Here is a 72,089-nt window from a genome sequence, read left to right on the forward strand (position 1 = left end):
CTCTAACAAAATGTATTGGAGAGGAATAAAAGAGAAAGCCAGGCCGATACGATGGCTTTAATTAATGAAGCCTGAGTAATTGAGCCCGAAAACAAGGCTCAACATTTGAGTTTCCATAGGCAGGGAGCTACTGCAGTTTTCAGCCGTGGGTTGACAAGATGAAAAAGGAGTTTTAGAAAATTAATTAGGAAGTGGTAGTCAGGGCGGGCTGAAGACGAGACTGGAGTCAGAGCAGCAGAGGGCTCTTGCAGGGTCTCCACACCTTGGGGCCAGGAAGGAGCTCAGCCCTGGACTAATCGCTCCTCTGATGACCCTTGGTCTCGTGGTGTGTCAGCCTCTGCTTCTCCTCCTGTCTCTTCTGCTCTCCTCTTTGACCTCCTTTGCCAGCAACTTTTCTTTGACTCATCACTTATGTAGGTGTTCCCCCTGATTCTTTCGTTGGTCTTCTTTCTCATCCTGTGTTTTCTTGGCTTCGGCCATAATATATCTATCCCAATAACTAAATGCTCATCCCAAATTTATGTCTCCTTCCTGACGTCTGTCCAGCTATTCTTTCCCATGTTTCCAGCTGCTTCTTGAAAGTTCCCGCTTGAGCATATCATTAGCACTTCAAAATTAATGCCTAGAACAATCCACATCGTTGCTTACATCCAAACATGTCTCTGCCTCAGATTTCCCTCCTTTTGCTAATGGAAACAAGACCCACTTAGCTACAGAGCCTCAGAATCTCAGAGCCCCATCCAAAGTAATGTCCCTCTTCTTGGCTCTGGGGCCATAGATGCAAAATTACTTGGCTCTCTCCTTTTCCTTTATGCTCATGAGTCCTCTCTGCTAGCTTCTCTCCCCACATTTCTGTCTCTGTGATGCTCTAGTTCATCCTTAGTCCATCTCCCTTGATTGACACTGTTACTCATCACAGCCTTGCTCTGCTCTAGAATGCCCCCACGATGTATGATCCCAGGGCGACTTTTTCAGAGGCCATGAGTCTGCTGCCTGTTTCCTCTACAACACCCAACCTATGCCTCACTCAGGGCCCACGTCTCCACACAGCCACACCCTTGCCTCAGCACATTTCCTGCATGTGGAATTCCCATTTCTCCCTCACATTGCCCACTTATACAAACAGATCCACTTCCAGCCTTACTTTCTCTCTAAAGATTTCCTTGCTGTCCCCAATACAGGAGCCATCTTCTTTCTGTGGACCACATGATCTTATATTTTTCAGCTTATGCCACAGTTCACTTGTGTTCTCATGACAGTTTCTCTCCTAGATCCTAAGTTTCTCGAGGGCCAGCATGGTGTCTTCTTTTTTTTAATTTTTATTTATTTATGATAGTCACACAGAGAGAGAGAGAGAGAGGCAGAGACATAGGCAGAGGGAGAAGCAGGCTCCATGCACCGGGAGCCCAACGTGGGATTTGATCCCGGGTCTCCAGGATCGCACCCTGGGCCAAAGGCAGGCGCTAAACCGCTGCGCCACCCAGGGTTCCCCAGCATGGTGTCTTAATGATGTCTATTTTCCTTGCAGCTCCAGGATGGCTTGTGCACACTGTACACTACGTCAGTATGGCGAAAATAAGTGAATCCGAATAATAGCACAAAAGGAAATTTGACAAAGTGTCATGAAAAAGGAGAGAATCAAAGAAACTGTAGGATCAGGAGCCAATTGGTGCCATTGAGGAGAGTTGGTCCTATTTGAGACAGCTAGCTATAGCACCTCTTTTAAAAAAAAAGATTTTATTTATTTATTTACAGACACAGACAGAGACACAGAGGCATAGGTAGAGAGAGAAGCAGGCGCCCTGTGGGGAGCCTGATGCAGGACTTGATCCCAGGACCCCAGGATCACGACCTGAGCTGAAAGCAGGCACTCAACCACTGAGCCACCTGGGAGTCCCGCTATAGCACCTTTGTCTCCTGAGTGAATAGGTAATCCGTGAGGACACAGATAAAGTTGGCATCAGGTGAAAAAATACTTCTAGTTATAATCTTTGATATTACTCCGGATTGTTACTCCAAAGATCACATTTATTTTTTTTTTTTTACCTTATGTAGCTTACAGGAACTCTGCTCTTTCTGTAATAAAACCAAAACAGAAGATTCTACTTCATACTCTCAAGACTTTTTGTTTCTTTGTTTTATTTTACGTAGGAGGGAATAATGTTGACATAGAGGGTTTATTTCAAAACATGCGAGTTGAACAGTAATTCTCTTTCCTTGATCCTGGTGTTCTCTCCCACTGTTCTAGCTGAATCAAACTGGAGAAACCTATAGCCTATGACCGTCCTATGTCTGGTTTGTGCATTAGTAATGCTGACTATGTAGGCAAGCGAAGGCAGAGGTCACGCTCCGCAGTCTTGCAAGGTCCTATATAATTTTCAAATCTTCCTGTGTTTTTGGTAATGATCTGGCAATCCAGACAATTTGGTTTAAAAGCTGTTCTAGATCATCTTACTCCTGTTTGCATTATATAATGGCGACCAAGAAACTGCATTTCTAATGTCATAAAGGCCATCAGGAGACGAATGTAAATACAAGGCATCTATTTTTATATAGCAGTGGCTTCAGGAATTTACAAAATTGTAAGTCTTGGTGTTCTGGACAGAGTTACTACCTTATTCTTAGTGGAGCCTTCTTAAAATAAAGCATCACACCAAACGCAACCAAATAGCAAGGTGGATGATTTTAAAGCATGCCGACAATAATTAGCCAAGTAATAAAACCTTTTTTCTGATGATAAAGTAATACTTTGGCAATTTACCCTTTTCCTAATTCCAGTAGGATTTGTAAATAGAATATTATTGATGGCCTGGTCTTGGAGAATAAACACAGATTTTGTTCTAAAACTCCTCGGGGTGGGAGGGCTACTGCAGACCCCTGAGAAAAGAATGTAGAGTGACAATATGTTTCAGAAACTTTGTCACTTCAGGTTAAGATAATGATTGGCATGATCAGGAGAGAATAATTAGAAATAGATCAGTTTTCATTGGCTAAAAATCAAAGCCAAACATGAGGCCTACTTGACCAAAGCCTCACATGTTTTTAGGATCAAGCGCATGTTATTATTGCCCTTTTTATAAGTAAGGACAATTCTCTCTCTTCTAATGTTTTACTTACTGAGAAGAATCTGTAAAATATCAAGTGAGGCTTCATAAAGGAATGGCCAAGTAGCAATCCTTAAAATGAATTGAAGAGGCAGAGTGAGAAACAGATATAGTTGAACAAGCAGATATGAGAGATGACATGGGACATAGAGACAACTTAGCAGAAGAATATTCGTGAAGAAAAGATATCCACAGCATATGCTTAGCTTTGGCTCTGTTTGGTCATAGTAACGTGAAGTTGCTCCTATAGATCCCTTTGTTCAGCCTTGTGTTAAGGTAGAAATCTTTCTGAGCATGGGTGGTGAGAAAAGAAAATTCAACATTCTAAGGGAAGATCGAGATCCTGACTATAACAAATACATCCTTCATACAGAATAAACACTGCTTTATGTATGTAGAGAAATCCTTGAAACTCAAAACCAAAACAGAGAAGGGAGTGGATCTGAGTAAAAGAAGGAAGAGTAGGCAGGTCCATGCACAGGGGGGAAAAATGTGTCACAGGTTAGAAGCTCTCAGTTCTTATCTGGGCTCTGCTACTATTTTCTGTTTATCCTGGTTGAATCATATGACCTCTGAGTGTGGCTATTTCTTCATTGTAAAAGAAAAGACTAGATGTTCTCTTCCCTGGCCCAAACAAAGAAACAAATAACCACTCTTCTTGTGTTTCTTGCATCAGTAAATGTCTACCTTTTACCTCATTGTTCAAGCCAGAAACTTGGTTGTCATTCTTGAGCTTTTCTTTTCCTTAAACCCCCCAAATTCAATGGGATAAAATCTTGATCATTTTATTTCCTCTATAGATATCAAAGAAGCCCATATAAAATCTGTTTCCACAGTACTCTTGGCCACGGAGATCTCTCCCCTGGAATACTGCAATCATCTGCAAAGTATCTCCTCAAACCTTCTCTTGGCTCCTGCCAAACCATTATCCCCTCACTGCAGTTGGAATGATCTTTAAAAGCACAAATTATAATTTTCACTTCCCTCATTAAAATGTTTCATTGAACTCACATTGCTCTTAGGAAAACTTCAGTATCTACTGCTCTGTTCTTTCTGTTCCTTTCATCCCAGATTCTTTTTTTTTTTAAAGATTTCATTTATTTATTCATGAGACACACACACACCAGAAAGAGAGAGAGAAAGAGAGAGAGGCAGAGACACAGGCAGAGGGAGAAGCAGGCTCCATGCAGGGAGCCCGACGTGGGACTCCATCCTGGGTTTCCAGGATCACGCCCTGGATTGAAAGCGGCGCTAAACCACTGAGCCCCCCGGGCTGCCCCATCCCAGATTCTTTAATATTCCTTTCTCCTTCCCCATATCCCTCCTCTAGCTTGAGCCCATTATCCTTCCTAAGCCTAGAGTGCCCTTTGCTGCACTCCCCTCCTGCCCTCCTGTAGCTGTTAACCAATGTGACCTCAGGAAAGCTTCCTTTGATCACCATGTAGGCCAGCCACCTTCTGAGATGCTTCCTTATCCCATATCATCTCGGTACTTAGCACATCTGTAGTTATTTCTTTCAAGACAAATGTTGTGGGTTGTATGATTGTCCCCTCAAAAGCTAGGACCCTGTCCTCATCCCCAGAACCTGTGAATGTGAATTTCTTTGAAACAAGAGTCTTTGCAGATGTGCTTAGGTTAAAATGTCGAGGTGAGGTCATCCTGGAATGGGGTTCCCCTAAATTCAATGACAGGTATCCTTATAAGAGAAAAGCAGAGAAAGATTTAAGTTGCAGACACAGAGATGAAACCCATGTTAAGACAGAGGCAGAGATTGGAGTCATGCCGCCCCAACCCAAGGAGCCTCTGGAGTCACCAGAAGCTGGAAGAGGCAGGACAGGATTCTTCTCTAGAGTTTTTGGAGAGACTGCAGTCCTGCTGATCTTTTGATTTTTGGACTTCTGTCTCCAAAACTGTGAGAGAATAAATTTCTGTTGTGTTAAGCCAATGAGTGTGGTGATTTGTTACAGCATCCCTGATACAGCAAGGAAGAGAGTTCTTCCCTGTTAGACTCTAACTACCAAGAGGTAAGAACTATGACAGTTCACGGCTGAGCCGGCCACATAGCAGGCCACCTGGGAATGAGGAGCCAATAGATGGGTAATTCTCAGCTACATGTAAACACATCTAAGATCAAGGGTAAGGTCTGTTAACTGGAGATATGGCCCACCAGATGTGCCAGCTTGGAGGAAGAGTCACGGCAGTGCATTGTGTAGCAGCTTCTCCTGGCCTCTCATCATGGTACTTCACAGACTCATGCTACACTGATGTTGCTTCTCAACCGTAACTTAAGCTTCTTAACTACAAAGAGTCAGGTTTTATCCTCCTTTGTGTTTCCTTGGTCAGCTCAAAGGTTTTTTTGTTTTCACTCAATAATTAATTAAATGTTTGATTGGCAGACAATTGACTCCTACAAACTGTTTTCTGAAATTAAAGTCAACTTCTGTGAAGAGTCATAGTTAGTGGGACGGGTCATAAAAAATTACTGATACTTGGAGTTGGGCTACTTGATTAGCTGGCATGGATTTATAACAGAGGTTGACCTCTGTGTCAACAGAGGTGCCAACAGAGTAACCAGAGGTTGACCTACAACAGAGGTTGCAACTTGATATCACCTTCCTTCCATAATCGGCATACAACATAATTAGTATTTGGGTAGAATTTGTCTTATTAACAACTTTCACATCTTTTTATTTTTTTAAGCCATACAAAAATTATTTGAGACAATATGATAGTTCTTTGAGATAAGAAATTAAAATTATCTGGTCAAAATCTACAAGGACACTTTATATTACATGTATCTCTCCAAATTCGTTTGATTCCTGAGTCTAGCGAGTGAGAGTGTTGATGGTGAGAGATAACTGTTGTCGTATCTGGTTTGTACTAGTACCTTGCATACTGTAGGAGGAATAAATTCAGGCTGAGAGACCGTGAGTGACTTTCTCCAGGTCACACACTCATTAAGCAACAGTCCTAAGATTGGAATGATTCTTCTATCTGCATACTTAGTTTTCTTTTTTTTTTTTTCATACTTAGTTTTCTTATCATTTATTTCTGTTGGCATGTGTAACTCCATTTTGCTCATGAGGAAAAAAACCCAGAGAGGCAATTCATGACATAGAAATTCAGAGGGCAATAAAGCTAGGAAAACAAAGTAGAGAGTGTAACGGGTCTTTGAAGATCAACTTGTTGCAGGTTTAGGCTTACGTGAAATTACATCCAGTGGTTTCTAAGCAGCACTGAAACCATTAGAATGGATGGGACTCTGGGTCCTTTTCCAAATTTCACCCAAAGCTGCATCGCTTTTATCTGTTGTTTCGCATGGGCCCTCCTAAAATCTTGCTTTGAATAAAGGTCTAACCCATAAAACACACAAAACACAGTCACATGATCTAAATACCACATAACCAACCCCTAATTTCAAAGGTGAAGACACACTGCCCCAGTTCAGAGCAAGGTCTACAGCTCAGTGTGGACTCTCCCAGAACTCACCACCGGGTCTACGAGGCCTCTTCTCTCCCTCATGCCCTCAGGGAATGAGTCCCCATGGTCAAAGGCAATTGGGTCTTGCTAATTGCACCCTGCAGTCTAGAAGAGAGACCATCTCATAATGACGCTGAAATCTGCAATTTCATGCTCATCTGTGTCTTTCCCAGAAAAGTAGGCAGTAAGGCCTATGGAAGGATGATCTGCAGGGCTCTTCCATTGCCCTAAGCCAGGCTTTTCTATTGAAGTGTGAGGCGGACACTATTTTGTTAGTCAAGCAGCCTGCTCATCAAGAATACTTTAACCTGGGCTTCTCTGAGCCCCATGGTTTATCTCTAACGCCAGCTCATTTTATGCCTAAGACCAAGATATCAGGGAAAAGATATCCCTGCTTCCTTGTTCTGAGGGATTGTTTTGCAGCGCTCTTGGAGGAAAAATAGGTCTGGCAATAGAACATGGCAGCTAAGAGAAGACTACAGCTTGTCTCCCTCAATTCGGAGAATGATTTAGGTAGGCCACTTGTACACTGCTTGCTTGGAATTTGACTAATATGCTCCATGTCTTCTGAGAAATGCTAGGAGGCCTTTAATGAGCTCACATGGGCTTGTTTAGACATCCTTATTGCAATCTGTATTGACGATGCATGACATGTGGTCATTTCCCATAGATCTTGGGTGAAATATGTCCGAACCCCTATTGAAATTATTTGGATTCTGTCGGTGAAAGCCTTCACTGATTATCAAAATTTCAAACTGAATATGAGCTGGAACCTCATCAGAAATTTATGAGACAATTCTGCACTATTTCTGTTATTGGAGTTGAAGCATCCTGGCTGTAAAGAGATGAAGAACATCTGTTTACTCCAATGACAAACAAGAGGAAGGGGAGGATAGGGTTTACCAAGTCATCTCAGAAACAAGATGCTTTTTGATACTGAGAATAATACTTTCTATGAAATCCCTCACTTATCAGCAAATCTATATCAGAGCTAGGTTTCTTTTTTAATCTTTTATTGAACACCCCACATCTTTGACCCTCCTGAGGACCTCCGCCAGAATAAACCTTTGCCAACACTTAGGAGTTACTGGATAACGGATGAGAAATCCCAGAAAACAAGTAATAAATGAACACACTGGAAAGGTCTGTGCCATTGGGTAGAGTAGAAGAAAGTTCTCTTCTCAGTTCTCCTATGAGAGAGGCAAGGTTCTTTTCCACCCGCCTGCCTCGCCAAGGAGAGGCAACTCTTCTTAAACAAAATCTAACATTTACTCAAAACCAATAGTTTCCAGTAAAGGGTCTTAAGGATAAATGCAGGCTTACTAGTAAATATTGGTTTAATCTTCAGGGAAAATGAAAAGCTTGTGGTCTGGGACCGATGGCAGAAGAGAGACGCATGAGGACTGGGGACCAGAGGGTTGGTAAAATCTCCAAATAATGTCCTCTTTTCCAGCTCCAGGCAAAAGAACCAGCCATACCCATTCATTTTCTCTTAAAGGAAAGAATTCTTCCAAACCTGGGAGCTCCCGAGTACAATTCAATCAGCCTCTTTCAGTGCTTTGCTTAGTAGTGCTATATATTAAACTCCGCTCATAACTTACCCACCCAAGGGCCTGGTAGATTAGAAATCATGGTAATTTGTGCTACTTTTGGTGGAGACTGTGTCTTATAAACTGAGCATAATAGCATGTTGTGTGACTCCGTTTATTGCCCAATTATAGTTCACGTGGGCATGTTTAGCTGAGTCGTGTTAGTTGCTTTCTTTCACATACAGTTTTGCTAGAACTTTTCAAAACCATTTTTGCTGATCACAACTTGGTAATTGTGCGTGTCTTATTCAAGTCACTCGTCATAAATGCGAGACTTCTCTCATTTCCCATCAGTTCCTGGTTTCCTCCCCTGTTGCTTCCTTCATCCTTCTTTCTTTCTGTCCAGCATTCACTTTTCCCGAAAAAGTGCAAAATACCATGCCAGCAAGCACTCCGCGCTGCCATCTGTGTATATTTTGAAATGGAATTCACCCTAATGCCCCAGTAGTGAGCCCCAAAAGGCCTCAGCCTGTCCTTTTCCCTCCCTGATCTCAGAAGAGAACAGCAAAACACTCCAAAGACGGGCACACAGATGCACTATCTGGGGTAGGAGGCATTGTTCAGCCAGCCACTCACCCAGAAGAGGTTTTCTCTACCCATTTGTCAGAAAGGTCTTGTGGTCAGCAAAATGTGTGAGACAACATTTCATAGGGAAGGATTTAATTATCACAGCTGGTGGTTGAATTCATGGTCTTTTCATCCTCTGTGAAAGATTCCACAAGCAAAATGGGTTAAATTTCATAATGTGGCCAAAAAAAAAAAAAAAGGCCCATGAAACAATGCCAGGCAGAAATGCCTTCAGCAGAAAGATTCTATTCCTTGTAGGAGGCCTGAGGATTTCTGTGCGGCTTAAAGGCTCTGTGTTGGTGGGCTCTCTGATGCCAGGGAACTTTGCCATCCCTTTGGGTAGCTGGGGCACACCAAGAAGCTATGTTGGCCCCTGGAAGGGTGGGGGCGTGGGGTCCCTCAAGATGAAATTCCCAGCAGTCACCAAACAAGGTGGTTCCTGACAGCTGCATTGCGTGGACAGGTATTACACTTCTGACCTTACCCCTGGTCTACAGCATGATAAATAACATTTGGAGACAAGTAATAGAACATAATTCCTAACTGAAATAGGCTCTTCGGCCTAATTGCTCTACATAAAGCAGATAGAAGGAAAAGAATTTAGACTATAGTTGAACTAACAAATGTCTTCTTATATTCAGACAGACAGAATGCACAGTCTGAATTCATTATTTCATAATTATAGTGATATTCATCACTATCCTTGACTTACTTTGTTGGTTGAGTCAGTCAATAAGGCAGTGTTGGGCACTCAGATTCTTTTCTACTTACTGGATCCCGCTTTCCCCCTGGTCTATCATCTTTCTCTTCTTAAACAGGATCTTAGACCTGGAAGCTAGATCTCATTCACATCATCATCATTATTATTGTTATTATTATTATTAAGATTTTATTTACTTACTTATTTGAGAGAGAAAGAGCACAAGCAGAGGGAACAGCAGGCAGAGAGAGAGGGAGAAGCAGGCTCCCCACCGAGTAAGGAGCCTGATGTGGGGTTCATTCCTAGGACCCCAGGATTATGGCCTGAGCCTAAGGCAGATGCTTCACCAACTGAACCATCCAGTCGCCCCCCTTCATATCTTTAAGACAAAATCCTAACCTCAGCAAAATAGATTTAGGGAAACTGAGCGTACTCTGACATTTTGTCTCTGTATTGATATCTGGCCTTTTGCCTTGATCCTGAGACCTGGTTATCACATACTTCCCTGATCGTGGCTGTAAATATCTTCCCACACTCTTTGCTAAAGCCACCTCTGACTTGTGTCCTGATGACTATCCTAGTCTTTCCCGGGTAGGAAGTACCACAGCACAGTCCTGGCTGGAGCTCTTCTTAAGAGGAGAGTCCTGCCTGAGTCCCCATTGCCATGCTTTGGGCAGTACTCCCCATTATGGAACATACCAAGGCAGCCCATTTTCTGAGTATCTAGCCACTCCTGGACTCTTGATTCTGTGTTCACCCCACCTCAAGGATGCCCCGCTTGTGAGGACACCCTTTTCCTCCATTAGGCTTGATAGCACTGTTCACTGCCCACCCGCTCTGGCCTCCCCCATGAGCTGCTCTCTCCTGCCTGCTACAAGGACTTCCAGCATCTGTGCTGCAGCTGCACCTTCAGGATGCTGCTTCAGCTGCTGTGTCCCCACCCACCCTGGTCGGCTCCCCCTACTCTAGTTAACCAGACCAAGTTCTGAGACAGGCTGTATGGTAACATCACCTAGAAAGGAACACCATTGTACAACCGCAATGCTATAGATGCAGATTAGAGGTGCAGGTAGGCATGAGATAACTGCCTTCTCCTGCAGCAGTGGCACTGAGTGAGGAAGACGATAGAATGGTCCAACATGAAGGAGCCTTCAGGCAAACTCCAGGTTAGGAGACCCCAGGGGTTCCTGGGCACATACATATAAATAAAGGTAAAGAGAGCCTCCTTCTCTCCTATAGAATAGACATTGCAACTTCAAAGACAAAGTGAGCAAATCCACTGGAGCTGGGGATGAGTGTTCCCATATGAAAAGATGCTCATCAGACTTGGATAAATTACACCCATTATCCTATTGAGCAAAGCCTTCACAGAAAGCTCTGGATAAAATTACACTGGTCAGACTTAAAAATAATAGCTACTAGTAATTTTATGCTTATCGTGTGCTAAGGTCTAAGATAAATGTTTTATATACATTATGCTCTTTAATTCCCAAAAAAACCTCTTTAAGGTAGGTATTATTATACTCTTTGTTTTGATGAGGAAACCAAAATTCAGAGAAATAAATGTCTTTCTTAGGGTCCACAGCTGGGGAATGAAAAATTGGAAGTTTGACCTCAGGTCTGCTCTAAATATTGCAAAGCCAACACAATGAGATGTGACAGCAGAACCTGTTGGTTTTTTCCTCAAGACATTATAATGTTATAAGAAAATTTTAGCCTAGTATTTTTCAAGATGCTAAAGTAGGTTGTCAAGCCAAACATCCCTGTTTCTGCTGCTTCTAAATGTTGGGGATGGAAAGAGAAGAATTAAGAACAGATCCCCAGGCCCAAGCTAAAGTATGGAGTGTCAGAAATCATAAAGAGAAAAAGTAAAAGTTAGTTGAAACAACCTTATAAGGAAACTTAATTATCTATTACCGCCAAAAAGTAGGTGTAGGGTTAATTTTTTTGCTAGAGCAAAAATAATATTTGCGTCATGTTTCCTGTATACAAATTGTTCTGAATGCAGTGTTCTCAGCTTTTCTATACTGTCCTTTGTTCTTTTGACGTTGTTATTTTTGTATATAAATAAAACCCCTTGTTTACATTACTGTTTCAGAGGCTTTGGGATAGAAAAAGGAATAATTTTCTTAAATTGGTCCACCCTCAAATCATGCCATAGTTAAAACAATACAATGGAGAGAGCAGGGTGGCCCACTCTATCTTGCACAATTTTGACAATAACTGAAAAAAAAAGAAAAAGCATGGGGGTGGAAGCCAAGATTGTCACAGAAATCCTCCTAGGAAAAATCTTGGTTTTGGTTAAAGCTGCATCTGTGGGAGAGGATGCACATGGTGCCAGAGCACAGAGGTGGGAAGGCGGGTAGGGGCCACCTGAAGGCTGTGTTTCCAGGGCAGGGGTAGCTGTTTGAGTCAACTCCAAAAGCTGTGAGCATGAAGTACGAGAGCTTGTGACTCGCCTCAGGGGCACAAGGTCAGGAAAACGCAAATGGAAGGGTAGCATCGACTCAAACCGTGATGCCAGGAAGCGTGACTGCGAGGCAGTGGGCAGCTTCTGGAAGGGAGACAGCTGCCTGGCTCCCAGAGGGTGGATGACAGAGCTGGTGATTCCCCAGTGCCTGGGTGTCCCAGGCTCCACGCGACGGGCCTTGCTGGCCTGGCAGCCAGCTCCACCAGGGGAGGACAGTTAACACCCCCTTCCCACCATTTTCTAGATAAGCACAGGAGGTTTCAGGGAAGTGAAGTCATTTGCCAGAGACTCTGAAACCAGTAAATCACAAAGGCCAATCTGAGACCCAGCGCTAACCCAGTCTCTCCACTCTCTTCCTGCTAAAGACTTCCCTGGGTGGAGGATGGAGAAGCATGTCTTCAGAAGCCATCACTTGGCTAGATCATTTGGTGGGGTGATCCATTTGTCCTATCTTTGGAGAGACGTTCTGGAAAGATCCCATAGGACAAACTGTCCTGCAGTGACAGTGCTTGGTGGGAGCTGCCTCTCAGGGAGCACTGTCTTCAGAGACACCTTTCTGCCCTTTCCTGCCTCCCTTTCTCCTTCCTGGAGGCTGCCTAGCCTTCTTTTCCTGACAACCTCTGCTCCCGTGGCATAGAGCCTGGCGAGGAGTATTTGGACCATGAGCACACCAAGACCCAGGAAAGACTTAAAGGAATGCAGACCAACTGGAGAACCTAACCAGAGGAGGGTGATGGTGTATTGAGATAATCGTTTGCTGAGATGGGACATGTAGTAAGAATGATAGGTTTGGTGGCAGAGTGGGGGCAGGTGGCAGGGAAAACTTGGTCTTGAGCTTGCTGAGTTCAAATAGACATCTCTGTCCTCCAGTCTAGCTGTCAGACTTTTTCCCTTCTCTCTTCTTTTGAGACTGAGAAATTCAGACCCTGGGGTAAATAATCATTTTTAAGTGAAGTTCAAGAGGCTTCACTACAGAGTATACTCTGTTTAGTCCCTACTAGCCAGTTCTTGAGATTACGCATTCCCTGTTGGGAAACCAGACCCTCTCCCCTTCTTCCTCCTTCTCCGGATCCTCATCCCTCTCTAGCCCCTTACCTTGATTCCTTCCTTACTTCACTCCTTCGTCACACTTTATTGAGATGGTACAACGAGCCTGGCCCTCTGCTATGCTCTGAGCCTACAGACACGAGAAAGCCCTCGGGAGCTCAGGGTTTCAGGAGAAAGTGCCAGGTGAAGACTTCAAAGGCTCTTGGATTTCTCTTTTGCCGTGCTCCCCTCCTAAACCTAAGGACCCCTTTTGGGAATAAGGCTTTTCTGGAGAAGAGGCGTTCACCAGAAATCTAGCAACAGTTCTTTCCTGTTAATCTCAAAGGGAACACACCATTTTCTATGGCTCTCGAGGGAGGACTTTTATAAATCTGTTGAAAAGATTGGAAAGGGGTTTGTTGGGGACTGGGCTCCAAACCAGGATTGCCCAAAGCCCAGACGCTGACCACTAACAGCATCTGTGCCTTTGAGCAGAACATGAAGTTGGCCAGATGCCATCACAGGGTTCAGCTCCCCTGTTTTAGAGGGACCTAACTGGACAAGGTTTCCCAAGTTCTTATCACCTCTGGGTTTGCCAGAGCCACTTACAAGGTAAGACCAAAACACAGAAGACCCAGCCTTTGAACAGGGCTAAGAATATTAGGGAAGCTAATATTTATTAAAGAATAATAAGCTTATCGATAAGAAGTGAGACACTTTACCGATCTAAGTTCAGCCTTCTGTGGCATCAGACATCGTCTTGTCCAAGGTTCTGTGCATGACCCGAAAGCCACGGATGGCAATGTACAGAGATGTCTGATTCCCGGGCTCTGAGGTTACACCTGCCTGGGGAGGCTGAGCTCCATTCCTCCCTACTCTAAAGAGACAGAGAGGGGTAGATGTTTAAAATGAGCAGCTGGCTTGATATGTTATAGCCAAATTGTTATGAGATTCAAATCTGCCTTTTATTATTTTTTAAAGATTTTATTTATTCATTCACGAGAGACACACAGAAAGAGAAGCAGAGACATGGGCAGAGGGAGAAGCAGGCTCCTTGCGGGGATCCTGATGTGGGACTCGATCCCAGGACTCCGGGATCACGCCCTGAGCCAAAGGCAGATGCTCAGTTCCTGAGCCACCAAGGTGACCCTGAGATCTGCCTTTTAATATGTCAGTTTTCTCCATTTGTTTCCCCATGCCTCCCTGTTTGTCTGGATGTGTGCACGTGTGTGCACATTTATATAATCACTCTTCCATGCACACTCAATCATAACGTACAAACTAGCCTGACCCAAGAACTTCCAGTGGAAGCCCGCTCCAACCGCCCCGCAGCTTGGCTGGCCCATCTAGGGACTGGAATGCCATTCAGGGATCCCACAGGAAACGTCAGCTCTGCTTTTGTGGTTCTGACACAGCCTGTGCAGAATTTAACAGCTGATAAGCAGGAGCTTCTCTGCAAGCACTGCCATCTAATTAGACCTTTTTGTTCTGATAACACTGGAAATGATACAGTCCAATCACAAGAGAGCTCCAGATCTCAAGAGTCTGTGACACTGTGACGTGTGTTATTAAAAAGGGCTTAAAGGCTCTGGTGAGATGGAAGCCAGAGCCTCAGAGGCTGCTTCATACCCAACATCTTTAAACGTGAAAGAGAAGTGGTGGCGGAGGGTGGAGGGGGGAGGCAGCAGGGTTCTTCACCAGCTCCAGGGAGGGCTTCGCTGCCACCCCCACCACCCCCAAGAGCCCAGGGTGCCTCCTGTCTCATCCCTATCAAGAGTAATGTCGCTAGCAGGCCTAAGAGATGCACTGAATCTGCCTTTAATGCCTGAAAAATAAATAAATAAGTTCAAAGTACAATTATGGAAAAATACGAGTTTGACTTTTAGATGATCAGCAATTTGAAAAGTACTCCAAAATGATTCACTGTAACTCACCAGCTCCTCCTACTACTCAATATTCTTGAAAAATCCAAATACTGATCTTGGAAAGGGGAAGGGATTTATATTCTTCAAAACACACAGAAAAGTAGAAAATCAATATGTTTAACTACGGGAAATTAAAATCATTTTATGGCAAAAATACCCATAAATACAGTTAAATATTAAATGTAAACTGAGAAAAAATATTGGCAGCAAATATGGCCAGAGCTGATATTTCATTTTACATAAAGATATCTTTAATAAATAAAGTGTTTATAGAAATTCTGGTAAAATTGAGGAAAGGACCCAAGCAAACAGTATACCTAGTAAACAATATGAAATTTTTACAAACAGGCAACAATTTCAAGTGCATCATTCATGATGAAAATGCAAATAAAACTCCAATGAGATTTCCTCTATAAAATTATTTAAAAATTTTTTTAAATGATACTGTTCAGTGCTAGCAAGAGGGTCTCACAATGATTATTCATACCAGTTGGCAGGAATTTAGAATGGTGTAAATTTGCCAAAGCATTTTGGCAATATGCTATACATATCTTTAAAAAAGTTACCCTTAGACTCAGTCATTTTTTATCCCTGGAAGTCTCTTTTAGGAATTACCACAGGCAAAATTGATATGCAAAGATATAAATTATTTATAATAGAAAAATTTGAAACAGCTTCAAAAATCCAACATACAGAGAATGGTTAAATAAATAATGGTACCTCTTTAAGATGACACATAGTGCATCCATCAAATGTGGAATTTTTGAAGAACATTGACCAAGCTGGAAAAAAAGAAACCTCATGATGTGTTAATAGAAAATATAATGTGTTAATAGAAAATACGTATAATTCATTTTATTTTCTAGTTAAGCTATCCAGTCGACATTTTATTTTTGAAAACATTTTGTGAAGTAAAACATGACTAGATTGCAAAACACATGGTTGTATTCATTACTCTGGATTTGGTAACTCATGCTTTATAGTGATCCAACAGACCCAAGAAGAATGCAAATTATTGCACAAAAGATGAATGCAGTGATACCACCACCACTACCACTGCTAATACTGGAATTTGCTCCTGAGGGATTTTCTGGGGTAGACTCTGAAGTCCTCTTAAGTGCCTGGTTATGTTGTGTGTGTGTGTGTGTGTGTGTGTGTCTGTGCCTGTGTCTGTGTGTCTGTGTGTAGGGGGGCTGGAGTTGTCAGAGATGGCCAGTAGTTCATGCGTGATTGGTATCTGCTGAAGTAAGAGCACCAATTCTTGGTGAGGCTCGAACAGGTGTTACACCTGAGAGCAACACCAGATTGCTTTTCTGGTGCAGTTCAGATTGCCTAAGAACTTTCTTCCTTCCAGAGCAATTAGCATGCAATCTATAAGCATTATTTTTACTTTCATCCAAAATATTTAACTGTGAAATGTATCTAACCACACAATTCCAACATAATGCCCTATCGTTTCTTAAGCCCAGAGGTCAGCCATTCCTATCACCTTCTGTTTGAAGTAAAAAATATACTAGATGGAAGAGTACATAATAACAAGAAAAATAAACATGTGATTTTTAAGTTTGAGATGGAACAATATACCTTTTAAGACTGTGGGCCCTGGTGTCACAGTTTATATTTGAATCTCAGGCCCACTGTTTAGTCACCTCGGATAAATTACTTAATGTCACACAGCCTCAAATTTCTTGTAAATGAAGAGAGTAACCTATTTATAGAGTTGTTGTGAGGATATAATGAGATGATGTGTGTAGATCACTTAACATATGGCAAGAGCTCAATAAATATTAGCTATTATTATTATTACAAATGTTATAAAAATTGGGGGATCCCTGGATGGCGCAGCGGTTTAGGGCCTGCCTTTGGCCCAGGGCGCAATCCTGGAGACCCAGGATCGAGTCCCATGTTGGGCTCCCTGCATGGAGCCTGCTTCTCCCTCTGCCTGTGTCTCTGCCTCTCTCTCTCTCTCTCTCACTCTCTCTCTATCATGAATAAATAAATAAAATCTTAAAAATAAATCTTTAAAATAAAAAAAAATGTTATAAAAATTGGATTAACGTCAAGTATTCATTCAGCCAGTCAGTATTTTTCAGTAACTATGCCATGTCTCAAAGATACAAAGATGTGTTGATTTATTCAATAGTCTTTTATTGAACACTTATTATGAGGCAGGCACTGTTCTAGGCACTTGGGATATATCAGTGAATGAAATAAAGATCCTGTCCTTGTGAAGAACACAAACCATAAACACCAAACACACAGCACTTATGGTCCTGGTACCATAAGACAAGGAGAAAAGGCTAGGGGACTGGTTGCAATGGTAAATGGGGTGGGGGAGAGTAGGATTGTAAAACATGAGCTTTGGCTTTGTGGAGCACTGTCCTAATGGAAAGACTTCTGGCAAGGGTACACATGGAATAAACTAGAATCACAGTGAGGCTGTGATTGGCTCATCTGGAAAAAAGCAAAGGAAGCTTTGAAGAGCTGGCTCTTGTTGGATAGATGGGAGACACCATGTGGATGGACAAGACAGGAAGGGGATTCCAGGCAGAGTGAATAGCATGCACAGAAGCATGATGATGAAAGATCACACATGCCTATGGCACTACCAGTAGCCAGGATGATAGGAAAGAAGTCTGGTGATGCGAGAAGGGGAGCTGAGAGGGGCTTAAGTAAGTGAGGCTAAAGGTTTAGGATGGATCGTACAGGCAACAGGAGTTGTTAAAGGGTCTGAGCTAAAAAATAATCGGATGTAAGTCTTAGAAGACATGTTCTAGCGTGGGAGATCTGTGTGTTTGACAGGGAGATCTTTAAGAGGTGATGTAATAATCCGATGAACCAAAATGACAGCAGAGAGGCTAGAGGGAGTCAATGGACTCAAGAAAGGTTTGGGAAGTAAACTGGACGATATTAACCATCCATTGAATGTAGGGATGAGCAGGACAGACGAATAAAGGATGATTTCCAGGTACTTGGCTTTGATGGCCAATGGACAATAAATTGGGATATGTGGACCAGAGGATAAACACACTGGGAGTAGGGTGGTAAAGTAGAAAAATAGTTTTAGAAGTGCCAGATTATTTTTAACTCTACTTGTTGGAGAGGAAAATCACGAGAATTAACCAGTTTTACAAACCAGTTGAGAATACATATATTTGATGTGGTAACAATTAAAAAAAGGGAAGGAGGACACCGGATGGGGGCATGTATAAAAGCATTACATTGAAATGTGCGAATGACACACACATCTCAGAGAGACAACGGGAGATCGTGAATTATCAGCATTTAAATAAACACTCCTTAAAGCAAGATGCATTCAGCATCGATGTGGACAAATGAGAGGGCTCCAAAGCTCCGTGTCAGGTAGCATGGGTTGGTCATGCCTCTGTGGCCAGGACTCCACTCTACCAGTGCCATTAAGGACTTCTGGTGAGTAATATTGCTGTCACAGCTTCCTGTTGCTGATTCTTATCTTGAGCAGGTCTTCAAGGTTTTAATGATCTTATTAAGGGAACTTGCAGACATCAAGGCCCAGAGAGGCTGCAGGAGTCACTCAAGATCCTGTGATGATTTTGTGACAGAGACAGGACAAGGATCTAGATGGATTAGTTAATGGGCTTTGAGTTGCAAGTAAGACCTGGTTTCAAATGCACTTAAGCCACAAAAGTATTATATCATCTCACTGAAGGAGAAGTCCAGAAGTACAGCTGGCTCCTGGCCTGGGACAATCAGCCATTTGACTTCTTTCCTGCCTCTCTCTTGCTTGCCCTCTTCTATGTCAGCTTTGGCCTTAGGCTAGCTTTCCTCCTGGTCACAAGTTGATTTCCAGCAGCAACAGGGTTAAAATTCCTTCCTATTCCTAACCATCCAAAGGGAAGAAAATTGTTGCCTCAGTCAGAAGTAAAAGTCTCTTCCTTTAGTATAATTGGGCTAACATAGGTTCCTAACCACCTCAGGACAATCAGATAGCATATATCAGTTGCCTTACTCTGAGTTCCTTAACTAGTCCTTGGCAAGAAGGAATGGTTTTACTATCATTGGCTAAGACTAATTAGGAAACACTCTTGGGGTGCGTTTCCACTGAATAATGTGGCCAGTGGAGAGGGAAGTCATTGAGCAAATCAGGGTTCAATTAAAACTACACCACCCAATGAAACTTTTGACCATAAAGGAAGTGTTCTATATCCACACGATCCAGTAAAGTAACTATTAGACAAATATGGCTATTGGGTAGTTGAAATGTAACCCAGGGAATTAAATTTTCTATTTTATTTCATTTTAATACATTTAAATTGATAGAGGCATAGGGTTAGAAGGATGAAGGGGGTATGGGTGCTGGAAGGTAATCAGTGGTGTTCACTACCCTGATATCCACTGCACTCTCCTCAAACCTGCTCTTCAGGGTCCAACACGCTGCTACTGCTCGAACAATTATTTCTCCCTGTACTTTATTATCATATTCACTACATTGCCATGCTATGATGCCTAAAGTGAAACCCAGAATCTGATGATGGGGTTAGAGTGGGAGGAGAATGACAACCCTTTAAGAAAATCAAACCATGGGAGTTGGATCAAGTTGAGAATCTGAGAAACCGCCTGCACACCGAAAGCATATACGAAATGGTTTTTTTTTTAACAACACAGATTTCCCCCAAATATGCAAGATCATTTGCAACAAAAAAGATGCAGATCCACAATGCTTAAATCCCTGATAAATCAATATATCAACAGCATCTATTAAACTCAGGGGAAAATGTGAATAATTACTATAGAAACAGAATATTTTAAAGGAAATTACCCAGATGGAAAAAGAGCAATCCTTTTTTTAAAAAAAATAAATCTAGATAATCAAAATTGGCTGTTGTGCTAGCAAGCAGCTTTTCTATGATTGTTTCTGAGCAAAGCTCTGAAGAAAAAATGACCCCAGTAACCTGAGGATATCCCAATGCCAGTGAATATGGTGACTATACTTGCCCATATACCCAAGATGGCTGTGTTATTCTAGCACTTTCAAAGGAGTGATGGCTTGAGCAATAACTTCTATCTTCACTTTACAAATGGAATACAAAAAGCCAGCGTGGCACTCCTCCCTGGTGGATGGAAGTAATAGAACTTCGTCTCCAACACATGCAAGGTACACTCATATCTTGGGCACTGACTGGTTCTGGCACCTTTGGAAACCATTCCATGATGAGGAAAATGGACCTAACTTTAGCAGCATGTTCAGCAATGCCGAGGGGCTCCTCCATTTGTCATCACTCTGCATCACAGCATATGGACAGACGTGCCCTGAGAAGCAATATGGCAGTTGGCAAGGTTGGGGCAGGACAGTAGTAGACACGGCTATAGAGTCCTAGCCTGCCACACAGAATTATGTGACATCACTTAACCTCATTGACCCCCTGACCCCAGTTTCTCAGATATATGGCACAGTGACCAAGCCTCCAAAAACAAATAATTAAAATGTTACCTCATTTGCATTACCCAGGAACTTGCACCATAAAAATTTGAGATGCCTGTTTTATATTACTTGTTAATGTAAATATATCAATGTAAAAGAAATATAATTTTTTATATTTAAATATAACTTTCTAAAATGTGACTGCATTGAATTACCTTAATCAATAATCATCTTGCCTTAGTTTTCTTGTCTGTTATAAACCAACCAACCAACCAGCCTCTGAGGGCTCCTGATTAAATTTTAAAATGCATGCAAAGTGTCTGAGTCTTCATCCTATACTGCCACCGAAAGCACTGGGCTAGCAGTCCTTTATATAGCTGATAATTGAATGGAACAGGACTCTCATGTAGAAGCAGAAGCAATTTACTGTTCTGAAATATCATGGAAATGTATAACTGGCTAGGAAGTGAAATCACCATTATTCTAATATATAAGGGAAATGGATGCTTCACTGATTTACTGAAAAGTTTGTTTTTTCTTTTCTGGCCAGCCCAGCCTAGATCTTGGCTAAAAGAACTCTCCTCTCCTTGTTTCTCTATGCTGCTCCCCCGAAATTAGGCTTTTCTTTGGAGAAGATCGCCCAGAGAACTTGCAGCTCTGTCACCCAGAGTTCAAAGTAAAGGCAGTATTTGTAAAAGTTACCTCCCATGAGAAGAATTAACTGTTTTCAGCTACTCACAGATTTGCAAAAGCCTACCTCTGAAGAAGAATCCGATTGAATGTAACCCGGTGGCCACTCAGCCTACCACAGAGCCAGAACTGGAATCCTTTCCAGTGTTGTTTGCAGAGACTGATTCATTGTCCCCTTGAATCTCTCTGGTGATGGAAGGCTCTCTGGCTCATATCATCCATTCCAATATTGGCTAGCTCTGGATCCACATAGAGAGTGCCTAGTCCCTTTTCCCAATGGAAGACTTAAAATCATCTTTGGCAGAAAGTTACCTTTGGCCATTTTCCATTTCTTCCCTTAAGTGGTCTTTTCCTTGTGCTTCATCCAATCATTCAACAGTCCTGCCATTCTGCTCTTCCATTTTGTGACTATTCCTGGGATTAATGGGTTAGAATTATAGATCTTACAGGGCTGAGTCCAATGGAACCATGTTCTCTCTATGTACCTAATGCATTCTGATTAGTGGAGTGTACAATCACTTTTTTTCTCTTAGTAACTACCATGAATCTGCTAATAAACAGTATTAGTTGATTATTTTTCCCTAGGCACAATTCAAATAATTCCAATGGCTATCACCAAAAAGTTAGAAATGCCTAACTTGAAGATAACTAGTGAAAACAACTCAAATGACAAATCCCTCTGATAGAAAATTAAGAGAAAATAAAAACTGTTGCCTTGAACCAACTTTTAAAATTCGGTAGACCTAAATAACTGCATGAAGTGTGATTTTGAGATTCTACACAGATTTTTCTCACATGATGTAATTCTTTGAAAAAAAAAAAGAAAATTCACTTTCACAACGGAAGAGTGCCCTACAAATACCCATGGTTACCCATTTATTTCATCATTTGCTATCATCCCAGTTGTTCTGCAGTCATTCAGAGAAAGAGATAAACTTGGACCAAAATTATTCCCTCTGTAGTTTCCAGCTTCCTGGCTTTCTTCTCTGAGGAAGCCAGAGACCCATAGAATCACACTGAGTCAAGGAAAACCATCTTATTTTCTAGGAGATACAAAAAGAGTAGTCGAGGAAAGATGTGCATTTTCTTAGAAACAGATGATTTCCCAGAGAGAGGGACCCAGTTGAGCTCGTGAGTGACATAAGCGGCATGAAATTTGGCTGGCTGAGTCAAGTCCATATTTGTTGACAGGTCTGCTGCAGCAAAAGGGCTAGAGCAATTATAAGATGGAGTCTCTGAGAGACATTCCAGAACAGATATTTGGAATGCTGGGGGCATCTGGGTACTTTAAACATTCTGTGATGTGACTGCCTGTGTATCAGGAATGAGTTCATGACTGAAGATATTTTGAGTAATTGCCAAGTTGATGGAATTGTCAGAGAGCCAGGAATTAGCACTCCTTGAATCGCAGGACCCAGCATTTGAGGCTGCTGAGATCAGAAGGTTATTCCTTTCTCTGATCTGAAAGGTGGCTTTTTAAAATGTTACATGCAAAGCCAGGCATGTTCAAGATTGTATTCAGGAACCCTGCTGTCATGATATGATCACTAAAAAGGTGAGTTGTTTTGTATTTTAGAACTAAGACACCCCTGAGAAAAATTGAGCTCTGTATAGGATCTGGAATCAATCAGTAAATATTTACTGATCATCCATAATGTTCTCAGCCAGGGCTAAATTGAGCACTGGAAGTAATATTCAGATAGAAGGCATGATTTCTAAACTCAAGCAGCATAAACTATAGGTAGGGAGCCAAGAATAACACTTATAAGTCAATGACCAGATCTATAAAATAGAACAATATTTAAATGTTAAGTCATGTAGTGTAAATTGTCAGTATTATAGACATTCAGAGAAGGGGTTGATTAATGAGTAGGTTCTGATGCAGGGCATTTCAGGATAGCTATAATTCAGAGTTCCCAGAGATGGGAAAGTATCACAGTGGAGAAAGTGCCCTATGAAGAGACTTGGAGAATAGAATGATCTAGATGAGTAGAAATGAGAGACAGGCTGGAGTTCTTGTCTTTAAGTACTTTTAATCCTAAAATGAAAATTAATCAAGAGTACGGTGAGATCATCAGAACACTATCAGAATCTGCATTTGGAGAGTCCTATGACATGGCACTGAAGAGTTTGCGTGCTTCAACAACAAAGAATTTCTAGAAGCATGGCAAAGGAATTCAGTCTAATTAGGCAGGAAATAGCAAGCCAATAGATTCCTTAGTCAGAAGAACGAGCTATGAAATAAATATTTAGGGAAGGTTAACCTGTGAAATCCTGTGGAGTGTGTGCCAGAAAAGGGAGGCTGGGGCCAAGGAAGCCACTGGAATCAGTGTGGACAGTGAAGGTACAACAAAGAAGGAAAGAGAGGTGAAGGACATGAGGCCTTGTGAAGAAAGCAGAATGCGATCACTTGCTGGTCTCAGGGGAAATATAAGTCAAGGCTAATTCAAAGTATTCAAAGCTGAGGACAGGAGCTTCTGTTAAGATGTTGTATCTGTAAGACATAGGGAAGGGGAGATAATGAATATGGCATCATAAGTTTAAGGAAATCCAATTGGAAAGACACAATAAATCTTTTGAGATGTGGGATGATGGTTTGGGTAACAGTTCAAAATGGTTCAGATTTTAAAGTGGTTCAGCCATTACCTGCTTACAAGTGTAGACAAGAAACAGAATTCTTCCCCTGCAATTGAGATCCCTTTATTTTGTATGAATCTCTTCCTATGTCTGTTCTCTAACACACACACACACACACACACACACTTTTTTTCTGGAACTGAGCTTTAAAAAATGCATTATAGTTCAGATAAGTAGAAAATACAGAAAGGGATTCTCCAAGCACAGGGGTTGACATTAACAAAGATCTGATAGTCACAAAATAAGGAGGATAAATGTAGGATAAGAGTGGAACAAGACTAGAAATCCAGCTCTCGTGATGGATTGGATCACAATCCTCTTGTGATGTCTTTCCTGACCATCCCAGTTCAGGAAGATGGCTCATTGCTCTGAACTGTTTACTCAAGTGGCACTTGACAACTTATTTCCTAATCTTCTGTATAAACATGTAATTTCCTCATTTGATAAGTTTTTAGTAGATATGAGTAAACTTAACTCATCTTTGTGCTTCATAGAAACACATGCTCAATAAAAGATTTCTTGATTTTTTTTAATGGTGTTGTTTTCTTATTTTTACGATGTGAGGTGACATTAAAAAATGTAAGCAGGAAATAACCCTACTTCCTTCACGAATTCATTAACATGTAAAGACAGGGTGGGGCATGTAAGGGATATCTGTCATTATTTTGACTCTCCACCTTATGTGTGAGAGATTCTCTGTTTAATGAAGCTGGACTCACCTTCCACTCTAGAACTTGCCAAGGCAGCATGACCCTTTCCCACTCCACCTTGTAGTTAAGCCATGGGTATGCAAATTGTACACACCCATGATATTTTGCATCTGGAGCTACCGACACCATGAGGGAGCAACAAGGGTAGAAATTGTTATCGTGGCTGCAGCCACTTCTAATTTCCAGGAGCACAAGGTGCATGGGGTCAATTGTCAGGGCTGAGGACAATGCAGTCTGAGGTTTCCGGTGTTACAGGAAGCACCAGCAGGAGATTCGGGACTGGTTCAGTGGTCTGATCTGGTCTGAGTACCTAGGGGTCCTTTCTTACTGTCCAGATTTTGAGTCTATTCTTCTGTTATTCTGTTTTCCAGTGTCTCTGGCAGCCACATAATATCTTTTCAGTAAAATTTACTTTTAATTTTTCCAGTCAGTTTCCCCATGAAATTAAGAATTAGGGATTCCCCACCTATCAGTATTTTCTGTAGAAATATACAGAATATGTTCTTATTTTACATTTGGGGTCTGTGGGATGTCACTCTCTCCAGCAAGAGAAATACAGCTGAGTTTGGGATCTAGGGACGTGTTTGCACTAGTCAAGCCTTTGACCTTCAGCAGCTTCCCATTAAAAAGGCATAAATCAGTCCTGCTACCACTTGCTCTTCGAAATGGAGCAAGCTGCCACAGCTCTATGTGTCAACAGCAAGCTTAATGCCAAGATGGTCATGACACCCCAGGTTTGCTCAGGGCAGGTCCAGCTGAAAACTCCTTACAAGGACAGGACCGTAAAGGAACACCCACTTTATGACACAGGAATGAGAATAACTGTGTGCAAGAAGGGAGGAGGGCTTCCCTCTCCCCCCAGAAACATCTGTTTATTCACTTGTTTGTCCATTCTCTCAATAAATATTTATTGGATACTTGCCTACTAGGTAAAGAGACACATTCCTAGACTTAATGAGTATGTGGCGGGGCAAGGAAGATTCGAAGGCAGTCAAATGAGTAACGTACAATAGGATCGTTGATGTAATTCAGCTAGGAATAAAATAAATTCAAAGGGAAATAGGACTGACATTTACCTGGACAGTTCAAAATAAGGGACTACTGCTTTATCTTGTAGGACTAATGTGAATCAGTGGAATATTCCAGGCACTGGAAGGTATGTGCGAAGACCCAGAGGAATGAGGTAAGTACATGTGTGAATGACTCACTGGGGTCAAAATGTAGGATATGGGGTGGGGGATAGGAGACAAGAATTTGGCTTTTATCTTAGAAATGTTGGGGGCCCACTGGAGGATTCTAGCGCTTACTTCCAACTTCTTTCTTACTCAGATAATACTTTTTTTCCCACTTTTTGAAAGCTAAAGTGTTAAATCTTACAGTGCATGTAGTGTTGAACACTGCCTGACACATCAGGGATGCACCACATTCAGTTGCTCTTTTGTTATTTATAAAAAAGGCACACGAGTTGCAGAGCTTTTCTAGGTTTTCTTACAGCTTATTTGCCTTTCTAGAAAGGCCAAAGCTTTGTCCTTCTTCCTGGTGTTTGTTCTGGCTCTAAGCCATGCTTGAGCCCATCCCTCCATCCTATAGGACTTCCATTGGCTCAGCTTCATGAAGAGCTGATGGGGATATCAGCCCCCAAGTTGTCACTGGCATCTTTCATATACCCTGTGTTCACAGAAGACCTCACAGCCTTGCAAATCATCGATCTTATTGTTAAGAGATGAAAATCTTTCCTTTCATGTGTTGGGAGGATGGGTGAGGAGGTGTGTGGTGGGGGTGGCTGAGTGGGCAAAGAAGAGAAGAAAATTCAGCAGAGGCAGGGAAGGTACATAGTCATTGGCTGAAGATGGGGATATTGTGCAAGTGAACAAACTATTTTTAAAGGGCTTCTTTTCATGACAATACAGGAAAAAAATCTCTGAAGTTTATTTGGAAAATGTGAAACAGCTAAATTTACTTACAAACCTAGTACATCTTCCAACTAAGACTGGGTGGTTATAGGAGGAAGCACGGAGAAAGAGAGAAACTGAAAGGGGAGAGAGGGTGACACAGGGAGTAGGAGAAGAGGTATGAGTTTACTGGATGATCAATATTTAGAACTACTCTAAATGACTCACTATAACTCACCATCTTGTGCACCTCCTTCAACCTTCTTTAAAAAGCTGCTTTGATGACACTGTCAGTTATCCCTAGGCACAGGCAAACTGTAGAGGATCCAGAGGTCCAGAAAACCCTTTTCTACCTATGGAAAGATGAACAACAAAGCCTTTAAGGAAAAATGAATCTACTTTGCATAAATAAATACACATTTGCATATATATATATGCATTCATTCAATCCCTCTACCAAAAACAATTTAAAGGATTTTCAAGACTTTAGAATATCACAAAGTCACAAAAGAGAGAAAGACCTTGAAAGGCTGGGAAGTACCAGCAGCAGATCTTAATGGCTGAAGCATAAGAGACAGACAAGAGAGTGGTGGGGAATGGCATATTGTCTCAAGGCCAGTACCCTGAAGGAAGATGCTGGGGGATCAGGGTCCTCCTGAAGGGATTTAAGCAGCTAGGTCACATGACCAAATGTCTATTTTAGGATGATCATCCCATCAAGGGGGTAGCATATGTGTGGAGGGAATTGACCATGGATATATATGGTGGTCATTTTCAGAAGGTGTTGCAAGAGTCAGCAATAGAGAACTAACTCATCCCCAGCTGGAGTGGCAACAGTTGAGCAAATTTGGAGATGGTGTCCAAACAGAGTTCAGTAGGGAGAGTACAGTTCATGGGAGGGTGGAGGCTGAGAGAGCAGGAGTCGTTCAGAATGCCTCCCATGATACCTGGGCAATCTACACCACTGGTTATCAAATGGGAAAAACATAGGGAGGTATATAGATTTGTCAGGAGAGAGGCAATAACTTCCTTTTCAGGTTGGAAACTTTGGAATCCTATGTCTCTTAAGTAGCATACATTTGGAAAACAAAGGTATATAGGTAGCAGCTGAAAACTTCTATAATGAATTAAGTCACCCAGAGAGAACCTATGAAGATTCAAGCCTGAAAGCAGAGTTGTATGAGATGCTATGCATTAGGGTCTTGAAGGAAAGAAGAGTCTATGAAAGATCCTAAAAAAAAAATAAAAATTAAAAAAAAAGTCAAGATTGCTAGCGAAGGAAAGAGAAAGAGATCCCAGACCCCAAATAAGAAAACATCTTATGAATGAAGTGGTGGGTCGGTTGCTGCAGAGAGGTTGAGTAAGATAAGAACCAGGAAAACATCCTTCTGATGTGACCGAAGTTCTTTAGTAAACACAAATTACTCTACAAAGAACAGAAATAAATGGGGGACGGCTGTTAGTGAGGACATAAAAGGGAGATAGCAAGAGCAATCTGTTCTTTCAAGGAAAACAGAGAATGCCTGCAAGAGAAAGACCAAGTGCTCTTTTCACACTTAGGAGAGAACAGCCGTTGTTTATTAGCTGATGGCAAAGGACTGACAGGACTGGCCAGATGCAAGATATAAGACAGGGAAAGATAGTACAATAATTAGTAGGTTTAGGTGGCAGAGGAGATGGGAAGTCCACAACACAGATGGAGGGCAGAGTTTTGCTTGAGAGGTGGGGTACTTCCTTCCTTGAGGCAGTGCAGAAAGTGTTAAATGAGGGTGGTGTCAATTTGTGGGCATCACGTCATGGAGGGTGCCCCTGAGATGTTGGGAGAGGGTACCAGACACTTGGAAAGGATCATTTGGGATGACAGAGGAAGATGATCATGGAAGAGGACTGCTGAGTACTGCAGCCCCAACTGGTGTTGGGAGCCCCAACATGGTCATAGCATCGGCCTGGGTTTGTGAATTCCTAAGGCAACACTAGCTGCTTCCCTGTAAGGGCCAGGAAGGCAGAGATGAACTATTCCAGGTTGGGTGAAAATCCTTTCGTATGTGGGAACTCTGAACCTGGGACACCTGGCGCAGTCACTTAAACAAATGCAGTGGGTGCTCACTACCCATCTGTAGGGCATATAGGTCTAAATACATGGAGACAACATTAGATGAGTATACATAAACTAGACGTAGACACGGATGTAGTGTTTAGAATGACTTTACTCTATACAAGTTCCCATAGCCACTCTGTATAAGGGGGTGGGGGTGGAGAGAGAGAGAGAGAGATTAGGTTCCAAAAGCAAACCACTAAATAACTTTAACAGAGGGTCCTACTTTTATATTTCATTGCACTTGTTAAAGTTAACAGATCACTTTAGGGATGGGTTAGATAGATAGCTAAGGAGGTGGCCAACTGTTGTCTCAATTATCCTGAGGGACAGGGGTCTGGAAAACTGATGACTCATACTTGGTTTAGGAAACCAGTGAGCTCAGGAGCCTGGCTGTAAAGTCTCAGGGCAGTGATGTGTCTCTGTGTGTGTGCGTGCACATGCATGTAAAACAGCCAACAAGTAAGTTTCTCTGAGACATATCCCTTTCATCGGCTTAAGAGATTCTGCAGGAATCAATTAAGCCCTGCATGTTTTCCACCAGAGATGAAAATCTGGCAAGTAATACCTTCTAGGCTTCTTTAAGGAAAAAAAAAAAAATCCAGACCTAGGATTCCATTTGTTGGTTTTCATTCACATCAGACTTTTCTTTTGAGGTAAGCAAACACCTTCCATGCTGGGTGTTGGGCATTATGAGAAAAAAAAAAAAAAAAAAAAAGAAAAAAAGAAAAAGTTTTTTGTTGCCAACATGGCCCTACCAAGCCTGAAGAAAGTGCTAGAATGAAGGAGCTTGCGGTCATGAATATCCCCAAGAATGCAGGGTCAACTCAACGGTCAGTAGTGGTTGTTTTTTCTTTTCTTGAGAAAAATTTCATATTATGATCCTGATAATATGGCACTTGACTAGATTTCTTGAAGTTATACTAAAGGTTTACAGGTGTTCTGCTTATTTATGAGTTACATACCTTCTCATTCGACTTTCTTGTTAGGTGCCTTGAAATCTGACAGTAAATCTCACTCCCTGGCATTTGAATTTGGGAGATAGAAAAACGCTTTGTGGTGTCTCAGACTCACAGTCATAAAATTAAGAGCATGAAGGAAACTTTGAGATCTCCTGGACTAATGGTTCTCCATCACAGTGACAAGACTCACTGTTGAGTCATGACTAAAAGAGCAAAAAAGATAAACATAGTTAAATATAAATACATTTTAAATGGTGCAAAAGAAACCATAAACAAAGCTAAAATACAAACTATAAACTGAGAAAAATATTTTCAACACATATGGCAGATAAAGGATTTATGTCTATAATATACAAAGAACTCTTACAAACAACCCAAAAGTGAGCAAAGAATATGAATAAGCTCTTTCCAAATAGCAAATCCAAAGGCCAATAAACATAGGAAAAGATGCTCAAATTCATTGCAGGTCAGAAAAGTGGAAATTAGAGTAACAATAAAATATCACTTCTCGTCTACCAGCTAACAAATATGAAAAAGAGTGGGAACCCATTCTATTGGCTGGAATGAAATGAGCAATACGTTTGCTGGTGGATAGGAGAGCAATCAATCTGGAAATGCCTAGTTAGTGTAAAAGTACATGACACCTTTCACCCAGTAATACCAACCTTGGGAATCTATTTCATAGAAACTAAAGAAGATATTAAGAACTATCAGTACAAAGATGTTAATTGCAGGATTAGGGGTCATGCCAAAAGAACTATAAAGTGAATGACCAAAAACAAGACAATCAATAAGTAACTTGGGGTACGTCAATACCATAGGACATATTCAAGATGTTAAACAGAATGAGCGAAATCAATATCTATTGATTTAGTAGCATTTCGTGCATTAAGTGGGAAAAAAGCGAGAAGTCAGGAAATGGGCATCATACAATCCCATTTTGAAAAATAAAGACAAAGCCATTATTTATACATATATGTACAATGCATGCACTTTTATGTACGATTACATGGATGTAGGAATAGATTTATAAGTATATATATCAGATTGATAACACTGATCATACTCAGGTGGAGTAAGGAGAAGCTAAGAAGAAAAAAACCCACAAATAATATTAATTAAAAAAAAACACAAATACTGCTCTCTTGGTATGACTTAGTTTATGTAAAACTATTTATAGGTGAGGGATATATATGTAGTGATGCATGAAAGGATGGTCACTGAATGTTGATGGCAGGTGAGATTTCAGGGCATCTTAACTTACCTGCATTTTTTCCACATTTTTAAACATTTTATTTTTGTAATTATCATAGGAAGAATGCATATTCCTAGACCCCACACCAGCCCAATGAGGCAATCTCTAAAAGTGAGGCCTGGTTATTTGAGCTCCGCGATGGATGCTTCCGTACCTTAAAACAGTTTTGTAGCCAGTGATCCAACCCAAATCTCAACTGCTGCAGAGCACCCCTCAATGGCATTCCTCACAGATGCTTGAATGCTTTCAGAAGTGAGCCACTCACTGCCTACCAGGGTAGCCCTTTTCCTTTTGGATCAGGTCCTATTGATAGATTTTTTTCTTTCCTGACAATGAGCTGGAATCTGTTTTGTATAGCCCACTGAAGTGATACTCTAGTGTTCAGGTATTCGAGACAGCTATCACAGTGAGCCCACGTTGTCTTCCTCCTGTAATAACCTTATCTAGAACATAGAGGTTTGAGGACTTTGAAGAAAATCAAGGTGGTGTGAAGAGTAGGGAGAGTGACCAACATTTTTTATTATCTCAGCTGAGACAATACCTGTGAAGTGGGACTGACCCAGGCCAACTGAGATGTCTTGGCACCCTATGACAAGTTGGGTTTGCTCTGTCAGGATATACAGGCATGTGTCTGCGGATGTGTCTAAACGTATTTCCCGCTTCTAGAGGCTGCATGTGGGTGTCTACAAAAAGCCGTCACACTGAAGAGCACAACAATCCAAAAGGAAAAATTATCCAGTGGCAATCTTTGAACATTAAATAAACTTAGTTGCAATTTGCCCTTGTTGGTGGCTCTTAAAGTGGTTATTAGTTGCTAGGATACCACCACTTTAAAGTATTTCCATTATTGTCATCTTTTTTTCTTTTTTTATGTTTGTGTGTGTAACTTTCTATTTGAAGGTCAAGGACTATTTTTCTATCTTCTTCCTAATGACATATGAGAATTAGCTACAACCTCAGGCTCCTGTAACCTAGACTCCGCTGTCAGTACGGCAAGTCCGGGGTAGGGAACTCTGGGAACTTGAGGACTTGACATTTTATGAGTATGCTGGTGGCTCCTTTGTGAGACCAAGGAGCCACAAAGTAAGGGTTATTTATGAAAAGTCTCCACCAAAGTATGGGCCTTCGCAAGATAGTAGAGAGTAGAGACTCACATATATACCAAATATTTAATCTATTATTTACCAATCAGGGTGCAAATGTCTTTGAACTTTATCTCACTTATTTTCTCAGGGGTCAGGCTATATTCCATTATATAGATAGAGCCACGTGATGGGTGGAAATAAGGTTAGAAAAGATGTTTAGACCTCATGGGGACATTGACATCACTGCTTGATTATTTCCATTCTAAAACTTGGTCAGATTCTGAAAAACAGCCAGTCACCAGCAACAACCAAGGGTTTTGTTTACACTTGCAAGGAGCTTCTGAGCAGAGCAGTGCCACTTCTTGCATTCTCTGGCTGTCCGTTTTATGGTATAAATTAATGGCCTTCTTGGTTTGGCCGAGATCAGTGAATTCCTCTTCACAGAGTCACTTTTCTGTAGCAAGACAGTCATCTTCAACACATCTTCAGTCCTAGGCTGGCCAAAAATAAAGTAAAGAACATGAAAGCTCAGAGGCTTAGAGAAGAATCTCGTTCAGAACCTCGGCCCCACTACTTATAAACATGACAAGTGTGAAACTAGTATCACCCTTATAGACATGCTCCTTTGAGAGGAATTAATGCCAGGGGATGAGTGTGCCACGTGGGGTTCAGGCTTGCCAGGTTCTCTCTTTCCTTTCCATGTCTCTGGAGTCTCTGTAGCTTGGGTTTATTGTGACCACCCATCTTGCATTCCATGGAATAGTCCACAAAGTCAGTAATTGGACAGTCATGTTTCCATGCTGGCCCTTTCATTTCAGCTTCACCCACTCACATCATATGCTTCCAACACCAGCCTCACCCTGAAGTCAGCATCCAGCCTTGGAACTCCAGTATCCATCTCCTACCACCATGGCATTCCCAACTGAAATATCCTATGAGAATTTTATAGCAGATATGAGCGGTATTTCTGTGTTGTGCAAACAGCCATCATGTCTACTGGTTTTTCATAGCCACCCCCAGGCATCTTTTCCCCATTCATGAGATCTTGATGGGATCTGAGTATCTTTTTTTTTTTTTAATCCCTCAGTCCTCCCTCTCACTCACCATGCCCCATTGATCACCTTTTTAAATTTACTTACAACTTTTGAAAGATAATTCGCCTCCTTTTGTGACCGGGGAACCTAAACACTGAGTCATTTCAGCTCAGATGTTTGACACAATTTATTATAGGAAATTAGATTGTGAGAGAAGAAGTGAACTGAATTCTCTGGATGTTTGGAATTACTTTAAAAAGGACATGAGTTTGGAGGTTCCCGGGTGGTACAGTCAGTTGAGCATCTGACTCTTGGTTTTGGCTCAGGTCCTGATCTCAGGGTCATGGGGTCGAGTCCAGCATAGGGCTCTAAGCTCAGCCTGGAGTGTGCTTGAGATTCTCTCTCTCCCTCTGCCCCTCCCACTTGTGCTCACTCTCTCTCTAATAAATAAATCTTAAAAAAAAAAGACATTAGTTTGGAATGCTACAATATGTATTTCAAAAGGTAGATCTACTTCTAACCTGCCTTCTTGATATCCAATGTGTTCTCAGTGGGTCAGGAAATACATGCTAATTTCAACATAGCAAATCAATAGAATAATCAATAATGCTTTCTAAATCAAGATAAAGATGATTTTTAAAAAGTAAAGTATCTGTGTAAATATTTGCACCATTAGTCTTTTTTGTTGCCTAAAAATCCAGAATGGTTTCTGCTTCATAGTTCTTTAGTCACTATAATAAATATTTTTACCTGTTTAGCTGGAAACCAAATGAGCTGGACTACACATAAGCAGTTATGACCCTGGGATGTTCAGCAACATGGTTAGTGTGTCTGACATGTGTTTAGTATGTCTGGTATCTGGTATAGACAAGGAATCTCTCATAAAGACTCTGCATCCCGGAAATCTCTGTTTTAATTTTTTAGAGGTATTTATCTCTAACTCTCCATTTATCTATTGCGCTTAGCAATACCTGGCCAAGTTTTCAGTTACCCAAGTAAGGAGGATCCTAGGGTTTTGCCAAAAAGGAGACAAAAACAGCTATTCATCTGATGAAAGCTAGTGAAAATCATTCATTTTCTTGCTCATTCAAGATAAATTTATTGAGCAGTTACTATGTTTCAGAACGTTAGGTGCCTGTGAACCATACTAATGCCATCGTGGGCAAATCTGCCATGATGACGGCTCTGTGACCTGCAGCCTTCTTGAGAGCAGTCCCCTTCCCCCTTTCTTTATTTTTGTTTCACCACCCACCCACCCACCCCAAGTCCACCCTCAAGGCATCATGTCCTTGATTTGCTCTGGAGATAGGACTATGACACATACCTATTCTCAAACTTCTCTGCTTGAGTGGTCCATCAGCATGTGATGCCAGCCTCTAAGTAGGTCTTAAGAGAGGTGGGGTTGTGGAGATCTACTCCTCCTGAGGCAACTCAAAACAGGCTTCTGTTATAAGTCCCCTTAGTAAACCATTTCTTGTCAAGTTGCACTTGGACTTGGCAGCCTTTTTCTTCAGATCCTCCAGTTTTGGAGGTCCTTTATGCATACTTTTCTTTCACAGAAGAGTGCTCAATACACAAAAATGCAAGACATGGTTCTTGCCCAGAAAAAGCTCGCCATCAGGGCAGGCGGGGTGACTCAGTGGCTTAGCGCCGCCTTCAGCCCAGGGTCTGATCCTGGAGACCCTGGATTGTGTCCCATTTCAGGCTCCCTGCAAGGAGCCTGCTTCTCCCTCTGCCTGTGTCTCTGCCTCTCCTCTCTCTCTATCTGTGTGTGTCTCTATGAATAAATAAATAAAATCTTTTTTAAAATAAATAAATTAATTAATTAAAAAGCTCACCATCAAAGTTGATTGTTAGATGCTCAAATTTTCTCTTACAAACCAAAACAGGGAAAGACTCTCTTCTTCAAATTGTTCTCTTCCTCTTTCTTAAGAGGAAGCCCTGGCTTCAAACCCTATTCACAAAAGGTCATTGTGAGAGAATTACAGCTTTATGGATTTAATAGGTCAAGGCCAAGAGGGAAGCAGAGGCCTTAAAAGATGTTCATCTGCTCTGTGAATCCATGGCTTCTCAGCCCTCGTGTGCTGTATTCTTTTTATTTTAGGAGTTTATTTTAATTCCAATTAGTTAACATAGAGTGTTACATTAGTTTCAGGTTTATAACACAGTGATTCAACTATATCATACATCACTCATGTTCTCCACTTTCTACGTGGGTATTTCGAACCTTCTTTACTCTGCTAGAACTCCTTTAACAAGTTGCCCAAACTAAAATCCACCAAGATCTGCTCCAAGCTCCATTTCTTCCCTTCTATATTACATGGGATATCCTTTGTCCCAGCCAAGGCCACTTACTCTATCTACATGCTATATCAATAACTTCTACCTTGTGCTGTACAATCAACTATCCTTGAATGGATTGTTTCTACTAACATGAAATATGCTTGGAATTTCCCCATACTAATTAGTTCATTGGTTAGCTCTCAGTTGTCTATAATAACAGGGTACATGTCTTCACCTCACTCACTCCTCAGTTTATTCTCATTTGGCATTAGTCCCAAAAGTGGTGAAAAAGCTCTTGCCGAGGACATCTATGACATTCGTGTTCCTGATTTTGAGGAACATAAAATTGTTTCAATTTGTTTATTTTAAAAAAATATTTTTTAAAGTAATTCCCGTGTCTACTTCAAATGTCAAGCTGTACTACTCAAGTTGTACATCGATTCCTTCAGAATTTATAAGGCATGAATTTTTTTTTAAGATCTTATTTATTTATTCGTGAGAGACACAGAGAGGCAGAGACATAAGCAGAGAGAGAAGCAGGCTCCATGCAGGGAGCACAATGTGGGACTCCATCCCAGGTCTCCAGGATCATGCCCTGGGCCAAAGGCAGGCACCCAACCCCTGAGCCACCCAGGCGTCCCTATTAGGCATGAATTTGATACGTTCTAGTTCTCACTATGACTTCTGAACAGTATGCCATCATTCTGATCCCTGATACTTTGGCTGTGGCCTATCTTTTCCCATATTTTTCTTTCTTTCCTTCTTTCTGGAAGCTCTAAGATCTCCTTTTAATCCCTGGTGTTTTGCATTTTCCCATAAGATTTTAGTGCGGTTCTGCTTTCATTCATTTTCTTTGGGTACTTTCTGGTTCTTTAAATTTAGAAACTCGTGTTTGGTTATAGGGAATTTTCCTTGTATTATTTCTTTGACAGTTTTCTTCTCTATTGTTTCTATGTATAATCTGCATGGAACTCTTGTTATTCAGGTAATATAGCTATAGCCTCTGTATTAGCGTTCTACACAGAAACAGAACAAAAGGATGTGCCTATGTACCTGTATACATATGTACATACACACACACACACAAGCGTACATATATATGTACTATATATATATCTACGTATATGCTTTATAACTATATAACTATACATGTGTGTGTGTTTTATAGATAGATACAGATATAGTATAGATATAGATACAGATAGATATAGATATAGATGTAGATATAGATATAGATATAGATATAGATATAGATATAGATAGATATAGATAGTTTTAGTGACTGTGGAGGCTGAGAAGTCTCAAGACCTGCAGTTGGCAAGCTGGAGATCCAGGAGAGCTGATGGTGTGCTGCACTCTGAGTCCAAAGGCCTAAGAACCAGGAAAGCAGATGGAAATTCTACTCTGAAAGCCTGAAGGCTCCAGACTCAAAAGGAGCCAGTGCTTCCATTGGAATCTAAAGGCAAGAAAATACCAATGTCCCAGCTCAAGGTAGTCACGCAGGAGGAGTTCCACCTTACTCAGCCTTTTTGTTCCATTCAAGTCTTTAATTGGCTGGGAGGGCAACCAGGCTTTACTCATTCTGCAGATTCAAATGTTAATTTCATCTAGAAACACCCTCACAGACACACCCAGAATAATGTTTGACCAAATGTCTTGGTATCCTGTGGCCCAGTCAAGTTGACACATAAAGTTAACCATCACAACCTATTTTTTTTTCCTTTTCTCCCCTATTATTCATCTTTATCTTTTTACTTTCTTAAAGATTTTCTCAATTTTATCTATTATCTCAATCTTTATCTTTTCCGAATTTAATTTTTTTCTATCTTCCTTTAAATTTTTTAATCCTTGTTATCATCATATTTTTAAATCTCAAGGGCTCTTTCTTCTTTTCAGAATCTTTTTCTCCTTCATTTTAAAAACAAATACCCATTTGCTTCATGGATTTTAATTATCTATGATATTAGTTGGTTGTTTATATTTTTTAAGTTTCCTTTGTAATTCATCAACATGTTCTACTCATCTTGCCTCTATATCCTATATCTATATCAATATCCTATATCAATATCCTATAAAGCTCTATGTAATTTCTGTCTCCATGGCCAACACCCTGTCCAAGTTGTCACTTCTCTCACCTGGACCCTGTAACTGCTCACTGTCAGTCACTGGCTCATTCCACTGACCCTTCACACTGCAGGGAGAGTGATCTTTCACAGTGTAAATATGGTCATCTTATCCTCCTGCTTCAAATCTGTGGATAGTTTCCCCTGTAAAGCCTTATAATGCTTCTCCAGCACCTTCTCCTATCACCATCTACTCCTAGTCTGACCTGTAGCCATATATTATTATATTCAGTTTCTTAGGTTTGTCATTCCCTCTCTTCCTTTTAAGAATTTTTTTTTAACATATCACCCCTTTGTCTGGAAGTTCTCTCCAAATACAGATATATATATATATATATATATATATATATATATATATATATCCCCTATGTACTTTGCCAAATAAACTTTATAGGTCTTTTATTCTTTCTTTAAAATATTATATTTATTTATTTGAGACACAGAGAGAGAACACAAGCTGGGGATGAGGAAAAAGAACAGAGGGAGAGAGAGAGAGAGACAGGCTCCTCACTGAGCAGGGAGTCCAACACAGGGCTTGATCCCAGGACACTGAGATCATGACCTGAGCTGAAGGAAGACACTTAACTGACTGAGCTACCCAGGCATCCCCTTTACTAGTCTTTTAGATTTCAACTTATTTGTTCTTTCATAGAAATATTCCTTAATGCTCCATTCCAAATGAGGTTGCTTTTTTATACATACTTATGGGATCATGTTCTTTCTCTGAGACACTTATTTCAGTATATTATACAGTATTCATTAATGTGCTTAATTTTCCCCCAGGAGATACAAGCCTCTTGAAGACAGGGGTCATGTCTGTTTTAGTTGGCCATTATATATCCACACTCAATAAATGAATGAATGGGTCTCTCACAGACTCTCTTACTTACTCAACCTATATTGTTGTCTTGTTTTTTAGTAATAGAAACTCAATTTTATTTGGTAGGCAATATGCCTAAATAAACTACAACTTCCCAGAGTTTACTGCAGCTAAAGGACCCACGTATCACAGGTTTGGCCAATAAGACAAGCTAAAATCTGATAAAGGTCCTGGGAAAGTTCTCTCATTCTTAAAAAAAGGCTACTCATTTTTTTAAAGTTTTTTTTAAAAGATTTTATTTGTTTATTCATGAAAGACACAGAGAAAGGCAGAGACGTAGGCAGAGGGAGAAGCAGGCTCCAGGCAGGGAGCCCGATGTGGGACTCGATCCTGAGACCGCGGATCACGCCCTGAGCCAAGGGCAGGTGCTCAACCACTGAGCCATCCAGGAGTCCCTTAAGTTTTTTTTAATTCCAGTTTAGTTAACATACAGTGTAATATTGTTTTCAGATTTACAATATAGTCATTTCACACTTGTATACAATACCAGGCTCTCCTCACAAGTGCCCTCCTTACTCCCCATCACTTATTTCTCTTATCCCTCCTACAAACTCTCCCCTGGTAGCCATCAGTTTATTCTCTATAGTTAAGAGCCTGTTTCTTGGTTTTCCTCTTTCTTTTTTTTTCTCCCTCTCTTCTTTTTTTTTCCTTTAAATTCCCACATATAAGTGAAGTCATATGGCTTTTGTCTTTCTCTGGCTGACTTATTTCTCTTAGATTAATACTCTTTAGCTCTATCCATTTTGCTGCAAGTGTCAAGATTTCATTCTTTTTGATTGCTGAGTAATATTCCATTGTGTATATATATCACATCTTCTTTATTCATTCATCAGTTGATGGAAATTCCTTTTTCATTTTATTTATTTCTTCTGGAGTGCAGACATGAAACTGGACATGGAGTAGTTATCATGCAAACACAAGGCAAAAGGCATATGGATGATAATTGCATGATGAGGATGAAGTAGTAGAATGACAGAAGGGTCTAGGAACCCTGATGACACCACAGAGCCACTGCAACAGCCCTGGGAGGCCAACCCCTAAACTTTTTATTATGTAAGAAAAATAGCACCCATTTGGTCAAACCACTCTCATCAAGTTTCTTTTTTTTAAGATTTTATATATTTTTAAGACTTTATATATTTATATAATTTATATAATTAATTAATATTAAATATGAATATTTATATATTCATGAGAGACATTCAGAGAGAGGCAGAGACATAGGCAGAGGGAGAAGCAGGCTCTGTGTGGGAAGCCCAATGTGGGACTCAATCCCAGGACCCCAGGATCACACCCTGAGCCAAAGGCAGATGCTCAACCACTTAGTCACCCAGACATCCCTCTCATTAAGTTTCTGTGCCATCAAGCTGAACCCAATCTATCTGAGAAAATGTACCAGCTTACTCTATGTCCTACTCATATTTAAGTAATTTGTGAAGCTTCTTATACAGTCTTAACATTATAATTCTTTGAAAATATATTAGAATGAGGGCTTGAATTGTGTGAGAGTTGGCCAAAGACAAAGAGTGACTTTTGGTGAAAGTGGGTGGTTCAGCAAGCAGTCAACTTTGGCCTCATGTCAGGTAGCCTTTGCTGCTGACTAAGATGTCTTGTGGTTTGGAACAACCTTGACTGGCATTTGAGTTCCCATTCCTGTAAGACGGACCTTAGCATTCCAGCAAAACCTTTGCATAGATGATCACCTATACTCCTTCTCTTAAGGAATATTTGTTGGGCACTAATTATGTGATTGAAACTCTGCTAGAGCCACAGTTGTCATTGTGAGGATCATATCTCTGTGTTGCAGATTCTCAGTAGATGTCTTTGATCATCAATGTTAAAATGTTAAAATCAGTTTAACAGTGTCCTGGAAGGGCAGCTAATAGTATTAGCTGTTATTTAAATTAAATCTGTTTATTTTCTACTGACCATCTCCATCAAAGAATATGGTACCTAAAAGTGGTTCTTCCTATTAGTGAGAGTAGAATAACTGGGATAGTAAGTTCATAACCTCAAATCTCAATATTTAACTAAAAAATTTCAGTATTTACTCTCATTGTAGTCCAATTGTATGCCCAAAGAATGGCTTTCCACATGGTCATTCAGAGGCCCTCGTGGCATTCCATCCCATGCTTCCATGATCCTAGGGCACTCAGGATCTTCATCTGGATCATCTGTACCTAATAGATAAATAATGAGGGACATGAGAATGTGGAAGATCATATGGAACATCCTATGACTAGACTTAGACTTGTTGTACATCACTTTGCCTGTACTCCACTGACCAAAATGCACTCACTTTGTCCCACATAGAAGCAAAATGAGCTGAGGAGTGAAGTCCATCTGTGAAATCAGAAGAAAATGCAAACAGTTTGGGAAACATGTAGCATTGTTTTTGCTATTATATTAAAACACACCAGGAAATATTTGTCTCTAAGTCTTTGCTTACATTATTTTCTTAGTATAGGATGCTCTTAACCCTGATTTTCACTAACCAAATTTACCTATTTTCCAGGAACAACTAAATGGCCACTTTCTTCACAAAATCTTACTAATATGCTTATGCCACCAACTACAGAGAAACCAAAACTCCTGTGTGTCTTGAAGATGTGTGCAGTGAGATGGAGAAAAAAAAAACAGATCCTCACAGAACAGCTTAATTATTCAAGGTAATAGCTGCTTATGAATGCAAATGGATGGACAGATAATAAGATTAGGTACCAACTTGGGGAGGGCGTCTCTGTCATATACTTTGTTGGTTTTAGATGATGTATATTCAGATATTTATTTATTGAATGTTTTCATTTTCTGGATGGTAGATCATAGTCAGAAGGACACTGTGAGGACAGAAATCAGCTTTCTTTGCTCAGCAATGTATGCTGAAGCCTGGCATAGAGGACCGCTCGGCATAGATTTGTTGAGGAAAGGAATGAATGATTTAATTAACTAATGGAAGAGATGTTCAAAAAAGGAAGAGGCAATGGAGACAAAAGATAATGAGAGACTAGGGCTTCAGTATAGAACATATTATGCTTTTGGTGGAAGAGAATGACGGTGTGTATATGTTTTGATCCCACCTACTAAGTCAGTAGTTAAGCAAAGCTATCTGCCAAAAAGAAGTCATGTTTCAATGAATAAGTGAATGAATGAATTCCCACTGGAAAACACATGTGAATGGCTAATACAGTATGTTCAAATGTAAGCACAATGTTTTGAATAGTTATTTCCAATTGTTTGGAGAGATGGTGTATGTGAGAAATACTGTGAGCTTACAAAGATAACTAGGGCATGGGGCCTTGCTCACTCTTATTCTCTTTTCCTCCTTCTCTCTCTTACTCTCTCCCTCTCTCTCTCTCCTTTTCCCAGTTTCCTTAGGGAAGACCTGGTTATTCTGCTCATTATTCATAATCAAATTATCAGCATCCCTCTCTTACAAGAATTCATGAAACTTCTGTACATTTTAACTCACTTCAACGTGTGTTTTGAGGCAATATTTTACACAGTATTATATGAAGGCATGACGATGAGTAAGTGAGCTTTCTCTTTCTCCCCATCTTATTTGTTCAGTCACAGGCATTTAGTTCTCCGTTATAAATATAAATGGTGCCAGGCTCTGGAGACACAAAAATAAATAGCGTAGGTAGTGCCCTTAAGGAAATCAAAATCTTGGCTTAGGGGGAGGTAGTTGTATCAGTTAGCTAAAGGCTGAGTGAGATAAGCTCAAGGACAGAGCCCAGAAAAAGGTGTCACAGATATAGAGGCACAGAAGGAGACAATACCCAGCAGGGGTGGGAAAAACAACAGAGAAAATCTCCCTGGAGGAAATGATCACTGATCTAAGGTCATGGTTAGGTGGATGGGTGGGTTCTAGACCCATCTACAGGGCTCTACCATTTACTGATTGTGTCATCTCAGGCAAATTAATTAACTTTTCTGTACTAAATTTCCTTTAGTAAAATTTGGATGATAAAACTTTTTAACTCAAAAATTAAGAAGGCTAAATGAGATGTATATAGAACAGTGATTTGTACCCAATAAGCATTCATTACATGTTTCTTCTTTTTCTTCTTCTTCTTCTTCTTCTTCTTATTATTATTATTATTATTATTATTAATTATTGGAGAAAGCCTGAGGAAACAGTAGAAAATGCCATTCCAGCTTGATGGAATACCCTGTGGGAACCAGGGAAATATGAGAGTGCTCTAAAGGAGCTAGAAAGTTTAGAGTGTGGGATGAGGTTGGAAGAATGGCAAAACTAGGACAAGGTTGCATCAGAAGGGGCCCCAGGAGCCAAAGGAATCCCAACATCATTCTGCAGGAGACTGTTTTAGTAAGGGAATTGTGCAACCAGATTTCCATTTTGAAAGGTCACTTTGATGGTAAAGAATGGAAATGGTGAAAGCAAAGACAGGGAGAACAATTGGGAAATTGCTGCAAACACAACCACCTGGTAAAGAGGTATGACTGCTAGCAAAGAAGGGTGATTCGGAGTTGTCACAGAAATAGAATCAGGAGTCTTGAGATCCATTGGCTGTGGAAACGAAAGGCTCCAGGCTTAGGTTGTAAGGTAATAGGATGAAGGTCATTCCTGACTGATGATTATGACATTAGTAAAAGTCAGGAACATAGCTGGGCTTTCCTTGTGTGGGCTTTCATTTTGCTTGTTTTGGTTATTTGGGTTGATAGGTAATGAGGTCAGTTTTGGTTACTTTGCGTTTTTAGTATCTTGTGTAACATCTATTTAGAGATACCAAGTAGGAAAGTGAACCTGTAAGTCTAGAAAGAAGAGAGACAGAGAGACACCTGAAACTAATAGAACATTGTGTGCCAAATATGCTTCAGTAAAACAGACACACACACACACACACACACACACACAAAGTTACTACCTGAAGAAAGAAAAAAAAGAAAAAGGGAGAGAGAGAAGTACAATACAGAGAAAGAGAAATGTCTAAGTTGAAAATGAAGTTTGGGGAGACACCATGTGTAGGTAAGAGTAGGAGTCATACATGAGCATGAAGGGGTTACTCCCAAGAGGATTGTGAACCAAAGATGAAATCTGAGGCCATCCATTTTCAAACAGTTTGTCTAAGTGTGGCCCTTAGGTCTCTAGCATCACAATCAACTGGAGTTCTTGTTTAAAAAGCATGGTCCTGGGCAAACCTCCAAAGTTGTGTGGGTGTATTTATTCTTTCCAAATATACATCTGATTGTGTATATAATGCTTACATCCATTTATATCCAGTAAGAGACCGAGGAAGATAGCAGGAATCTGCATGTTTTACAAGCACCCAGGTGATTCTGAAGTGCATCAATGATTGAGGCCCCTTAAGAAGGGGATTCAGATCCACAGAGGGGACTTGGAAAGGGTGGTTAGAAGGATGAGGGAGTCACTGTGAGACCATATGTAACAGAAGTCACAGAATAAGACCTCCGGGAATGGCTGCAAGGGTGATGTGCCACAAGGATGGCAACCCAGGCTAGATGAAAACCTTTCCTTGGACTCAGGAAGAGGACAATTCACAGAGATGTTGGCCATGCCGAGTCAACTGAGTAGAGGGGCGGGGGCAAGGGAGCAGGGAATGCATTTCATACTCTGCCCATTTCAAAAAACACAGCTTTTAAAGGGGAGGGAAGAGATAGGGTAAGAGCAAGAACAGTTCCAGAGAATGGGAGCGTTGACACCACTGATTTCTACTATTGTTTTTCAAAGGAAAGAGGTGAAGAATGAATGGTTTAAGCATTGTTCCCAAGAAGCTTTCAGCTTTAGAGTGAAGAGCACACAGATGGACGATTAGGTTGCATCACCCCTTTCAAAAAGACAAGAAAGAAGGGGGGGAGGATTAAGTGTCTACAAGATGGCAGGGAGAGGGGATAGGGCAAGAAAAGGAGCGATTTCCTCTAGTCTTCTGAAACCTTTGTGGAAAAAGTTGAGTGTCGGAGACTCAAAGGAGACAAGAAAGTGAAGATGTGCAGCAATGATATCTAATTATTGCTATTTAAAGAACATTCCTTATTGCTCCCAGACCGGAGCTAGGAGGCCCAGGAGTGTCTGTGGAGGGAGAGGAACGGGCTGCATTTGGCCTGTTCCCACAGTTGGATGTTTTATGGAGAAGGCTCCATTTTTCTCGGTTGCTGTTCGTGGCCCAGATTAAAAGGGGGAAATGAAGAAGTGCTATCCTGAGAGGGTCTTTCGGCGGTAGCCACTAGAATGCCATGTCTCTAGCTAACTTTTCCCTTCATCTCTGGGCCCTGAAGTGGTTAACAGAGCTTCCCAAAGTGCCTTGCTTCTAACTTGGGAATAGTTTTTGCTCTAGGAGACTCTGACGCAAGGCTAAGTTCATGGAACATGTTGATTTTCATACCACTTCAAATGGAGCCTAAATCAGCTGTCAGATATTTACAGGCAATTTTCCTCATTACACAGAACTCTCTGTGATTATTATACTTGGGCAATGCTTGCATTTATTTGCACATAAGCATGTCAAGGTAGGGGAGAAGGCTCCCTGAGCTGTGCCAGGAATATGTCAAGGCACTCCAGTATTACTCAAGATTGGATGGGATGAAATGCTGGGCTCTTCCCCAGAGCTTGTCATCACCCTTGCTCAGGTACCTCGGGTTACCATTTCCCCCCTATAGACTTCCCTTTACATACCCCATCCGGAAAAAGCAGAATTTGGCTGTGCTATTTAATAACCTCCATGAGGTCTCAACTTTTACCAATGGTGCATTTTTCAAGGGACTCTGGAAATTTCTGTGTTCAGGTGATAGGAATGCAAAGTGAAATGAACCGAAAAAGACACCTCCCAATCCAAACACAGATGACCAGGGACACCAGACATATGACTAACACCCACAGTAAGAATGGGCCCTTAAAAGGTTTATGCGAGTCCATCTTGAGGTCTTGGCAAATGAGTTCAGTGAAAACAAAAGATGAACATGTTTGCAACAGTTCATCTTTTATTTTGTGAATTGTGGAACAGGCTAGCCAAAGAGAGGCTATGTTTACTAACCCATTCTGATGTGAATTCATGCCTTTCAATAGCAAAATTAACACATTGGACGGTGATTTGAGCACAGAATGCAAGACAACATGACGTCGTGGGAAAAGTTTTCCAGTTTTATGGCCAGACAGATGAGGGTTAAAATCTTAGCTCTGCTACTCACCGGCTATGTGGCCTTGAACAAGATTCTTAACCTTTCAATCTCAGCCTTTTTAATCTACTGGAGAGTGACATATTCAACTCATGGATAATTTTATTTTTAAGATTTTTTATTTATTTATTTTATTTTAGAGAGAGGGGGTAGGGAGGGAACAGAAGGGGGAGGAGGAGGGAGATAGAATCTTGAGCAGACTCCACACTGAGCATGAGATCATGATCTGAGCTGAAACCAAGCGTCTGACCCTTAACCAACCGTGCCACCCCGGTACCCCTCAACTCAGACCATTTTAAAGACAATGAGAAAATATGAGAAACATGAGTAAAAATGCACATATTGTAACTGGTCAAATACAGTCAACCCAATAAGGGACGAGAATGACAGTCACAGATTATGAAGGATAAGACTGCTAGCTCTGGCCTCACATTGCCTGTCCCCAAAGGCCAGTGTGGCCAGCTTTCCAATCTTTACAAAAGGGCAAGCTACAGTGTTCTTGTGAGGATTCAGTGAGATTATGCTTATAAAGAACTTGCTACACACATGGTTGTTTCCAATAACTGGCAGCTGTTATTATCAGGGGATACTACCCTTCCCATGCAGTTAGCAGCATCTCGGTCCATCTCACTAGACCCTGGCATGCTGAGGACTTTCATCTCTTTGTTCTAGCCTATCACGGTGACTCCCATACTGGGATTTAATGGGTCCCTAATAAAGTCTTATTGAATATTAAATGAATAAATATATAAAGTGCTTGTCACTTAGGAGATAGTAACATAAGTGCTTTTTCCTTTCTGACATCAGCTTCTCTTTCACTGATTTGAATGGCAGAAAATACCATCTCAGCTTGTCATATTTTTGGAGAAAGGAAAATGAACCACTTCCATGAACAGTGAAAGGGTTTAGTGAAAGAGAATTTAAAAACCAACAATCTGGTCGATTCTGAGGGTATAAATTAAGCTAGTTAAGCAGTCTTAACCCAGGATATTGGCAAGATAACTATCAGACTCTGGCAGTGTCATTTCTTCCTTCTTCTCTAAGGCTAGGGCATAAAATTTTAACCCAAGACATCAGGGGTTTAAAAAAGAACCCATGATAACAATAAAATAATTCTAAATAGTTCAGTGTGGATTGGAAACCAAGAACAGGGCAATGACTGTCAGCCACATCTAGGTCCTATATTGCTAACAGATGGTGAACATTTCCATGGACTTGGGACTAGTTTAGATCAGAGTGAGACTCTCTCCCTCCCCCCTCAAGAGGCTCTAATTAGTAGATAGGACATTAGAGCATGTTAAAATTCCAGGCTGACATCTTATTTGTTAGTTTTAGATTGAACTCGTGCCTTGGGGTGACTGAATTTGCTTGTTGAAACACACACATGCTCACGCACACACTAAAAGAGTAACTCTAACTTTCTGTTCTATGGGGATCAAAATAAAGATTTTCAAAGTCCTCTAGAAAAGGGCTCCAAAGATTTGTTGGATATCAAATAGCTCCTTCAAGACAACATTTTGATGAGTTAAGTGTAAATGAATCAGAAACATATGGATTAAGTTTCCCTTGAAATACACAGGGGCTTAAAAATCAAAGAGGAAACAGTGCCTGGCCCAGGGTGTTGCAGGTTGTGCCAAACCCAACACATATGAGCTGCAGTTCAAGATATTTGAGGGATCCAAGGACGGGGCTGGCCTGACCCACGCCTAGTTCCTACCGTATTGAAATAAAGAACATAAGTCATGCCATTTATATTGCATTATTACTAAAAATTCCTTCTTCCTTGTGGTTTGAAAATTAACTAAACCAAGACTTACACAAGAAAAAAACCCTATAAATGGTGTCTGCAGCACAGAAAGCTCTCTAAAGTCTAAAAGAGCAAGTTCAAAATGTTCTCAGACGGCATAGCTGTTATTGTCTGACAATGCAATAAAAGTTAGGCATCAGCATAGCACCAAAGACTGCATAATGGTGCTGTAACTTCAGATTTGCTCTTCAGAAATTCTCCACAATATTGCCAGGAAGGATATGTTGGAATAAAGACTAATTATTTCTAAAGATAAGCCATACATTAATCAGCATTGCCAATCACTCCTCTTATTTGCTATAGATAGTGGTTTTTAAAAACTTCTAATTGGTTAATCAGTAAATTGCTGATGTAGGAAACTTACATTTAAATCTCATCATAGGAGACATATGCCCCAAATAAATTTGATCAGTTAAACACATAAATGCTATCTAATTTTAATTTAGGCAGCTCTTATAATTAGCCTGCTTTTATCACTTGGGATAATTAAATCTTAACATAATCTACTTTGAAGATTTACCAATATGGTGTTAACCAACCACATAACTAAATCCAGAAGTAAGCAAGGAGGTGCAGATTTATCAATCTATTTGAAAAACAGAAACACAATTATTCATGTTACATGTTTGGTTTGTTTTAAACATATTAATTTTTAAAAAATGTATAGCTAAAATGTATTCTGAGAAAATTTAGAAAATACAGAAAAAACATAACGTTGGGGAAAAGAATCACCAGGAATCTGGCCATCAAGAAATCACTTTCGACATTATGGTGCCTTTGTCTATAGATAGACAAATATGATATTGTATTTTTTGTGCCCCAAATTTTTCAGTTAATTTATCACAAATGTATTTCCAGTAAACATACTGCTACTACATCACTTCTTAGAACATGAAATTTCAATGTATAGCTCTACTCTGATATATTTAACCAGTCATTCCTTAGATGGTTTCCAAAACAGAGTCTAAGTTTGGTTTAGCTACCAAAAATCAAACTTAGATGGACAAGTTTCATGATTAGTTCTGACTCATGCCTTAAGAGAAGTTCCTAGAAGTGGAATTTTGGGGTAAAAATATTTGCATGCTATAAATTTTATTGATGTGTATACATTGATAAATTGTGTCCTAACAGATGGCCTGGCACAGAGCTGATAACTCTATTTGCTAAATGATGAAATTACCCCTAGATAGGACAATAACAATGACCTCTTCTTTGAGATAAGAAACACTCTCTAGCCAAAATGAAATATTACTGGTCTTTTTCATCTTTGTTCATCATAAAGTCAAAAAAGTGTATTTCCTTGATTTAATTTGCGTTTCCTTGACTAGTGAATTTGAAGGTGAGTCCTGTTTATTAGGCACTTATATTTCTTCTTTTGTGGTCTATTTATATATGGCTTGTGTTTTTCATTGATGTGCTTACTTCTCATTGATTTCTAGCTGTCCTTTATAAAATATTAACACTTTGTCACATGGGTTGTCTGTGCCATTTAGAGAGATTTACAATGTTTATTTGAATCCATCCGTCTTCATTACATGTCCTAATTGTGCTGTTCAGTTTTAATGGTCTTCCCAAACTCACAATTACATAAATATCTTATGATATATTTAGCAGTTCTTTAATGATTTTTATGTTTAACGTTTTAAGACATTTGTTTGTTTTGGTGAATGGTGTATTAAGGATATATTTTGAAATCAATTGCTAAGGTCAGCAAAAACTTACTGAAGTGTTTGGCACTTAGTTAGGCACTGGCTATCCAACATTAACTCCTGAAGTGAACTCGATCTGATGGACAGACTCAAAAGTAGTCCCCATTGTCCCCACCTGCTGGTTTCATGTTTTTGTGTCCTCCTGTCCACAGCTGGACCTGTGACTTGCTTATAACCACAGCACATGGCAAAGGTGATGGAATGTCACTCCCATGATTACCTTACATTATATATGGTCCTGTCATGCTAGCCAGCTCACCCTAGAGATCTTGCTGGCTTGATAAAGTAAGCAGCCATCCTAAGAAAGTCCACATGGCAGGAAATTGCAGGGAGCCTCTAGAAGGTGGAGTGGCCTCCAGGGGACAGCCATCAAGGAGCTGATCCCTCAGTTTCACGGCTACAAAGAAATGAATCCTGCCAACAATTTGAGTAACCACGGAAGATAATTCTTCCCTAGTGAAGCCTCCAGAGGAGAACACAACCCAATGAAAACCTTGATGACAACTTTGTGAGACGTTGACATTTCACTGAGCTAACTAACCAGTGCCTAGACTCCTGATCCGTGGAAACTGAGGGATAATAAATGTGCCTTGCTTTAAGCTGCTAAGTTTGTGGTGATTAGTTATGCAGCAATTAAAAACTAATACCCTGGACATTGCTTACGGAAACATGTTCTCGCTTGCTTGATTTTGAATACCATCATTGGCATAAAAAAATACATAATTTGGGAGAGAATACATCTGAGCCCTAAACCCTGGAAACATTCAAATAACCAAACCATTCTAAAGTGATTGTTTAATAATTATAGATTTATAAATTATTCTACTTTAACACTTACAGAATAAGTTGTGTGGTGATGATGTCATCTGATAAACTAAGCAAGACAGCTTTTGTGGCCATGATGGGGCATCAGCAAATGTGGACAGAGTGTGCTGATCCTAAGGTGACTCCATTCCGAGCTTAGCTTATTTTTAAAATAAAAAAATTTTTGAAAAAAAATTCAAAAGCTTATTGGACAAAGATCTTTGAGTATTGAGCAAGAGATATTTCAAATGTCCAGGTAAAAACAAAGAAGCTGAAACAAAATTATAGACATATCAAGTGGTTGCTAGTTTCTCTTCATAAAAAGTTTGTCATTCTTTTATCTATTTTCAGGAGTCTTCTGAGTAAGCAAAAAATTTGTATATAAGTAGTGGTTTATTTTATTTTATTTTATTTTTTACCATTTTTAGATAGATTTTATTTTTTACAATTATTTTAAGTTCACAGAAAAATTGAGTGATGGGGGCAGAGATTTCCCACATACACCTTGCCCCCACATAGACACAGCCTTCAACATGAAAATCCCCCACTGGAGTGGTGCATGCGTTACAATCAGTGAACGTGCAGGACCCAAAGTCCATAGTTTACACCGGGGCTCAGTCTTGGTGTTGTATAATTCGTGGGTTTGGACAAATGTATAATAACATGTATCCACCATTATAGTATCATATAGAGTAGTTTCACTGCCCTAAAAATTTTGTTTGCTCTGCCTATCTTCCCCACTCCTCCCCAGAAATCACTGATATTTTTATTGTCTCCATATTTTGCCTTTTCCAGAATGTCACATACTTTGTATACAGCTTTTTCAGATTGGCTTCTTTTATGTAATAATATGCATTTAAGGTTTCTTATGCATTTTCATTACTTGATAGCTCATTAGTTTTATTGTGGAAGAATATTTAATTGTTTCAATGTACCTATCCTTAATATTTTTTTTCTTTATTTATTTATGATAGTCACAGAGAGAGAGAGGCAGAGACACAGGCAGAGGGAGAAGCAGGCTCCATGCACCGGGAGCCCAACGTGGGATTCGATCCCGGGTCTCCAGGATCGCGCCCTGGGCCAAAGGCAGGCGCCAAACCACTGCGCCACCCAGGGATCCCCCCAGCGTACCTATCCTTAACCATTCACACTCTGATACCTCTTGGTTGCTTTCAAGTTTTGGAATTATTAATACAGTTCCTTAAACATCTAGGTGCTGATTTTGTGTAGACATCAGTTTTCAACTCTTCTGGGTAAATATCAAAGAGCATGATTGCTGGATTGTACGGTAAGAGTATGTTTCATTTTGTAAGAAACTGCCAAAATGTCTTCCAAATGGGCTGTAACATTTCTCATTCCCACCAGCAATGAACAAAAGTTCCTGTTGCTTCACACCCTCACCAGCATTTGGTATTGTCAGTGTTTTGGATTTTTGCCATTTTGATAGGTGTGCAATGGTATCTTGTTTTAATTCGCAATTCCCTAATGATGTAAGATGTTAAACATCTTTTCATGTGCTAATTTGACATCTATATATCGTTGTTGAGGTGTCCCTTCAGACCTTTGGCTCATTTTTTGATCAGGCCATTTATTTTCTTACTGCTAAATTTTAAGAGCTCTTCTTACATTTTGGTAGCAGTTCTTCATCAGATATGTTTTTCCTCTCAGTACATGACTTGTCTTCTCATTCTTTTGATAGTGCCCTTTGCAGAAGTTTGTTTAATTTTAATGACATCCAGCTGATCAATTAATTATTTGTCTCATGGATTGTGCCTTTTGTGCTATATCTAAAAAGTCAAGAACATCGAGATTTTTTTCCTATACTATCTTCTAAAAGTTTTATGATTTTACATTCTGCACTGAGCTCTATGATACAGTTTGAGTTAATTTTTGTGAAAGGTCTGAGTTCTGTATGTAAGTTCTCTTCTTTTTGCATGTGGTTGTCCAGTTGTTCAAGCACCATTTGTGAAAAGAGAATGTTTATAATGCCTTTGTTCCTTTTATCAAAAATCAGTTAATTATATTTATGGGAGTCTATATCTAGGTTCTCTATTCTCTTCCATTGACCTATTTCTCTCTTACCAATTGTACATCGTCTTTTTGTCATTGATGTCTTTAGTATCCTTTATTAGAATATATATGCCTGACATACCACAGCACTTAGAGGCTTTTGCTCAGACACAGGAAACAGCACTTACAACCATGAAACAGATTGTGTTTGGGTGTCAAATTTCTCTGTGTAAACATGTAATCTACTCGAGGTATTCACAAGGGAAAACCTCTTTGTAAAAATTTAACCTACCAGTAATTGGTAGAGTAGGCCACAAAACTAGGTCTTTAGACTTTAAACCCAAGGCTCTTTATGCTATTTTAAATTGTTTCTTTGTGTGATAGGATTTAAGGGATGATGATTGCGTTATTCCCAGCAACCCTTTTGGAAATTGGCAAAACTGAGGCTGTACAAATCCCATCTGTCTCTCCTATTTCTACCAAACAACCTCTTGGTCCACATTCTTTATGGCCTTCCTCGTTTCCACATGTCTTAGGATGTAGACCAGAGGGTTCAGCATGGGCAAGATATAAAAAAGTGATGAAAGACTTTGCATACAAGAAAATGCAAGGGACAAAAAGTAAAATGAAAAATCATTTGTCAGTATCGACATAATAAATTGCTGGGATTTTGAATAGGATTATGTTGAATCTATAGGTCAATTTGGGAAGAACTGATATCTTGATGTCCTGACAATTTTGATTCTTCCTATCTATGAATATGTAATATCTTTCCATTTATTTAGTTCTTTGACTTCTATCACGACGGTTTTGAGATTTCCTCATAGCCCTTGCAAGTATTTTATTATATTTAAACCTAAGTATTTCATTTTGGGAGTAGAGATGCTGTTTAAATGGCACCATGTTTTTAATTCCAAATTCTACTTGTTTCCTGCTGGTATGTAGGAAATGAATATTTTCTTATATTAACCTTATATACTGCAACCATACTATAATCACTTACAATAGTAGGATTTCTTTTTGCCAGTCTTTTGTATTTTCTACATACCTCATCATATCATCTAGAAACATAGACAGTTTTATTTCTTCCTTCCCAATCTATATATCTTTTATTTCTTTTTCTTATCTTGTTGCATTAGCTAGAACTACCAGTACAATATTGTAAGGTAGTGGTGAGAGAGGACATTCTTGCCTTGTTCCTAATCTTAACTTAAAGCCTGAAGTTTCTCATCTTTATATATGATGTCAGCTCTAGGTATTTTGTAGATGTTCTTTATCAAGTTGAGTAAGGTGTCTTCTATTCCTAGTTTGTTGAGAGATATTATAAATGAGTGTTGAATTTTGTCAAATGCTTTTATTGCATCTATTAATATGATCATGTGATTTTTCTCTTTAGCTTATTGATGTGATGGATTACACTAATTGATTTTTGAATGTTGAGCCAGCCTTGCATACCAGGAATAAATCTACTTTATCATGGTGTATAATTATTTTTATACATTGTTGAATTTTATTTTGTGATATTTTGTTGAAGAATTTTACATCTATGTCTATGACAGAAATTTGTTTGTAGGATTAATTTTTGCCGTGTCTTTGTGTAGTTTAGTATTAGGGTAATGAGAATAGAATTACTCTCATAAAATGAGTTAGCAAGTGTTGGCTGTACTTCTACCTTCTGGAAGAGTTTCCAGAGAACTGGTACAATTTCTCTCTTAAATATTCAATAGAATTAATTAATTAACCTATCTAGACCCAGAGCTTTCTGTTTTGAAAGCTTATTGATTATTGACTCCATGTCTTTAATATATACAGGCCAATTCAGATTGTCTCTTTCTTCTTGTGTAAGTTTTGGCAGCTTGTATCTTTCAAACAATTTATCCATTTTGTCTAGGTTATTAAATTTGTGGGCACAGAATTGTCCATGATATTCTTTTATATGCTTCTAACATCCATGGAATCTGTAGTGATGTCCCCTCTTTCATTTCTGATAATAGTAATTTGTATCTTCTCTCTTTTTTTCTTAGTTAACCTGGCTAGAAGATAATTGATTTCATTGATCTTTTTTATAGAACCAGCATTGAGTTTCATTGATTTTTTTTCTATTTATTTCCTGTTTACAATTTCATTGATTTCTGGTCAATTTTTATTATTTCTTTTCTTCTTATTATTTGATATTTAATTTATTTTTCTTTTTCTAGTTTCCTAAGGTGAAAATTGAGATGACTAATTTTAGATTCTTCTTTTCTAATGCATACATTCTATGCTATAAATTTTCCTCTAGTCATTGCAGCTTTGACTGCGTTCCTCAAATTTGAAAAGTTCTATTTCAATTTTCATTTAGATCAAGATATCTTTAAATTTCTCTTGAGACTTCTTTAACCCCTGTGTTTTTTAGAAGGTTTTTTTGTTTAATCTCCAAGTATTGAAGAATTTCCCAGGTATCCTCTATTGATTTCTAGTTTAATTCTTTGTGGTCTGACTGAGGACATTATATGATTTCTATTCTTTTAAATTTAAATGTATCAAGGTGTGTCTTATGGTGCACACTAAAATCTATCTTGATGAATGTCAAATGTGAGCTTGCGAAGAATGTGTATTCTGCTGTGTTGGATTAAGTAGTCAATAGAAGAGAATTATATCCAGTTGATTACTGGTGCTGTCAAGTTCTGCTATGTCTTTACTGATTTTCTGCTGTCTTGCTTAGTCCATTTTTGGTAGAGAGGTGTTACAGTCTCCAACACTAATTTTGGATTGATCCATTTTTCCTTGCAGTTTTAAGTTTTGGTCTCATATGTTTCAATACTTTGTTGTAGGTGCATTCACATTGCAAATTACTCAGTCTTCTTGGAGAATTGACCCCTTCATTATTATCTAGGACTCTTCTTTGTCTTTGATAACTTTCCTTGCCCCAAACTTTTCTCTCTCTGAAAAGTTACTTCTGCCTTCTTTTGATTAAAGTTAGCATGGTATATCTTCCTTTATTCTTTTACTTTCACTCTATATATATGGCTTTATATTCAAAGTGTGCTCTTGTAGACAACATATGGTTAGATCTTATTTTTCTGATCCAACTTGACAGTCTCTTAATCTTAATAGATGCATTTAGGTCATTGATTTTTTTAAAAGACTTATTTATTTATTTATTTATTTGAGAGAAAGTTTGCATGCACATATATTGGAGGGGGGGCAGAGGGAGAGTCTTAAAGCAGACTCCGCACAAAGCATGGAGCCTCACATGGGACTTGATTTCAAGATCCACGAGATCATGACCTAAGCCAAAACTCAAGGCTTAACCAATTGAGCTACCAGGTGCCCCTAGGCTATTGATTTTTAAAGGGTTTATTGATATAGATAGATTAATATTTACTATATTTTTACTGTTTTCTGATTGTTGGCATTATTCTTTGTTTCTATTTTTATCTTCCATTTTTTTTCTATTTTTTGGTTTTAATTGCTCATTTTATAAAGTTTCCTTTTCTCTCCTTTCTTAGTATAACAGTTATACTTTTTTTCAGTTTTTACAGTGGTTGCCCTACAATTTGAAAGATAAATTTACAACTATAAGTCTACTTACAAATAACAGTGTCACTTCACAGATAGTGCAAATAACTTGTAAGAACAAAGTAATCTTAATTTCTCCTTATACTGTTGCTTTTATTCATTTCCCTTATACATAAACATTCTATAAATATATATACATATATATATATCAAATACATTACTGTCATTATTATTTTAAACAAACTGTTATCTGTTAAAGATCAATTTAAAATAAGTGTTTATTTTACCTTCATTTAATTCTAACTCATTGCTCTTCCTTTATGTAGATACTAGTTTCTGACCTATATAAGTTTTTTCTCTAAAGATTTTCTTTCAACTTTTCTTGCAATGCAGCTCCCCTGGAACCAAATTCCCTCAGTTTTTGTTTGTTTCTTTGTTTGGAAAGCTTTTCTCCTTCACTTTTGGTGGATGATTTCTCAGGGTACAGAATTCTAGGTTGGTGTTTTTCATTCCCCCTTCCCCTGGCAAGACTTCAATTATTTTACTCCATTCTCTTGCTTTCATGATCGGAGAAGTTGAACATAATGCTTATCATTGCTTCTTTATAAGTAAATGTTTTTCCTTCTGGCTCCTTGCAAAATTTTACTTCATCTTTGATTTTTTTGCAGCTTTAACATGATAACCTAGATGTAGGTTTCTGTTTGTTTTTGGTCTTTCTCCTGTTTGCTGTTCTCTGAGCTTCATAGATCTGTGGTTTGGTGTTTGACATTAATTTGAAGACATTCTCAGTCATTGTTGCTTCAACTATTGCTTCTGTTCCTTTCTTTCTTCTCTTTCTAGTATTCTAATTATGCCTATGCTATTTTTTATAGCTGTCCACAGTTCTTAGATATTCTGTCTGTTTTTTTCAGTCTTTTATCTCTTTGCATTTCCATTTTGAAAGTTTCCATTGACATATCCTCAAGCTCACAGATTCTTTCCTCAGCCATATCAACTCTACTAATGAGCCCAGCAAAAGGCATTCTTCATTTCTATTACAGTGTTTTTCATCTCTAGAATTTCTTTTTCACTCCTTTTTAGAATTTCCATTTCTCTGCTTACATTGGCCATCTGTACTTGCATGCTGTCTACTTTATCAATTAGAGCCCTTAGCATATACTAATCACAGTTGTTTTAAATTGCCAGGTTGATAATTCCAACAACCCTGACATGTCCAAGTCTAGTTCTGATACTTGCTTTGTCTCTTCAAACTGGATTTTGTTTTTTAGTATGCCTTGAATTTTTTTTTCTTGATACCTAGACATGATGTTCTAGGTGGGAACAAATACAATAAACAGGTCTTAAGTAATAAAATGGAAAGTAGTGAGAGAAGGGAAGTGTCCTACAGTCCTATGATTAGGTCTTAGTCTTTTAGTGAGACTGTTTCCCAGGAAATGCCTCTCAGTCTCCCTCTCTTCTGAGATGTGACAGGATGGGAAGAGAGAGTTGGGGTTGTGTATTTCCCTTCTGCATGTGGAAGGTTAGAATCTCCCTTCCCCTGGGTCAGTTATGGTCTGATAAATTTCCAAGAGTTTAGGCTTGGATTTTTAGTTTTTCTTGAGGGTAGGGTTCATTAATAGAATATAATATTCTGGCACATATCAAAATGGTTCTTTTTCTTCTCTTCCTACCATAAACATAAGATTTTTCCCTGATAGTCACTGTGAGAATCTGGTTGATTTCATAGAAGCAAAACTCATTAACTTGACTGGGATCCCTCAGAATTTTTTTTATCTCTCTGATATGTCCACACTGAACCTCTAGCAATTCATCAATTACACTTAGCTTTTCTTACTCTAACACTGGTTCCACTGAAGGTTTGTTCATAGGTTCCTGCTCTGGTATATTTTGCTTATATTATTCACCTTTGTGTCTCTCCAATTTGAAAGTTATGTTTGTCCTATGACCTCACTTCTCTGGTGGATCTAAGAAAAGTTGTTGATTTTTCAGTTTGTTTAGCTTTTTAAGATGGAGTGATGACTCCCAAGCTCCTTCTTTCATCATTTCTAAAGGTTAAGAATAAAATGTAAATCCTATGTTTGGTGAAAGAATTGATAAGTAAAAAGGTTCTAATTTGCTTAAGTCATTAAATATTTTACAAAATTAAATATATAGGATTAATACAAAATGTTGACTATGTTTAGTATAATCTCCAGTTGATACACACAATATATAATATGCAAAAAATACACATCACTATGCTGTATTTTATTTCCCATACTATACATCAGTGATCCTCAAAGTGTAGTCTAAAGACATGAAAACTATTTTCATAATCTTATTAAGACATCTTTTTCCTTGTTTGTTCTATCATAAGTTACTTGATAATATAAAAGATGTGTAAAAAGATGTAAAAGATGGAATGTAGAAACAAATATGAGGAGTCATCTGGCTTCCTTGTCTTCTTTTAAAGAGATGTATTTTTTTAAAGGTTTATTTATTTATTTGAGAGAGAGAGAGCACAAGCAGGAGAGGAGGGACAGAGGGTGAGGGAGAAACAGGCTCCTCACTGAGCAGGGAGCCCATGTGGATCCTGATGCCAGGACCCTGGGATCATGACCTGAGTCAAAGGCAGAGGCTTAACTGACTGAGCTACCCAGACTCCACTAAATAGTTCATTTTTGTCATTAATTTTTGTAAAATATATGTATTTTTCATAAAGTATTTGTTGTCATGTAATGGGCTTAATTTTTATTATTTTAAAGCTAATAACCAAATATTTTAGATTCTCAACTTTAATTTCCAATATATTAAATAATAATATATGTAACATACTTAAACAAAACTTTTTGAGGTCCTCAAGAGGTCCTATGAACAAAAATTCAAGAATTATCTATTATCTGTCTATTTAGATCTGGAGCTAGATGGATAGAGATCCATAGATCTGTAAAGAGGAAGTTAAAGTTCTAAGTTTTCAATTCTCTTTCGCTGCTTCTAGAAACAATATCACGGAATTATAACTGCAGCACTATATGTTTTATTATATTTCATAGAGCAAATGGTATCCACTCTGAAACACTAAAGTTTGCTTCTTTTAAAAGAATTTCTTGTCTACTTAAGTACATTTACTTTTCAGTTCAACTTCAGATCTTTTTATTAAGAGCCACTCTTGCTACACAAATGCCTTTTGTGTCCATAATTTTTGGAACAGTAAGATGTTCCAGATTTACCTTGTACTTTTCTAGCCCTAAACCTGAATCAGTCATTTCTTTAAGGAGCCCTTTATATTAAAAGAATGTTATTTGGAAGCCAAGATCTGAGTGCAGGGTATCCTCATTACTATTGGGGTATTGCTGCTCCCAACCTGTCTCACTGGATGGAGAGAAGAAACTGATGTAAAACACACACACACACACACACACACACACACACACACATTTTTAATCTGTAGGATCTCATGATAACAGTATCAGAACCCAATATTCACCCACTGAATAGAACAGGAGAGTTTGGCAACATTTCTTTGACAAGGGATAAGAAAAGAAGGAAGGAAGGAAGGAAGGAAGGAAGGAAGGAAGGAAGGAAGGAAGGAAAGAAAGAAAGAAGGAAAGAAGGAAAGAAGGAAAGAAGGAAAGAAGGAAATCAGTAACTTTCCTTGTCATGATGGGAAGCATTATTTAGAAAAGGGCCAGCCAGATTTGGGAAGCAAGTGCTCTGGGAGGTTTGATATCTGATAAAATGAATCTATCTGGAAGCCCTTTGAGTATCCATGGAATTGCAAAATATCATCACTGATGTGGAGGACCAGGCTGAGAAAAACAATGCTAAGGAACAGAGCAATAATCAGGGAGAAGTTGACCACTTAAAAAGGAAAGCAACAGAGATCTCTTGAGGAAAAAAAAAAAAAAGACCATATGATACAGAATAGAAATAATACATAGGGGCCAAAAAAACACTCTTATGTCCTAGGGAAGCACGTGAATTTGAGTACTTAAGGAATCCACTGGTTATCAGTAGAAGAATGACCACAGACCAATATCTAGAAATGCAAGTAAAACTCTTCAATTATTATTACTACTATTAGCTATGTATACTGTATATTTCTAAAAATATGTGTCAGTACCTGATCACAATACTAGTCTGTGGCCTATAAACTTAGAAATGTTCCATGATCTCCTCTGTTGTCTTCTTTAGAAGCCACGTTGTTTTCTTGGCTTTCAGGGGAGATGTTTCATATCAGTCCTCAGTGTCCTTTTAAAACCCAATTCCATCTGTAAGACATCTAGTAGAAATTCTTGGAATTTTCCATCACTTGGGAGGCACTCTTCCCTAACTTACAACACTGAGGCAAGTTTTATGATGTTAATGATGATGATTTTATTTTTCCCTCATTATAATATTTCTTTGGGAATTGATTTATCATGGAATTGGAAATGAAAGGGTCAACGATCGCCTCTCATATCATACAGTGTGTGGACATCTATTTGATCACCGTGCAATATTTCCTTTAAACTCCTCTGATAGTATGAAAAAAGTGTCATAGCCAAGACATCCAAAAATAGATTAGTATGAAGTGTGCTCTTCTTTGATAGAGTATCTTTCTCACAACAGATTGGCACAGATCCTTGCCCACTTTAAAGAATTACTCCATGATGACAAGTGGTCATTGGCTATTTGGCTCAAATTTTGCCAAGGGTGTGCCCTGGACAATATACTGGGCTTACAAATAAGGACCTGCTATTCTCTGACCCATTTAGAAAGGTAGATTTCAAATATTCCAAAGGTGTTAATGGCAGTTTCACTTTACACAATGTTTCTGGCCTTCTTTTAAAAGCTCTGCAAAGTTTTTGCTTTGCTTTGTTTTAGTGACACCATCGAGGCTAATGGAATGTTGTTAGGAATTAAAAACAGAACTTGACTTCAAGGCCAAAAGCTGAAATTCTGATAGCAGAAGTCCACTAGAATATCAGATCTCTTTAAAATTGTGATGCATTCTTGTGAAGATCTAGATTGCAGAAAAAAAAAGTCTAATAATATCTGACCTTCAGAAGCGATAATGTACTGTTAGGATATTGTTTTTTTACGCAAGAGTTAAGCTGTAGTTTGAACTGAAATATAAGAAAAAAACTCTAGAGTTTTCAGCTGTGGCTATAAGATGGACAAATTAAGGTTATATGTTTACAGAAAATTCCTCACACCAAGGGTCCAAAAACCTAGTTTTAAGGAACATATTCATAAATTACTACCTATGTGAAATTTTACAACATTAATAATATTGCTATACCTCAGTTTAGACATTTAACAATGGGTTAATTTTATCTGTCCTCCTTCTTCGCAGAGTTGTTCTGGGAATCAGATATAATGTAAGTTAAGATCTGTAAATTCTAAAAACCACTACACAAATGAGTAGTCTTGTTTTGCTTTTATTACTGTCCCAGCATCTTCCCAAGATTTACGCTGTGACCTATAGCAGATTTCAGCTTGTGGGCCTAGACTCAGTTCTGTAATTTCCTGAAATGTCAGTTTACCCCCAAAGAATCTCCTTCAATCTCAGAAATAGTAAATTATATATATATATTTAAAAGTCCTAGGGTTAGTTTAAAAATGATGAGATTAGAGAAAGTCGTGTGACACAAAATCCTAGAAGTCTAATAGTTAAACCAGACTGTGGAAGTGAACCAGGGCAGTGGCTTAAACATTTTAGCTGTGTAAAGTTTATACAAGTGGAATTTACTCAGAGACCCGCTACATGACACGATAGCATCAAGTGGCTCTGCTGAAGCAAGCAGCCCTTCTTGGATTCAGCTCCTGTGCAAGAGCTCAGCTTGAAAGCTGCTGACCTTCAAAATGCTTTATTTGGCCACGGGATCCTTGTGCAGGTGATGCGTTGCATGGAAGTGTAGAATCAACAACATAGAAGGGAGCCATTGCTCTATGGAAGCAGCAGGGTGGTGGGGTCTGTTTCATGTGTAACACTCAGTTTTTAGTGCCCTGGAGGGAGGAATTCTACAGAGCATAGTTGGGGAGCCTTTGATCTATTGACTTTTTTACTCAATCCAAGAACCACTTTTATAGCACCTTCACCTTTCCATCATCCATGGGTTCCTATTGTCTGTCACTCCTTAAAGAGGCTGGATGCCTTGATAGTTAGCAGTTCTAGTTATTGGAAAAGGGATCCCTAGGTGGAGCTGAGAACTCAGTGCATGCAGTGTAGACGTTCTGTTACAGTTCTGTCATTTGGAGTGACTCGGATCTAGGTTTCCCTCTCTGGTTCATGATTGCTTCCCTCCAGCTGTGGACAGCCGCCATGCCTCCTACATCTCCTCTTCAGGGCAAGCATTCCTAGTTTCCTCCATTTTTTTTCCAGTCTCCTTAGTATGCTAGCTACCTTCCATGAGATTAACAGTTATTTGTCAATATCCTCCTTCGAACGGGGGTCTCAGACTTGAACCCAATACACCTGATTTGGTCTCCACAGCACATGTTCTGTAGAAGCATTGTTACCCCAAGACTGGACCTTATACATCATCTACCCAAGCAACTTTCTATAGTCTAGAGTCAGGCGTTCAATAAACACTACACTGGGCTAAGATTTGTTACTAAGTGCAGGAAACCTAATATTATTATTATTAGGGCATGTTACCAGGAAATGATGCTGTAATTTCTTACTTATCCACTTTGATTTTTTTCCCCTGGGTTTTCTATATCCTTTTTATTCTTCCTATTTTAATTGCTCCTGAAATACCTATTTGCTCTCCCTAATGACTGTCAAGGAAGCCTATTGACCCTAGTAGATGTTGACAGTCTTAGCCTTGGGAATCAGATGGGGGCTAGATTTGATGACAAGATTTTTCACTGCCCAATGGGGCCTGGCTGGCCCAAACACTTGGTAATTAAACTAGCTTTGTGGCAAAGGTTTGAACCTGTTTAAAGACATTTTATTTCCTTCCCAATTATGAATGCCATCAAATCTAAGTAAATCAGTGTATTTTAGAGTTTTCCAAGCAAGGATTTTTGACTTTCACACTGTAATCATTCAGTGGCCTTCTGGCACCCCCGAGGGGGATATTTTGAACTAGTCAAATACTGTATTGCATCAAACTGTTGAGAAGAGTCTATGAGTATAGTAGCAGCTGAACAGGGTATTATTGCTTTTTTTTTCCCCCAAAGGTCCACATGTGTAAAAATATTTACTCTCATTTTAAGCATTCTTTCTTAAGTCTCTGTGGAATTGGTGAGTTTTGAGACACAAAGGAAGGAAAGGAGAAGTAAACAGTTTCTACAGCATGTCAGAAGCCAGCTATCCAGCTATCCTGGAACCATGTTTCCCCTAGGGTGATAGTTGAAGTCTTTCACGGAGAACCTGTAGTGGGTGGAACAGCAGTTAACCAGCTCACTTTTACAATTCTCTCTTACTTCTGGGATCATACCATGTGGTAATTCTAAAACCTCTGAATGGAAGGGCTGCCATAATTGAGGTCACGCTGTAATCCCTCCAAGCAGCACCTTCAGATTCCCATCTTTTCATAATTCTAAATCAACAATCACATGAGTGGCAGAACTAGATAAGATGTCCCCAAACAATGAAATCCAAGAAGGGAATGCCCTTCTGCAAGTTGGCAAATGCCAGAGTCATCTTCTTGTCGATCCAGACAGCTGTCCTTCCATCTCTCCTTCTTCCTGCCAATACAGGAACTGGCCCATGGAAGCAGAAGTTGCTTTGTGACAAAGGGACACAATGGTTTATCTATAATGAGTAACAGACTGTGAACATTTAAAATGCACATGTAGTTTTCGGTATGTCAAATCCAGAACTTTTCACCATAGCATGACAATACATCAGAAGGAATAAAACCAGTGAGAAACAAATTTGGTGGATAAAAATATTGAAAACATTCCTGAAGTTATGTTGAAACATTTTTTATTTGGTTGGTTATCAACAGACGGCTGCATGTGTTGAGAAACCTCACCCAAGCCAAACTGTACTTGCATAAAACATCACTATTTCCTGTGTTTGTGTCCAATATAGATGACCTTGGATTCTGCTGTCTCGTTTTGCTTTGCACAAAATCAATTCTCTCATCTCATCTTCGGGCTTTCTCTTTTGGGAACCAAAGCAGTTGGCCCCCCTTCTGGATTAATTGGTAACAAAGGGAGAAAAAAGAAACCAAAAATTCTTTGGTAGAAAGGATTCTTAATAGCAGGGCCTCAGGGACACTTTCTAAGATAGAGAACTCTAACTTTTGAAGTTCAAATAAATTGTGGAGAGGAAGGTACCACCTTGTCTCTACTCATCCCCTTGCCTTTCTTAGTCTTGACCTTTCCTGAACAATCTTGGAGCAGGACAGCCAAACCATCCTAGGAGAAACTAAAGGACCACATGGTTTTCAGGGCAGGGAATGAGCTACTGGGTTACATAAAACACTGACATTGGTTAAATGATGATTATGTTGCAGGCTCTGGCTTAAGTTTGGACGTGAAGTGTATGATGTTATTACTGAAAGACAGTACAGTGTAGTAGATAAGCCCACAAGTTCTAGAGTGGAACTGCCTCTAGTGGGGTGTAATTTCCCCCCCTCAATGTCACAGATTCCTCCTCTGCGGAAGTGACTACTCTCATTCCTTATTCTCAATTTACAGAAAAGGCAACAGAGGTTGAGGACTTTGCTCCCAGTCACATGATGAGTAAGTGCCAAAAGTAGAGCCATAGCAGCCAAAATCTCCACACTTGAGCTCACTCCACCCTGCCTCTGGCAGCTACATTTATAAAATGCTGTTTTCTCCTTTTTAATTTTTCCTGAAATGGTATCTATCACTGTGCTTCTGACACTAGATTATAATCAGAAGTTTCAGGCAGAAAGCAGCAGCTGTCTTTACATTTATGTTAGTGGTTCCTAAGGTTTTCCAACCCCTTCCCAGAATAGGTCCCTGACAGAGATTTACTAGATATCTGAGCAGCCTGGGTGGCTCAGCGGTTTAGGGCTGCCTTCAGCCCAGGGTGTGATCCTGGACACCCAGGATCGAGTCCCATGTCGGGCTCCCTGTATGGACTCTGCTTCTCCCTCTGCCTCTCTTTGTGTGTGTGTGTGTGTGTGTGTGTGTGTGTGTGTGTGTGTGTGTGTCATGAATACATAAATAAAATCTAAAAAAAAAAAGAAGGAAATTCACTAGATATGTGAAAGGCATGTTGATCAGATTGGGGTGCTGTATTTGTTAGCCAATTTACCAAAACAAATTACTTCCCAAATTAGTGATCTAAAACAACAATAAGTATTACTAACTTATATAACATCTGAGCATCAGAAATCTAGGAAGAGCTTAGCTGGGTGGTTCTGGGTCAGGCTCTCTCATAAAGTTGCAGTCAGGATGCTGGCTGCCCAGGCAGCTGTCATCTGAAGGTTTGACTGGGGCTGCAGGAATTACTTCCAGGATGGCTCCCTCAAATGGCCATTGGCAGGAGGCCTCAAATCCTTACTAGATGGAACTCTTTTTAAGGCTGTATGAGTATTTTCAAGATGTGCCAGCTGTCTCCCAGAGATGGTGACAAAAGAGTGAGAGACAGAAACAGAGACTGAGAGAGAGCAAAGCAAAAGCCTCAATATCGCATTGACTGTACTTCTGCTGCTTTCTCTTTGTCCCACAGACCAACCCTGCTATCATGAGGTAGTGGTGGAGGGATCTACACCAAGCACTGCACAAGATGCAGGGATTATCAGAGGTCACTCAGAAATGGCTGCCATAGCCACTGGTTGCTTTTTTTTTTTTAAGATTTTATTTATTTATTCATGAGTGACACACAGAAAGAAGCAGAGACATAGGCAGAGGGAGAGGGAAAAGCTGGCTCCTTGTAGGGAGTCTGATGTGGGACTTGCCCCCAGGACCCCAGGATCATGCCCTGAGCTGAAAGCAGACATTCTACTACTGAGCTACCCAGGCATCCCCACAGTCATTGCTTTATCCTTGAGGAACTAGTCATCTATTGGTGGTGACACCAATAGCCTCTAGAGCCACTATTTTCTAGAATTCATTATGGAACTTAACAGTATAGATTCTGGGTCATTGTTACACCCATAAAGTGAAGGTATGTAATTTAGACTGATGTCTTCTCTTTATTCTGCCTGAGAGCTTCTCTCCTTCTTAGACTAAAGAGATGGAGACAGAAGGTAGACTAAATTATTTTAGGTAATATTTAAAAGAAAGGCAGGCAGAGGAGATAGAGGAGAGTATCAGGAAGAGGGAATAGCATATAGAATTTAAAATAAAGAAAGAATGGAAGGCTTGGGGGAGGTCTCTATCTCAGAGGACTAGTGTGTAAGGTAGGGAATGAGAAGAAACACTGGAAAAATGGAATCTAGAATGCAGTCATGGAGGATTTGTATGGCATGTTGCAGGATTTTGTCTTTTAGGCAATAAGAGGGAGGATTTCAAGTAAGTTTGTGACACTAAAACAGTTATGTTCTGAGAATATTCCTCCGGCAGAAGGTGATTTGAGGAAGGTAAGGCCGGAGGCCTAGACTACTCAGAAGGTCATTGCAACTGTATGCAGATGTGGCTTCCCAAAAGGGTAGAGCTAGCAATGATGGAGAGAATGGGATGGACTCGCTTAATGATTAGGAGGCAGAACCAACAGGATTCGGTGACTGGATGGTGAGTGCCATAAAGACAGCATGAACATGAAGATCTCAAACTTTTGGTTTCTTCAACTGGAAAATAATGTCTTTCAGTACATTCCCATAAAAATCAAAGAATATGTGTGAGATTTTCAGCACACTGCCAGCATGACAGACATAATGAATTGTAGCTATAAGTAAAGAAAGAACCCAGTGAATAAGAATTATTAAAAAAGGACACTCCTCTGTGTGTGTGTGTGTGTCTGTGTTATCTGTAGACCAATGACAAGTACCACAAATAAAAGATTCAGCCTCAAAACTATAAAAGATTTATTTTAACAATACCTATATTATCTCTGGGCTACACAGAAGAGTTTCTTTCCAAAAAAGTACTGTACTTGGCAAAGTCACAAATGCCAAGATTGAGGTCAAATACAAAATAGAAAATTGGAATAAAAATAATAAAAATGGTATTAGATCTACAGGATGGCCCTAAAGTTTGGAAAGATAGATGAATATACATAGTGTTGTCAAAGACATATTTAATTGTTGAAAAAAAATGTTTCCAGACTTTATGGACATCCTGCATGTGCACATGTGTGTTTGTGTGTGTGTGTGTGTGTGTGTGTGTGTGTGTGTGGTGTGTGTCTACGTAGATATATATATTCAAACTCACATTTTTAAAGCACATTAAATAAAAGTTTTAGAAGAACTTTACTTTTAAAACAAGCAAAATGTCTTAGTGCTGAGATGTTGCCCCAATAGACAATCCTCAAAAATCGACTTTTTGGTTTTTAGAAAAGCCTACTGCATTGACACAGAAGTTTGGTAGGGAAGATTATCCTCCCTAGTTTTTCATTATTTAGCCTGTATCTCATTGTATGTTTGGGAACTGGCCTCAGCTGCTTGAAATTTCATGTGGTCTAGACTTGAATTCTCCCTTGTTTCATTTTGCTTATCTTGGAAAAATGGGGTTGCACTAAAGTGAATTTTGTCTCTTTGACCTTTTTGAAAATTATCTCCATGGTTAAGGGTCCATTTCGCTGCGTTTAGTCTTCTCTGCGTGAGCTGAGAGGGTGGAGCCAGCCCTGCTTTCTTCTCCCTGTCCTAAGCCCTCCATCTGCCCACATGTACACTGTAGGGTGGAGGGGGACATGCTGATGGCTCTTTTTGGTTAAAGGAACTAGACTACATCATGCACAGAGCACACACATATAAAATGCTAGACCGCAGACTGCCAGGAAAACCACTCTTGGTGGAAGACGGCCATATTACAGTTCAAGAGAAAGAGAAATGCCCAGCCCCTTGCTGTCCAGAGTCTTAATGTTATACAGTAGGAATCTCTAGGACAAAACCTGGCAAATCCAGCAGAGGCAGCCATCTACTGCTGAATGGGTAGGGCTTCTTGAACTTTTCATTCTGGTTCTGTAAACCTTGATGTCTTAATATCTCTCCTTCATATTCTCCTTTAAAAATGAGTCATCAAGAGTATAAAACATAACCAGCTGTCTGGAATGTAAGAACATGGGTTATTATATTATAATGAACTCCAAAATGCAGAGAGGCAAATTGTAGGTATGTAGTTTCATTTCAGATCTGGGTTCTTTGGGCCTTTCTTTCCTTCTTCCCGTCTCCAGTTTCACTTCCTAACACTAACTCGATTATGTCCCAGGCCCAAACTAAATTCTTTTCTTTCTAAGCCCCTATTTACCTCTAAGGCTTCATGTCTCTTTCTGGTAATCTGTGGACTTTGTTTCCCTTCCAAGTCTACTCTTAGAAGCTTCTGGGTATGATGAGCAGCAAGGCCTTATAGCATTCTTGAACCATAAATGTCTCTAACTGCCTGTGTGAAGTCAGTTCTCTTGGGACATTTCAATTTATGTGTGTTGTCCTGATGTGATTATTAATAGTGGCCCCTTTCTGTCCCACAAATATTCCAGTTTGGGTGATAAATTATATGATCACTTTATTTGTAAATCATCTTTCTTATCAGCTTTCAAAACTTAGTGGAAAAGGAGTGGTGGGAGGTACTTACTAAGTCCCTTCTTCCTGGCAAACTAGAATGTGGTTTCATATGCAATATCTCATGAAAAATTCTTCTCAGTTCATGCTTTGTGGTTAATATAATCTCCATTTTTCTAAAGAGGAAGGAAAAGCTCAGAGAGGTAAAGTAACTTGCCTAAGGACACCCAGACAGCTAAGAGTAGAGCTGGTTAACTGGACCCAGACATTCCTTAGTTAGAGACTCTTCTTTTTGTTACTCCTACTTCTGCTGTTCCTCCAACTCCTGGAGTCCACCTTGCAGGTAGGTATTCCATTTTCCTTTTAATTTCTGAAACCTATGGTATGCTGGATACAGTGGTGCATATAAAGTTCTGCCTACAAAGATCTAGAGAAGGTGCTTAGGGAAATCCTGTTTGGAAACAAGGCTGCTTCACACTCTCCTGCTTCCCCATTGCTCTGCAGAACCAGGGAAGGCCTAGGAAGGGAATTCTGAAATCAGAGCCCTGAGCAACATCAGCCGCAGTGTGGACAAGGACCTGGAACAGGAGAGACACCATGTTGAGTAGTGGAAAAGTGACTTCAGCCACATTTCCTTTACTTCCTCACCTTGTAACCAGGAGTGAAGACTATATTAGCTGATAGAGTTATAATCTATACAATGAGCCCAACACAGTGTTTGGTGCAAAGGAAGGGCTTGTGAAATGCCGACTGCCTTTCCATCTTCCTCCTGAAATGGTCATGACTGCATTTCCATCAGTTTTCAAATGTTTTGGTAAAATGAGAGAAATAAAGTTGAACTGTGGATTTTACATACAAAATGTGCTAGGCTGCTAGTCAGGGATTATGAGAAGCCATCTCCTCTCCTCAAGGTTGTACACAGAAGAGAGTGCATGCTATAGAACCGCTCCGTCCTGGGGCCAGAACTGGGCAGCCTGGGAGGCAGAGCTGGGGTAGAGTATGAACATGGGGAAGCATCCATGGCCAGGTAGAAAGGAAGTGCAGCCCCCTGGCCTTCCCCCAGCCCATGGGCTCTTCTGGTCAGGTGGACCTCTGGTCTCTAACCAGCTCCCAGAACCCAGAAGCTGCAAACAACACAAGACTTTAGAGAAGTAGAGAATTTCAGGTCAGAATTCCTCTAAGGAGGTAATACCTGTTAAGAGAAAACTCTTTGATGAGAATTCATGGTAGAAGGTAGGATCTGGGGCCTTGGTGTGTGTCTGTTGGAAATAATGAAACTTTAGAATGCTTATAACAGTGCTGGGCACCATGGCGTTTGCCTTTCCTTGATGTTGTTCATGCATTATTATTATCATCACCCTTAGCCACTGACTGATGCCTCTTCTAACTTTTCTACTGCTAATAGGAAAAGGCCTTCTCTTTTCTTGTTTTCTTTTGCTTTATTGACATATAAATGACTATATCATCATGATAGTTTAAGGCATAGAGTGTGATGATGTGATGATACATGTATACCCTGGAATGATTACCAAATTAGATTACTTAAGGCATTCGTCACCTCTCCTTTAAAAAGCCTTATTGTATCAGATCCTGGTCCAGCACATGGCCTGAGACTTTGTGGGTAGGCACTGGGCAGCCCTGTTCACAACAGCCAAGATACAGAAACAACCTAAGTTGTCCATTGATGGATGAGTGAATAAAAAAGAAAATGTAGTATATACATGCAATAGAATATTATTCGGCCATAAAAAGAAGTCCTGCCATATGGCAACAACATAGATGAAATTGGAGGGTTTATTTCTTCACTTACTTAATTGAAATAAGCAGGTCAGTGATGGATAGGTACTGCCTGGCACCCCTTATATGAAGAATCTAAAAATAGTTGAACTTATAGAAGCAGAGAGTAGCATGATGGAAAAAAATTCTGTGTATATAGGTGTGTATTTCTGTGTGTATACAGTGAGAACATTTGAGATCCACTTTCTTAGTAATTTTGAAGTATACAAAACAGTATGGTTAACTGTGATCACCATGCCGTATGCTATATCCCCAGAATTTAAGCTTCTTACAACTGAAAGTCTGGACCCTTTGACCACCATCTCCCCGTTATCTCCACTCCTTAGCCTCTGGGAATCCCCATTCTGTTCCCTGTTTCTATGAGTTTGACTTTTTTAAAATTCCATGTATGAGTGATTCCATGTATAAAATATCTGTCTTTCTCTGACTTATTTTACTCCTTTCCTGTTTTTTTAAATTAATTTACATTATACAAAGTTCATGAACAATATTCTTGTAAATTTTTAAAATTTTATAGAAAAGACAGAAGCCCTTATTAATTCCAAGTCTTGCATCTCTTCCTTTTCCACTGAAGTAACTATGGTTTTTAATTTATAAATAAATAAATAAATAAATAAATAAATAAATAAATAAATATCACCAAAAACTATTCTCATAAGAGTATGTTTATGTTAAAGAAAGAAAGAAAAAGAAAGAAGAAAGAAAGAAAGAAAGAAAGAGAAAGAAAGAAGAAAGAAAGAAGAAAGAAAGAAAGAAAGAAAGAAAGAAAGAAAGAAAGAAAGAAAGAAAGAAAGAAAAAAAAAAAGGAAGGTATATCTTATCTCCTGGCTCTGTTCTCAATCTCTCTCACTATATATGTACACACACACACACACACACACACATACACAGATACACATACACTTACATATATATTCTATATTCACAGAAAGTACTAGTATTATTTGTCTATGTGTATTTTTCATAAACAATAAATATTAAGCACTCATTCTGTAACCTGCCTTTTCACACAAAAGTACATTTGGAGGATATTTATATTATATCTTAATAAAGTAGATTTACTCATTCCTTTTAAGTGCCATGAAGCAAGCCATGCCATGAAGCAAGCCACAGAATGGGTGTATACAATTTAAGTAGACAACCCCACTGCCAGGCATCCTGGCCACAGATTCAAGGCTCCATCAAGCATCCTCTGCCAACCTAGGCTTAGTACTTTGGGGTTGAGGGTAGGTGAGCTGGATAAGTCTGGAGGCAAACACGAAACACGTACCAACTACAATGACTATCCTCCCAACTGCAGGCCCTGTGGTTGGCCATAGCTAATCACCTCTCATCCCATCCCCCCTCCAGGATAGATTTGTCCTCCAGGTTCTTTCAGAATTCCATGATAATTTAGCTTCTGTCAGCCTCTCTATGACTCCATTTCTTCCTTGACCTTCAAGATAGTAAGACTATCTTACTTTTGACTCACTGACTGCCTGAGTTCAAGAACCACCATGTGACTTACTCCATCTCCTCTCCCACCTGTCTACCTATCTAACATGGGCACATTCAGGGTATCTGTCTCACAAGGTGGGTATTGTTTACATGATGGAATGCACCATTAAAATGTTAGAAGAGAGCCTCATGGGAGTAATATGCACAAATTATAAATTATTATTATTATTATTCATTGTCTGAAGTCTATCTGTGGACAAGGTTTAAATTGTCTTCCAGGAAAGTCTTATTCCCCCTTGCTCTGCTGTTCCTCCCTCCCTCCCCAAAAGCAAGTAAAGCAGTAAACCAGGATGCACTGGGATCTGGGGATGAGGTGAGACAACAGGAGGAGATTCCAAATGCTAGGCCTAGTATCTCTTATTGCTTTCTCCTGTGATATTACAGTTTTCTTTGGGACATTATGACTAATGTCATTCCAGTTATGGAATTACCAAAAACCACAAAATAGGACTTGTGAATCACATACTCAGCTCTTTAAAGATTTGCTTATTTTAGAGAGAGAGACAGAGAGAGAGTTGGGGGAGGAGCATAGGGAGAGGGAGAGAATTTCAAGCAGATGCTCCTCTGAACACAGAGCCTGTTTTGGGGCTTGATCTCACAACTCTGAGATCATGACCTGAGCCCAAATTAAGACTCAGATGTTTAACCAGGTGCCTCTATAATCAGTACTTTAAAAATGTGAAGTATTTGTTGAATGTACTACATGAGTGGATACCTGGGGGGAGAGGAAATTGGAATAAAAACTACTATTTTTGACTATTTGCTGTGTGCCAGGTATGTACTAGATACGTTTATATATGTGACATCTAACACCATCTTTTGTGTGTTTGCCTTTTGTTTTTATTTTTTATGAAGGAACGGGCTTACCGAAAATCCATACTGTTAATTTAATTAACAAGGAGGTCATTAGGCTGAGGTAACTTTAATGCCTTAGTTACCTATGTAAGCCAACTAAAACCTATGCCTGAAATGCCTCAAGGTTAAGAAATCAAAACCTAAGGACAACCAATCACAACCAACCAACTGGGATTCCAAATAAGCCAACCCTGTAAGCTAGAGCCTATCCAATAATTTCCTTGCTTTGCCTCCATCTCTTCTCTATGAAAGGCTCCTGTTGGTGGAGGGCTCCTCACCCCTTTTGGTTTGGTGCTGTTCAATTTAAAGTCAGTTTTGCTCAAAACAATATGTAAAATTTTTCAGATGCCTTTGCTTATCTCATTACAGTTCTGATGTCAGAAGCATCTGAAGGAGCCCCCAATGGCCCCCAGGAGCAACAAGCAATGAGCAGGGATAAGTATCTACTTAATCCATGGTGTTCACTAATGTTCTCTGCATCTGGAAGTCCCAGAT

The sequence above is a fragment of the Nyctereutes procyonoides genome, unplaced genomic scaffold, assembly GCF_905146905.1.
Source record: "Nyctereutes procyonoides isolate TBG_1078 unplaced genomic scaffold, NYPRO_anot_genome, whole genome shotgun sequence".
Taxonomy (NCBI): Eukaryota; Metazoa; Chordata; class Mammalia; order Carnivora; family Canidae; genus Nyctereutes; species Nyctereutes procyonoides.